This window comes from Drosophila obscura, unplaced genomic scaffold (genome assembly GCF_018151105.1).
Source record: "Drosophila obscura isolate BZ-5 IFL unplaced genomic scaffold, ASM1815110v1 contig_109, whole genome shotgun sequence".
In the NCBI taxonomy this organism is placed as follows: domain Eukaryota; kingdom Metazoa; phylum Arthropoda; class Insecta; order Diptera; family Drosophilidae; genus Drosophila; species Drosophila obscura.
The window spans coordinates 1,030,956-1,090,760 of record NW_024542690.1 but is presented as its reverse complement, the minus strand read 5'-3'; the positions used below and the strand labels follow the sequence as shown (position 1 = coordinate 1,090,760).

Here is a 59,805-nt window from a genome sequence, read left to right as displayed (position 1 = left end):
TGTATTGCCATCGTCGGATACGATACCGTGGCCGCATCCGTCCCTGGAGTCACTACTAAAAATAGCCAAATGGCTTCTCTGTATGCCCTTGCCCTCCTCCTCCCACTTGTGGGCAACGGCAACAGCAACGGCAACAGCAACGGCAACACACAATGACTAAACCTAATTTGTCAAAATCATATTCAAGCTCGGGATAACGAGGTTATTTATAATGTGGAGCGAGCTCTATGTATATTTATTTCGAATAACAATAACCAGCGCCAAAACAGCCACAGCCACATGCCACATGCCACTGGCTTACTTTGATAAATATTCATCTGTGTAGCCTTCTGGATATGTACAGTGTACACACATACATAAGTACTCGAGTAGATGTGAACATTGAGTGGCTTCTGTGCATGGACGAGTTCATAGACCCCACCCACCATTTGTGAATACCCTGTAGTTGCTTGTGTTTAATACTGGTCCCATCAGTAGACGGGTACTACTGTGAACTTGTAGAACGTCACTCCCTCCGGATTGATTCGAGTGCTGAAGGCGTCATAGGGCTTGAACATGCCCAAGCTGCGACTGCTGTTGAACAGGTCCTGAAAAAACAAAAGCCGAAAATGCATATTAGGGATTCTCCAATTGGTTCTCCATTTGGTCCTACCACAACATAGTAGCCCGTGAGGCTGTCCAGACCCAGGCGCTCCAAGCCGACTTCGATTGTGCGAGGGCACAAGGGGCAGTGGTCGAAGCCCCCCAGATTGACAAAAGCCACTGCAAATGAGTGTTTGCCAAGGTCGTTGACCGGTGTGACTCGACGCAGCCAGACCTGAAAAGGAATCATGTGGAGTGTCTTTTCCGACAGATCGAAAGACTGACTAAGGATACCTGGAAATATTTCGATGTCAAGACGCACCGGCCGGGCATCCCAAGCAAGTCCTGATTTATAGCTATGACCTCTCTGCAATCAGAAATCTGTGTTACAGTATGAACCAGAGTGCAATGTGTCATATACGAATGGTGAGTGTGTCTGACCGGTTTTGAAGAAGTTCCCTTATTTCCGGACGCACAGTCTCCAGGTCATTGGTCATTATGAGAGGGGCTGCGATCACCGACCATATGGCCAGTTGCAATCGGCTGGCGTCGTAGCTCAGTCGGAAGTTGCCTAGGACCAGCTGGGGGAGGGAAGCCGTTGCACACGTATGTAAATACCCCAGTCGAAGAATACCTACCATATCCGGGTCATTCCACCGACCAGGGCCCGCATGTGCTGACAGAAGCTGCTGGTTTCTGCGGTAGTGCTCCATTGTCTTGAAGACTGATGTGTATGAGTCCGTGATGTCCTCTGCGAATCGCCAGAGATTGCAGTGCTGCGCTATCAACCTGTAGTCGGGCTGAAGGGGGAAGAATTATCTCCAAGTACCCCAGCATGTCCCAAGACCCACCTTCTCTTTGTAGAACGGCCAACTGCAAGAGTAGACCATTGTCCGACCAGTGCTGTTCATGGCCTTGCCGAAGGCGGGATACCCTCTGTCCCGTTCGGACTCAGTGGCATAGCAACCGTCTAGCTTCACATAGTCAACGCCCCAATCGGCGAAGGTCTGGGCATCGAGCTGAAAGTGTCCCCGAGCCCCAGGACCCAGGAACATACAAGTCTTCTCCCCCACATCGTGGTATATTCCAAATTTCAGGCCTCGTCGATGAATCTGTGGATGAATGCTGTTGCTCACTTTTGCATAGGGAATGCTGGAGTACTTACGTAGTCGGAAAGATCAGCCATTCCGCTGGGAAAACGTTCCCTGGCGGGCAGCAGCCTCTGAGTGATCGAATCGCGAAGTGTTTCCATCCAGCAGTCGTCGATTATCAAGTACTGGAATCCCACGGCGGCATAACCCTCGGACACTAGGAGATCTGCTGTGCGCTTAAAGAGCGACTCACTATAACGATGAATAGCAATAGCAATAGGAGCAGCTTCCGCCAATCAGAGTCACTTACCTGATGCAATCCCTAGGGAAGCGAGCGCAGTCAATTGTACACTGGAATCGCTCGTATGGCATCCAGCCCATTGGAGGGGTTTGGGCGAGTCCATTCTCGAGGCCGTGGATATATCGCAGAGCAGAGCAGTAGCAGATCAGAAGCAACAACAGATGCGAAGGGCGTTCTCTGCTTGGCATCTCGAATTGCAAACAGAAGCGATGCGAAGGTGAGGTAATTGATGTGCCCGCTCTGCTTGTTGCCGTGACTTGTGGAACGCTTGATGGAACTAATGCCCTTAGCGCTGAAAGGGGCAACCGATTTGGCTGGGTGGCAGATACTTATGCAATTGCAGGCACGGGAACGAGATGTGAGCCAAAACTTGTATGGTTTTCCAATATCAATATCTATATTGATTTTTGATTTCGTGTGCTACTACTGCCCGAAATAAATGTATCCGAAACAATGTAAACTAGATGGGTAGAAATTTGAAAAATGTTTTGACTATACCCCGGAAAATCTTTTCGGAAATTCAACTTCAGTGTGTAGCGCAAAGCTTATTCTAAGTTTTGAATGAAATATAATGTAAGATAATGTTTAATTGAATGTTTATTGGTTATATGAACTCGAGGTAGACTGGCAAAGTCTTAAACGGTACGCCTAAAAGTACTGCTGATATAACGGCTAGCTTACGACTCTGCTGCTCCTGTTTCTCTGTTGTTCCGCCGTTAGCCGCTGTACATATGTACATGCATATATACAATGTATGCCTCTGTGCAATTCTTGCGAGTTTCGCCTTTGTTTTCTTCATTCTAGCCTTAACATTTGATTAACATTAACATTTAAATAATATGCAGCGTGCGTTGGTGTCTTCCACTAAGTGGATATAAACAGTGGAGATACTAATATACACAGGGATGCCACAGAAATCACTTCCACTGGAAAATCACCTCACACACACTGATTTTTCCGCGGAATCAAAATCGCTCACAATTTACCCAGCGATTTGATTAAATACACCCATAAAACACACCTAAACCGATTCGAATCTTACTTTCCTATAAAGGTTGTTCAATTGGTGATTAACCCTCATCCAAATATTTTTACATTATACATGTTGTAGGGGGCAGGTAGGTAGTTTAATCTTTTTATTTCGCTTGGTAAGTGTTCAGCCGCTCGTATTCCAACGAAAAAGTCCCGGCTTCGATCTCGATCTCCGATTCTTCACTTATCGATATTATTTATACGATGTATTCTAACATATTATATTTGCATCTCCACTGCATGTATCGGGTTGGTGGACGATACCTATGCGCGCTCCTTAATATTTGAATGATGTTTCCCTAAGTATTTACAGTACTCTAATTATAATACTTCAATGTTAAGTTAATAAAATAAGCATTTTAGTAAATCACTATTCAATCCGCTGACTGAATTTTCACTTAACGTGTTATGATCCGCCTTTTTGCCGCCCTGGTCTATCGTTCCCGGCTAGCTCTCGGGGACGTCAGGGGTGTTTCCGACCCGATAGCCAGGGGACGGATTTAACAAAAAAAATACTATTTTGCGTGTAACGGGCAGATCTTATTTGTACACGCATCTTCGTTGGCACTCGCTTCGGCGGGGTCAGTCGGTGTTGTATTTGACCATCGCGAGTCCCTCCCTTCCATGAGCGTTCAACCTGTTGAGCGCTCCCATTTAAAAACATTTGGTTCACTCTTCCGCCCTTCTCGTCCCACCCAACTAAGGATCTCTACTCCATTTTCATTTTCCTTTCAAATCTTCAAATATAATTCATTATTTCTTTCATCTTATAAATCTACTTAACTCCTAAAACATTTTTACTTTAACTGACTTTCACCTTGCGGAACACTAACATAAAAATACTAACATTCAAAAAAGATACACACGGATTCTATTTTTTTTTGCCCGAGGTGGCATCCCAATTTTTAAGGTAAACAAACCGGCTGTAATATAATTTTAAATGCAAATTTAAATGGTTAACTTAAACTAAAAAGAGCTCTTGTTAGTAATTATTGCATGTGCATAAAATGTAAAAGAGGGTGGAGTTCGGGGGAAAAAAATAGACTCCGCTTACATTGATTAATAGGACGGGCTTTAACGCAAAAACTATCCTAAAATACTTTGTGTTGTTTTTTTTTTTTGTATTTTATTTCATTTTAATTCATGTGTTGTGGACTATTAACTCAAAGAAAATATATGTAGTTAATGTGAATCGAGAAGTAGCTCCGGGAATAAAGATATATAGTGCGAATGAGGCTGTTGTGAATGAGTGGGTATTTGTATGTGAATATGTGACGGGGCTAGTTGGGCGCAGGGTATTATTCAGATTTAAATATATTCATGATGGGGTTACTATGTGTGGCTATTTGCTATTTTAATACATGCGGGTTTATTTTTTTTAATCTTTTTTCTTTTAGCGTTACTGGCGATTTTCTCTGGTCTATCTCTTCTCTTCCCGGAAACAACTGACCCTCTCCACATAACCTTTACGACCACGTTTTTTTTCCTTCTCTAGCCTTGCCGCCTTGCTCCCTCCGTGCAACCCTGTTACAGCCTCCCAGGATCCACAACAGAGGCCGCTGTCTCCTCTCCTTCTCCAGCCCTGTCGGCTCCTTCAAAAAGCCGTCCATAACAAACGATTCCGATCTCAATCCGCTGCAGACCGAGGTGGCCACCTAGGGCGATTCGGACTTTCGAAGTTAATACAGTAATGCCACCTTTTTTAAGTTGAATTCGGAGCAATATATTTAATATTAATTATATTGAAAGCATTCTGTTTTTCTTAAATTAAGCATTACAAAAACTAGCTCATTGTAGTAAAACTTACTTTACGTCAAACGTGTGCATACTTTTTGTGCGAATTGTGAAAACATTTGTAGTCATTTGTAGTTTTACCAGGTGGCATCGCTTGCTCGCGCACTGAACGCGGCAGAGTGTGCTAGCGAGAAAGAGATAGGTAGCGGTTCTGTGGGTTAAGAAGGCGGAAGAACCAACAGAAAATTAATTTCTTCATTCTGGCTATAATTATGAACCGATCTGATTCAGATTCGGCAATCTGGTAGATATGGGCATTCTCTACGATACTACCTTTTTAGTTTTATCGTATCTTTAAAATTGTGCCTGCCACAGATTTTCGTCTTTTGTTTGGGTCGGAAGGGGGCGGGGCGAAATTTTGAAATACACTTGTAGCAGTGATATATCACTGAGTGTGGAAACCAAATTTGGTTGCCCTAGCTCTTATAGTCTCTGAGATCTAGGCGCTCAACAAGACGGACAGAAAGACAGACGGACAGACAGACAGACATGGCTATATCGACTCGGCTCTTGATGCTGATCAAGAATATATATAATTTATGGGGTCGGAAAAGTTTCCTTCTCTGCGTTACACACATCCACTTTTACCACAAATCTAATTTACCTGATTGTAGGAGGGTGGATGTTGGAGGTTCCCAAAGACCGTATTCCCAAATAAAAGTAGTCTGAGGCGTCAATTAAATGTTTGTATATATTTGCGGGTAATTGATACAGCTGGGGGTTGATGTGCGCTTGTAAACGGTTCGTAGTTGAAGAGAGACTCCCACTATGTATTTTGGGCAGCATTATGCTGGCGCCAGTGCTGGAGAGTCGAGTGGATCGTGACTGAGCAGCGCGAGAGCAAAGGTCACGGGAGAGAGAGCGAGCTAACAGTCCGCTGTTAGCAACACTGTCAACCGACTGTTAACGCTGCTATGTTAACAGCGCTGTTGGCCTCAACAATACCCTTAACTCTTTTTTGAATACGGGTATAAAAATAAACATTAAGTGCGTTTTTTGTAATTACTGTAACTGATTAAATAACAAATTATTGAAGTTATTAAATTAAGATTCGCTTTCTTGTCATTAGTCTCTAAGAGGGAAGAAAACGAAATTGCGTTAATACTGATATATCGAAATAAATACTGTAACTTTAATTAGCAAAAGATTGTTTAATGTTAATCTGACTTGTAAGTATTTGCTAAAGTATAATGGCCCGGCCGCAAAAATTAGTCTTCTTTGGATTCAAATATTCGCGGAGTGAGTGGTAAAGTGCGGCGGAGTCATTCACAAGGCACAACCTCGCTTACTATCATTCAATTTGGTGGGACAAGCGAACGGCTGTAATTCAATTTGCCGGGCTATGAAATATGCATGACGAGCGACAACTCAACTCCCTCATAACAAATATTTAGATGCCGACAAGCGGAATGTACACACTTATTAAAAAGTAAATTTCATTTATTGCTCGCCAAGAGCCGCGGCAGCAACGGAAAACAAATAAACCAGCTGTAACAACAGAAAGCTTTCCACAATCAACAGCGGAGAAGAACATTTAATTTTCCACCCGTTGTGTCTTTGTTTCCCAATCCCGTGCCACTGTCTCCGACCCCGTCGCGAAGTCACATTGGCCGTCAAACTGTAATCAAATGATAAATGCTGAGCAGGATGCCCGGATCGACCTCGTTCTCGCTCTCCTGCTGTGGTCTGGTCTGGTGCTCAGCCAGGACATGCAACCGAGCTCGACCGCGACTGCGACTGAACCGGACCGGACAGGGACCGCAGAACACTGCCACAGCGGCAGCCGCAGAGTTGTTGAACAAATGACAACAAAAACGGGCACTGGTAGTGGAATGGCGGCAACTGCCCACAAGACGATTATCACAGGTTGCCAAGGACATGGGCGGTCCCCCAACCGCAGCACAATTCCTCTTAAGGATACCACAGAAAAGTCGGGGAGGCACTATGTGCGCCCTTCTCTTTCGGGCTCTCAAAGGTCTTCCGAGGATGGGGTTCGAGGGCGGTGGGCTTGAGACTGGGATTGAATGTGGTACTGAGAATGGGAATGGGACTGATACTGACACTGAGAGTGGGCAAGCAACGGTAACAAGTCGCAAGACAATGATTTGAATTTCTACGCTTTCAGCTCTGTTCTCGTTTCTTTCGGTTTTATGGCCCACGGAAGGCGACAGCACAGGGAAAAGCGAAACGCGAAATGCGGACTAAGACAGAGGCAGTAAAACGAAATGAAAGCAGGAAAAAAATTAAGCAGCACAAAAAAAATTAAAATAAACGCAGAACCAGAGCCAGAGCCAGAGCCAAGACAAATTCGAAGAAGTTACAGCTGTAGCCTTAGCCCCAGCAGAGGTAGAGGAGGCAGCCCACTTGCTGGCGGATACTGCGGCTGAATAAAATATGAACCCAGGCCAAAGTTTGCGAAATGCCGTTCATGGCTCCGCCCGGAGATTAGGGCCGTCGCGGAACCACTCGCCGGTTGGTGCTGCGTGGTGCTGCATGGTCTCTTCATGCTTTTTGCCAGTGTTTTGTTTGTAGTGCTCGTATTTGCTTGGAATTGCTCTTGAGTTCTTCTGAGCTTCCCCCCTCCTGCCACAACAGCTGCCCGTAATGCTCGGCCATCTTTTTCCTGTTTGTTTCTGCTCCTGGGTGCTGTAAACACACCTAAAACATCTCCGCTGCAATTGAGCCATCGCTGTTATCGCTGCTGTACCTTGGAAAGGGATTTGCATTTTGTGTAATCCTTGCATTGAGCAAAAGCTAGGAAATCGAACTCGATTTACTAAGTCGGGAAAGGATAAAAACATACTATTTCCATAGTCAATTTAATTAATCTCCTTTTCCCGGAAACTTTGTACGATTCCTTTCAATCAAGTCGGTGAGAAATTGGATCTGATTGTCTTTGTGTTGTTGCCTTCTATGCGCCAGAGATTTCTATGGACGAACCATTTGCAACTATGATATTCACATTTATCGCTGCCCCAGTCTGTGCTTTGGGTGAAATTAGCGCTGATAAATCTTCGCGCATTATTTTACCTTTATCGCGGGCATTAAATTAAATCTGATTAAAAAGGAAATCATAAATCCCAATATAGCCGGGGTCGACCTGGAAGGAGGAGCAGCCTGGTCGCGGTCTCGTCGCACGCCTAATTGCGTTCCGCCATCGCCTTGGGCCTCGGCATTTCTACTTATCCCATCCCATCCCATCTCTTTCCACAGCGGCATAATCCTTCTACATTCCTAAGCCACGACGAACCTGTAGGCCGGAGGCCGTCCCAGCCTCCATCCCACGACCTCCAACCCAACGTCGCTGGGGCGTCGAATCATCTGCTGCTCCCGCCGCGTGCGAATGCGAAGCTGCAATCTCAACGTGATAAATTACGGCTATTTGAATTCCTTTCGCTAGCTGCTCCCCGGCTCCGGTTCTCATTGTCGGGCTGCGTCTCCTTCGTCCAGCTTTGAAATGCTCCTCTGAGTTGTCTCTATGGAGGTACGGCGACGCTGCTTTGCTTTTGCTGTTGCGTTCGAGTTCGCTTTCCCTTTCGCTTTTGGCGCTGACGCTGAAGATGAAGCGCATGAGTTATGGACCCTGCTAGCGCCGCGTTGCGTATACGGCGCGTTGCCAAACACATAATTGCCGCTAAGATTTACGTTAGCCCTTTAAATTTATGTTACAAATTGCGCCAACTTTATGTTTATTACGTGCAGAATAATAGGCTTTTGTTGTTGCCAGTGCTCTGGTATCGGGTCCTGCCGACTCCTGCTGACTGCTGCTGTCTGCCTGCCTACTACTGTTACCTGGGCTGCCTGGCTGCCTGGCTCTACGTGCTCCTTGGGCAGTGGGGAATAAGCCGACCTCTTTGCCGTATAAAAGGGGTATTATCTCATAGATTGTATAAGTAATGCACTTTTTAGCGCCAACTTTATTTGGCTCAATTTGCAATAGTATTTTATAAATGCACAGCGCGTCGAAGCAGCCGTATTGTTCTCTTTATTAATGGGCCGATAACACAAAACCCACTTAACTCACACAATTCTAGCCAATTAAAGGCCCATAAACGCGATGGGTCTGAGCTTCCACCCCACCGCCGTGAGATAATTTATGGATGGTCTGATTGTATTTTGTGTTCATCCGCCGTTGAATCCGCCTTTGCTCCATTGCTGCTGGCTATGACGGGGACAATGGGCTGGCAGCACCGAGTGGCTGCCCGAAAAGTAATTATTAATCATTTATTGTTTTGGTGACTCAGTAAGAGGACTCGACTGCTGATCCTCCCAAAGAATATGTAGAACTCACCTAGTTTTGTGGGGAGAGTGTACAAATGTATCTGTATGGGACCAAATATATTTGCATACGCATCTGGGACAGTGTACATCCCTAAATTTGCTTATTCATAGAGTTATGTGTGTACATAATCGTGTAGAGCAGTGCGTAAACAAACATTACCCAGAATGAAAAATTTTAGACTACTCATGATAATTTAGCTACCGACATTTTCGTTTACTCAGAGTTTTCTTGCCGGGGCCACATATCACGTACCCATCAGTAGCAATGTAACAAAAATGTAAACAAGGACGAAACATGTCGAGGCCCAAAATGCGCACCATGCCTCAGGACCACGACAGCATCAGGACAAGAACGAGGACGAGTACGAGGACCAGGCAAGGAGCAGAAACGTGCACCGAACCTTTGTTGATTACGTTTCGTAATTAAGGAGATTTTAATATGCCGCATAATGACATAAAACTAATGCATAATTTTACAACACATCTGAGTAAGCAGGAATGCGGGTGGGGTGGGCACTCCGTTCTGGCTGTGCTTGGGGTTGGTTTCCGTCTATTCGAGTCTCCCGTAATGGAAAGGAAAGGAAAGTAAAGGGAGGCTATGTCCTGTGTTGGGTGAAACCTATGTAAACAGAGCGTAGAATTCCGCTGACTTTTGCCGGTTGGGGTTCCTGAGCGGCTTGTCTTTGTGTTTTATGGCATATTGTAAAGTATCTTGTTAACATATTTGCCACATTAACCGAGAAACTACACGCGGGCACTCGCAGTCACCGCTTTCGCACACGTCAGCGTGTGGCAGCGCTCGGAATCGTCGTGGTCCTGGTCAAAGGCAGTGCCAAAGCTAGACCCAGAGAAAGTGCCAGAGCTACGAGGCAGGAAAAACCGGAGGCACTTCTTTTACTTTGCTCTCGCCGGCTAGTACTCGTAGCAACATGCAAAAGTACCAATTAATTAGTTGGCGTTGCCCGCGAGTGGTGCTCGGGCCCAAACACAACGGAACATCAGGGGCGGAAATCTCGAGCCGTGTGCTGGCCCTGCGAGAGCTACAGGAGAAGGTACTGCATCCAGTTTTGTCGAACCCCCAACTGAACTTCCTCCCATGCTAATTAGTGCGAAAGGGGCGTAGCGTGGCTGGGTAAAGATGTCAACATCAGGCATCTGTCGGGCTGGCATCTGTGTCTCCATCTCCATCTCCGCCTCAGCCTCAGACTAGCAGCCGTTGAAAATCGTTTCATTTGCATAAATTAGGCATTTATTGCCGAGTGCTTTACATATATATTCTATAATACCGAAGCCCAACTTTGTTTACTTAGTCCTGCAATCTAGTACATAGCTAATTATAATATTGTATATCTTACCAGAAACGTTGAGCTTTTTCCCTGCCCCACGGGCTTTCAGAACTGCATTTGTACATAGTCGGTTTTCCAGCTGCTAAGTATCTACATAAAATGCTTATGCACCTACCATTTTTAAAATAACAGCAATTTTCCATTTTTAAATAAAATTCAAATACCTAAAATAAAGTTGGTAAAGTATTTTTAGATTCTCGAAGTGCCAGCTTAGGGCAATAAGGCTTCCTGTCGTGCTCTCCGTTGACAGGCGTTCCACAAATTTAGTAATGGTATCGGTTAAAAATAAGCGGAATTTATATAGTTTATTAATAGAACGTCTTGTAGCGTCTACCTTCCTCTGACCTGTCTTAGGGTTAAAGTAGTCTCGCGGCTCGTAGTCCTTTCGGAATTATTTATTACGCCAACGGAATAATCCGTATCTGTCTACTGGGTGATAGGCTTAACTCTAGAACTAAAAATTACATGCAAAATATTCCCCAAGCGCTTGCCTAAGCACATCCTTCTTGGATTTCCAACAAAATCGAATGCTTGCTGTCACGGAATTAAACAACCGCAAAGCCACTAAAACAGGATCATTTCGCGCATAGTTGGCCCTAGCAGGCCCATTCATTAAATGGGACCAAGGAACGGAGATTTCTGGCTGGGACGTTAAATTTGATTAAACTCATTACGAATGGACTGTCAGTACTACCAATTATTAAATCATTTAGGAACAGCAGGCCTGCGATAGCTATCGTACGCCTATCTTCAAGAGCGCAGGTATGCAGTAGGAAACACTGGCTGGAGTAAGATGGAAATGGTTCGGAAAAATGTAACGGCTGCAATGCAAATTTTAAGAATTTTTTCTTCTATTGATGTGTGTAGTACCTGAAGGATTCCAAATAAAGGAAGCGCTGCATAGCGCGCAAATGCTGAATACACTGACAATCTTGAGTATGGTCCCTAAACAGTACGGTATTTCGCTTGACGAATCCAAGCATTGCATACGCCTTCGGCAGAATACAATTTAAGTGATTAATAAACAGGAATTTACTATCAAACAAGACCCCAAGATCCACAATCTCGTTCAGTGTAGAGAGTGGGTGATTGTTAATAAAGTATGTTGAGAGAATGGTTAAGATACATTTACTATTTGCAAATACCTAGCTTACCTGTGAAAAATAAACAATATATTTTTAATTAAAAAACTTTTAACCCAAATGTTGGTCTGATGCTAGGGTATTTTAGGTGTTGACACAGCTAAAATTTTCTCAACCGCTGCGTTTCAGTTTTCTTCAGCTATCATCACCATGCGGTAACAGGCAAGAAAAAAATTTCTTAGTCTTTAATAATAGTTTTCCAATAAAATAAAAAAAAAAAATTATTTTCAAGCATGAAGAAAAAACTTTCTTTTAATAGAAGAAGAACTTGAAAACTTAATGTTTATCCAAACGGAAATTGCTTTGTTATTAAATTTTCTTTGTTAGTGACCCTGCGACTATAGTGTAGCCCGCTGCATTATCGCAAAAGTATAAATATAAATTTAGATATTATTAATGAACAAGAAGCCATTAACACGGATACATAAAGCAAACCAAGTATGACCGTATGGTTTGTAATGGTTAACCCACTGTGTAGGCAAGATGACACTCTTAACTATTGGACGGCACGCTAATTCATTTTTTTCCGGCTGCTGGCTCGTCGGCTACGAGTGTGGTGTTCTTTTGTCCAAAGCTAAGGCCTACCCTATTATTAATTTAAAATTGTAAAGCGTGCACAATAACTAAGCCATTAATAACCGGACGGAAAGCACAACACCTAAAACGAAAGACAATAACTACACTTGGGAAAACGGACAACATTCCTCTGATGTATTTGAGGAACACTTCCCCCACCCTACCTTGGTCTTGTATGTGCCATTTCACCGAATCTTTACAAGACCCCTTTATGTTTGAGGGGCCTACAGGGGCATTCCGCTGGAGATCAATCTATCTTGTATTACTCACACATTATAATAATTTATTTAATACTAAAACTCTAACATTTCATTCTGTACCCTTTCAAATAATCCCGTAATGTTTTCCCCCAGGTTACTAAATATAAATTAATTACTAATAAATACAAATATTCAGACTTAAATAACTAGAGAAAAATATATTAAAGGTAAAGAAAGTAAAGGTAGAAAATAAAACAGAAACCCAAATGGGCATGAGCCATTGGCATCAGAAAGAGAGGGGACGGTATGCGGAGGTAAAAGAAACAGAATAAAAATGCTTATGTGCATATGTATACTAAATTTGAATACCCTTTAATTTTCGGGTGTGCGCATGCGAAAGAGATGTCATGCCCTTTGGTGGCTCTCTTTTGAGCCTAGGCCAACAAATGCATAAATTGTGGACGCCAATAAAATTAAACACTACAAAAATTACTTACAATAGACCTCCATCGATGAAGCGCTTCCGATTTAGTCACTGCAAATAAATCACTAAACAAACAAAAAAAACAAAGAAACACACACAGTTCGCATGACACATACAAAAAAAATTTACCGGTGCTATCGGTTTGGGGTTGTTCAAGTAACTACTCTATTTCTTCTTTACACCGTCATGATTTGCTCCTCTCTCTTCTGATCACCGGTACTTTGGATTACCGGTGCTTGAGGGCTCGGCCTCAGCAGCGAAGGCAGAGAGAAGCAGAGAGATATAGAGATAGAAAGAATAGGTGAATAAAACGGGAGATAGAACGAAACTGGCTTAAGAAAGGAAAAATCCGGAAGGTGTGTGAGATGACTACAGCCCTACAAAATGTTCAGGCAATTTTCCCCGAGTTAAATTAAAATTCATGCTATTTGAAATTTGCTAGACTGTAACCACGTCTCCCTCTCCCCGTCCCACACGAAAGCGATGCCGCGGTTCGCGTTGAAGCGGCTGCCGTCTGCCGGGTACTATTTTGTCCCTTCTTCTGCTGATCGCAATTCGGTCCCAAGCGAGGGCCAAAGCTCCGGCGAATTCGCTGCTCCAGCTGGGTCGATGTGGCTGACGAGCCTCCTCCAAGCACAAGCCTACATACATACATATGTATAATTTTTTTTCCGTAGCTTGCCTAGCTGCTGCTAGTTCTCGCCCTGCTTACCCGAACGGCTGCTCCGTAGAAAGTTGACCAGTTGTCCGATGGTGCGGTATATGGCCTCCAAGTAATATATGGGTATTATATGTACGTATATTTCACTGGCACTTTAGAAAGATTTTCAACTTGGACTAATTTTTTTTTTTCCCTTTATAATACGCTATCTATGGAGATCTCGATGGGAAATGACATAATGGCGTCCTGATGCCCTCTATTTATTACCTTCTCTTTCTTCGAAATTCGCCTTCGAACCCGCTCTCATTCTCTCAGCTCCCGTTGACCTGTCTAAGCAGTCTCCGTGCATTCTCTTCTCTTGCTTGCCACCCTCCATCAGCTAACAAAGAGAATTATCAGCAGCGTTCGACAGGCAGTGCCTAATTTTCGGCGGAACAGCTACAAACCTCACCGTACAGGTTTTGGACTAAAATGCATTAAGATTATTTTGCTGGAAAAACGGCACATATAAAAGTCTATTTCCTAAATTTTTTTAATTTTCTGGTAAAAACATTTGTTTTTACATAATTGAGTTGGTTTCGCAGATGGAAGGTTATTTGCATTGAAAGCCACGGCAAGAAAATCGTCATCTGCATAGCTAAGGAAATTTTCCTTTCATCCTATCCTGGAAAAGGGAGCATCATCAAACAACTTTGATAAAATTGCAATCCCTTAACTCATTTCTAGTCTGGAAAAGAATCTGTTAAACAACATTAATTATAATAATTATGGTAATATAACTTTAAACAGTTCTTCGTCTGTCGACTATGCGTTAATTTTCCAACTTTCTAGTTCCCCGCTCCCTCGTTTGTCTGCTTTGCAGTTTTGTCCAACTTATTAAACTCATCACTCAAGTACTCTTTGACTTTTCCGCAAAACGTTTTCAACACTTCTGAATTATGAACATGCCCCAAAACGTCGCTTGAGAGGTCTGAATAGTCCACGTAGCCAGGAGCGTAGCAGCGCCTGCCTCCTCAGAGCACCTCACTCAGCCCCCAAACAGCGTTCTGGTTGTTAAATTATTCCAGGCAGTGTTGGGCTCAGAAGTTTGCCGCAGAAGTGGCGACTACACCTCTCAAATAACTTTGCGCCTCCGACACTTTCGGCATATTTCAGCTTCCATTCTATGCACGGAAGTGCAGTTTTAGTGTTTTCGCGAAATATTCTTGTTTAATAGATCCTTAAAGAATCCTAAAAGTCTCCTCCATATTCGGGAAATTAACTTAATTGTGGCCTGTTGGATTAGAGGTGGGTGGAAGTCGTTGAGTCTGTTCCACGCTTAAAGATCAGCACTATAGAGGAGGAGTAGGAGGATGAGTAGGAGCAGTAGAAGTATAGAGGAGCTACCATCCTTCAGGAGTCGAGTAAATGATTTACTGGCAATTAATAGTACTCTTGTTGCGGTTCTTTAACGCCAGGATATCTGTTTTATAATTGATTTTTGATACAGAAAGTAGAGATGAGTCAATGAAATTTGTCTCCGTATTTTGGCGGGACTTAAAGGTATTCGAACTTCAGGGTTTGAGATTAAATAAACTATTTTCGTCGTAGTTTTCTAGTAAATTTCGGGCGGGGGTTAGTTTATGGCGAACTTTAAAATTAGATACGTGCACGCCTGTATTGCTCCCCCTGTTCCCTCGTTCTTCCGCAAATGGAAGTCGCCCGGGGAGGCTATAAAATAAAGCCGGCGCGACAGCGGCAAGTTGTGTGGGCGTGGCCACGCCAGGTTCAAGACCGCCCCTCCCGCAACCTCATCGTATTGACACAAAGCCGGCTGGGCGCTGGGGTATAAATTTCCTAATATGAACCTAATGTTTGCCCAGAGGTGCTTTTATTGTATTTTTGTTATCGCTCCCCGTGTGCAACGAGCTCATAAAATTTTCACTTTCCGCCAAAACTTTGAAGCTGCGGTGACGTGGAGGCAGGACCGGACGTCCCACCACCAGACCTCCGGGCACTGACGTAGCTTGATTGCACGGATGGTGCATTATATTTTGGTCATAAATGTATCCAGCAGCCGGCCCTGACCGTATCGGCCCTTTCGAGTGCCATAAAACACGCCGCAATCGCACGCCAATTAGTCGAGCAGTATAGTCGTCCTCGTAGTGCTACGAGTGTGTATAGTACACCAGTATACACCCGCCATGAATGGCCAAGTGCTCGCCAAACACGGACGATAAATTGATCAGCTCATGCCAAATTTTGAGCACTTTGTTGTGCGTTACTTAAGTATTAGGTGAGAGGCCGAGTGAGAGGCCATGGACAGGATGTGCGGAGTCAGTGACTTATTGGCATGTCGCAGATACATATGTACATATGTATGTACACAGCATGGGTGTATGGGTATAACCAAATCGGGAATATCGAATAAATCAGAACATGCTTCAAAAATGGCGATACAATCTGCGGTGTGCGTGTGTGCCCCTACCCACAGTGCATAATTATATTAGATATACAAATAAATATTTGTATATATGTATGTATTTACATCCATACTCGGATTTACTTAGGAGCTGGGCTTTGTGAAACGACAGGCCACAAAACGATGAAGTTACGGCCCGGATGCCCAGCCTTATTTCGGAAAAGAAGCGCATAGCCGAAGGAGCAATTCATGCACGAGTAAAATTGATGAAGGTCAAACACTGGTTGACTTTGCGGTGATAAATGAGCGGTCAGGCTAGAAAGAGCTGCCGTGCTGTCGTACATACTCGCACACTCGACGGCCCAGCTGGGAGCCCAGGGAGAAATCTCCGGCAGCATGTCCCACCGATGAAAGTCCGGGGGTCGAGTCGTAGTCGTAGTCGTAGTCGGGGTCGGGGTCGGCGCCCAGCGCCCAGCAAACTCATGCAGCTCGGCGTTGCCGGAATGCTATAAACACGCATACTTGAAAATACACGCGTGCACGGAATACCAAAAGTATCTACAAGTTGCGCTCCAGTGGCTTTCTGTGGGGTTTGCTGGACGAGTCGGCAGCGGAAAGAGCATACAGCTGGACTCTTTCTGGGCCTAGGTACGAAATGTTTGACTTACCGTTTAGACCACTCGAATATTGTTCTTCTGTCCTTCCTAGCGTTTGTGTAACGCAGTAAGCCCCACTCAACAACAATTCAAATCTAGGGCAATTAATCCTACATGTCCTACAAGGAGGTGTGGCACCTTTAATATTTTTATATACGACAATCTGTAGGGGATTCGATCACCCTCAACTTAATTTATTGCCGTGCACCGAATCTCTATTTTTGAATTTAATCAATACCAAAATGATTAAGAGGTGTACTGGGTACAAGAGAAACGAATACGACTGTAATTGTAACTAAAAGGAAACACTCAAACAATATGATTGTCTATGAATTAATAGCGCCAATTAATAGTCGTGTGAAAAACTGTTGTTGTGTTCTTCGAAATGACTTGAAACAATTGAAATGAACTTCCTTTGAGTGTGATTCTAGATTCTACCGCACAGATCTGGCCACCGGCTTGAATAAATGACCAAATGTCAATATGAGTTTGAAACGGGCTCACAGCTGCGGCTAACCTTCCCAATCAGTGGGATTAGTGTGAACACTAAGGCGTGATATCCAACTGCTCTATTAATCCATGGATTCAGAAAGTGATGTTCTTTTGTGAGCTGGGGCCATTACATTCAGTGAGTTTAAATCCGCTGTTGGCCAGCATCCTGTGCTCAGGAGAATGCATCAGGGACGCGGTTAGTTCAAAAGTTTCGTAAATATGGCAGAATTTGTAGCGAAAACTTGTTGACAAACCTGCTAGCGGGCAGCCAAGCTTGACGTACATAGGACCTCTAGCCAGAGCAGGGCAGTGCCAATAGTCCAGTGCACATCACGTGCAGTAGATGAACTCAACTTTTCCAATGAGCCGGCAACAGGATCCGGGTCGATGGGAATCGATGCGTCTGCCTCGGAGCTGTATCCCCTACCCGATTCGGGGCGAATCTCGACAATTGACTCACGTAATTCTGGGCGCCGTCAGGAAAACGTGTTCGCGCTGTCAGTACTTGGCTCCTGCTGCTGCCGCTGCCACTGCCGCTGCTGCTGTTGCTGTTGCCTCTAGTAGCCACGGCTTTGGGCTGGTTTATCTAACGCTATCGACTCATTTTCTGTTTAAGTTTGTTTAAGTTTATACTTTTTCATTATGTTTATGTTGCCGCTTCGTTTACTCGTCGGGCTGTGTGGCTCCGCGTCGTTTCGTCTCGTTTCGCCATTCTCTCTCCCGGGCGAAATTTACTTTTCCCTGTTTTCTTTGAGTTCTTCAAGTTGCTTTTTGATTTAGAAATGAAAGCATGAAAGCAAAAAAACAACCTCCTCGCACAAGAAGAGGGATCCTTTCAAACTTTCCGTGTTTCGTTTTTTTTTCATTTCTTTGTTTTTCATTTCTTTGCGCGCGACGGATGATGGAGACGGTGACGGTGACTCAAGGGTAACTCTCAGTCATCGCTGTGCCAAAATTCAATAAAAGTCTTTAGAAAGTTGAATTTGGTTTGTTTACATGAAAACCTTGGACAATAAACATAAAATTAGCATATCTTCTCGACATTTTGTGTAGCATCTGAGATTAGATCTAATCGAAGCTTTACACTCGGTGCCACATTACAGTTTTTGTTCGTCGCGGGATATTTTCCATGCATAAGAATTTATGGTATTTGCCTACATTCCTACACTAAGATAATGTTGGCGCCACTGGTAACCCGACCTAGACTACAAAATATCGAGGCTCACGTGATTCGAGTCGACTCGAATCGAATCGAGCATCAATTGGGCACATGAGATTACATCTGTATGTACGAAGGAGTATTTCCCATCAACCAAAGGTTTGAATCTCCAAAACTTGCTGTCTCAAGTACAAGTGTTAAGTAAAGTGAGAAAGGGATCGCGTGCCGGGAGGAAGTAATGATAGTAATGATAGGAAGTAATGATAATAATGATAGATAAATGTACTCTTCGAGTACGGAGTATCAAAAGTGCCCTCATACGAGTATTGATCGCCCAAATTCGAATACAGCCATTAATGTATTTAATTTGACGAATATATCCCATAAAATATAAAAAAGTGTTGTTAAAAACAAGGTGTCCTTAAGCTTGAATAATGTATAGGTACAAATAAAAGTAAATTATTATACCCTCTGGTATGCGCAATTATTTTGCGGACTGAAAGCCACATGTAAGGGAAAATGGAAGTGGTCCCAACGTCCCAACGAGCCCGACCCACTTGTGGAGAGTCAGCAGTAGCTGCTAATGACTTGTGTTATGCATTGGAATTTCACTCGTTTCGAATTGTCTGTGCTGGTACGCACCTTCGTCTTCGTACGACGCAATGGGACAAGTGATGGGAGGCGGGGACCCTTCCCTTAATGAGTTGAGTACTTTGCAGCCCAGGGTGGCTTCCGCAAAAGTGAGCAGTGACGGTGGCCGCTTTCCCTGAGTCCGCGATTATAGATTGTCTTCTGATTTTTATTAAAAGTCTTTCAATGCTGTACTCCGCCCTGCCCTGGTTCCGTATCTGTGTCTGCCCGTGGCTCTACTGGACGGACAGGAGAGCGCATCTCGAGGTTTCACTCAAGCGCAAATAAATTGCGAAAATATGCAGCGCTCCAATTCACTGGACAGCCGGGGAGCAAGTAACAAGGAATAAGCGAGCGGATATTGTTTTTCGAAATCATTTCTTCGCCGCATCGCATTCTCCCACTACCTCCTGCCCCACGGTCCTGCACTCCCTACTCCCTTCAACTGTGCTGCAGTTTCCCTTCGCAACTCCAACTCTCGCCCATTGCGTACACAAAGTGAAATTACCCATGAGAGATCAGACGAAGGAGGCCGAGTGGCTTGCAGATGGCCGGGAGGGAGCATCGCCAGAGACTGCATCCCACTGTTGTGTGTGGAGTATTCAAAAATGTGGCACACACGCATCCTGCCATTCGTGCACCCACACACCCACTTCCATCGCTCAATCTGCTACATATTTGCAGCCATCTTTCCTTCTTTCCTTCTTTGCATCTTTCGAACGTACCTCCCTCCCGCTGGGCGACGGAGAATTTCAATTAGTTCGCAATTTGCAATTCACGACATTTGACTGACTTCTAATTATGAAAAATTCCAGCAAATCAAAATGCTGAACGTGCCGTGGAATGAATAGGAGGAGAGTCGCCCCAAAATGGGGAACGGAATCGGAATGGGAATGGGAAAGGAAGTGGCAGGACAGGCAACGGAGTCCACTTTGTAATTTCGGCGCATTTTTAATCATCATCGTTTGCTAATCAGCGCGCGCCAGTCGGATGATTCGTGGCTTGCAGACCAGAGTCGGGGCAAAGCCAAAACGAAATGCTAATCAAGCATCGCATCCCGCATTTGCGAGCGACAAGAAATTACAAATTCCCCCGATGTCCTAGTTGCCTGCATCTTTGAAGTTATTGCAAAAAGGTGATTCGACGCATTTTTCCGTAAATTGACTGCTTGGTACGTCTGGTTCTGATTTGGCTCTGGTTCTAGCACTGCTTCCGGCCACTAGTAAATCCTCGCCTCCTCTGGTAAATCAAATTAAATGAGCCTCCATCAGGAAGATTGTGTGTATTTTCGACTCATTGTCCGTGATATTTCTGCAGGAATAGGCAGCCAGCTTTCTCTTGGCTACAAACTCGTTCTTAGATGTGCAGATGTGAGCGAGCATTGGCAATCTATTTCTCACCCAGGCACCCACGCACCCACATCCCACACCCCATCCACCCACCCACGCGCCCCAACGTCTATTTTATGGCACGGCCCGGAACGGGGGCTTCCAAGAAGACATAAATCTTTATCGATGTGCGCTCAAATCCATATCGAAATTTCATTTCGGACTGGCCTTTGTGTGTCGGCTCTGCACTTTTGTGTCTCTGGCTGCGACTGCCTTTGGCTGAAACAAAGCGTCCTGTGAGCCTTCGAATTGTTTTCGGATTCTTGGCTCGGCCCGGACACCGGGACAACAGTACTCACGCCGTAGCATCCGCTCTGGCTCCTGGTTTGCTCCTTCTCGACCTGCTGATGGGGTGGGTGGGGCTGGCTGCAAGGGTGTTCGAGTATGTGTGTTAGAAATGTGTTTTGGCATGGCGTATAAATTAAATTTTATTTTTGTCGACGTGTGAAATTGCAAAAGACAGGCCGCCCAGCGAGCTCCCAGATGCGAGATCCGAGATCCGATTCCAACTCTAAGCATCCTTATGCCCATCCCTTGCGATGCCCACCGCAGTCATTCGGCTGTGCTTTTGTGTTCGATCCATTCGATTCCCCCCGTTATTTGCGAAGCCCCAATCAATTACAACTCATTTAGTCTGCTATGAGAGAGTGCACTGCAACTTTTATAATTTCCCATTGTTATTCGACTTCCCAGAACCGTCGTGAAAGCTGAATTGTGAATTGGCTGCGACCTGGGAGCAGCGATTATACGGTCTTCGCCCTATTGAAACAATACATTGGCAAATCTGTTTACAAGCTCAGCAACAACGTGCATATTTCCCTGCTGTTGTGACTGACATTCCTAATAAGTTCGAGGCCAAAATGCAGGTGAGTCCTTCCCGAAGCCTGTCCAATGCTAGTCTTTGTTCGGTTGGCACTGGCACTGGCACTAGTGATTACTCAGCTTACTCTTTGCTCCGCACTCTGTGGAGCTGTGAGTATTGACTATGGATATAAATATTTGAATTTTGTTAGCTTGGCTACTTCCTCGAAACACTGTGTCTAGCTCCTGATAGGACTCATTAATATTTAAATCATTTCATGGCTCATTTTGCACAGCAAACTAGCAAATAGTTCCCAAGATTGACGGCAATATACTTTGTAAGCCTTGGAAGGCTTCTGCATTGAAACAGACATTCAATTCTTTCTCCGTTTTCTCTTTGTACTCTTCAGAATTAGGTCCAATCATAATACTCTCGAAATCGTTACTGTTCTGTATTTTTGCTGGCTTGTCATGGTCGCAGTGAAACGTGCAACATAATTTCATAATGTAGTGCATGCACACAGCAAATTTGCATGCAGCGGACAGATTTATAGATTTATAGTCGAACGCTCGTTTCTTGTTAATTATGCGCATTAAGTCTCTCACTTAATCGAATTGAGTTGAGCTGTAATGAAATCTCAATCAGTACGAACTCTTATTTACATTCGAGTTGACTGGGACCATTTGCTAGTTTGCCAGTTGGCCAGTTGGCCAGTTTGCTAGTTTTGTTGCTGCCACAACGGGCATGTCCAGACTTGTTTGCTTGCCTCCGCACCGCTGCCATTGCCACTGAGCAGTGCCGGGCCGTACTGTACCGTGCAGTGCATCATAATGCAATTAGTCGTAATTGCAGCTAATGAGCATTTGAAACTCGAAGCGCAGAGCTGCACTGGATCGGGATGGAACAGGAAGAGCCGGACGGCTAATGTGCTCTGCTGAGCAGGGGAACAAAAATGCAAATTCGGTTCCGAAATGGGATGGTGCACTTCTTGGCCCAAAGGCGACCTTCCGGCACTCGAGACTGTTTAATAAAACCAACAAATGTCGAGCAGAATGCCGTTAACTACTAAATTAACCTGACTGCGCGGCTGCACCCGACGTGGCTTCTGCCTCCAGTCCGTTGCCACCAGCCCGGCGACAGGAACTGCATAACGAAATCACTTTACCCAATGAATGCGACCTCATTGGATTTAATACGTGCTCAGCGCGGTTGTTCCACCATCTCCGATCTCCGATCTTCCATCTCCCATCTCCCATCGCCACGTTCGCAATCACCTGAGTGGCAGGGGTGCGCAGACCCAACCAAATCGGCTGGTTCCTAATCTGATTATTATTCAGCACGAGACGCGAGTTCATTTGGCCACCGAGCGAGCGAGATTTTTAGTTTTTGCACCGGCTCCGGCTCGGCTCCAGCATGGAATGCAGTTCCGCTTCCTTCCGGAACCGCTCTTAATAGAGCAACCTAATTAGTTTGTTGTGCCCACTGCTGGTGGCACTGCTAAGTTATCGGTGTGGTGTGGGTGCCGTCCGGTCCGGTCCGGTTCCGCCCACATATGGTGTTCCACGTACACCAGCTGCAGGGCCGAGCCGAGCCAGCCAGGAGTGTGAAGTTTGAAGGTTGTGGGTCTAATGAGCATCGGCGACCATGAACCAAATGAGCAAGAGTCAAACGCAGACAGGGACCCGCAAATATGCACAAATTCATGCCCGTAAACGTAAACAGGAGTAAACAGTACGTGAATTCATACGGACACGCATCCGAGTATTTGCATGCAGAAATGTTTGCGTGCTGGCCATGAATGCACGGAGGCAGAGCAGATGACAGAGCAGTTGGGAATAACCCAAACAAATTATGTTAGTCCCTTTATGTGCGTGCTGGTGCTGTCAGGAGGTAATCGCTGCAACGCGGATTAAATAGATTTATCACTTGATTCACTTTCAGCTAAACCCTGTTCACCCCGCGACTCCACTCCTCTGCAAGCCACAGCCCTCCTCCAAACAATTGGGGCGCGCTGCTGGAATGCTCAGCCTTGGGAATCCTCTCAGCATTCCTTTGATTGCGATTTTGATTAACAGGCGGCCGATACGGGCTATGGCCCATGAGGCAATCAAATCAACAAATAAATAAATTAGACTAAACATCTGCCAACTCCATGCGATGCGTCCCTCCGACAGTCTGTGCTTCCCTCCAGGTAGTTGCAACTGCTGCGCCTGAGATGCTCGTAGCTAAGTGGGACGACCGTCGAGAAGGGAGGTGGTGTGCCAAGTAGCAGTTTGGTGGCTAATGGGCAACCGACAGTCGGAATTGGGTGCCGTTTATTTGGTCGCGTGCGTCTCTGGATAGGGTTGGGGCTCGGGCTCGGTATTGGAATTGGTATTGGGGGGGTTATGGTTATGTCAAATCATTATGTTGATGGTTACGGTTATGAGGCATTCGATTACCGGCAAGATGAGTTGCCATACTATTCCAATTCACAGTAATGGAAATTCGAACGACTGGCAGCGATGCCGGCGATGCCGGGGGCCGTGATATTCGGAGCTCCAAGGCTTGGAGCCTAAAGCCTGAAGCTCGCGGACATGAATGTCAATGCGTCAGACGGGCCCGGCAGGGCACTGTCCGCCTGAGCCCTAATGGATTTCACACGTGATACGATCTCTCGCTTGAGTGGGCACTTTACATTTTTGACAGTTGCCAAGCGCCTTTTCCGGCCACAGAACTTGGGATGAAAGTCTGACACATCGCATTTTGCGTCGCATCGGCCAAAGCCATGATCCGTTGCCATATTTCAGCTTTCACCTTCCAGCTCAAGGGAAATCGGCGAAATTGGCAGGTTTTAAATTAATCGCACCCTTCAACTTGTCGGATGGCTCACGATTAAATAAACGAAGGGGAAGGTCGAAAGTGTCCTACGCCCGCGAATAGACTGCCTCCCGCCTGTCTGACTGTCTGATTGCCTCACTTGCCTGACTTGCCTTTCTGTCTGACTGCCTGTCCGCCTGACCTGCGAGTGCCAGCGCCAGTGCCCACCTGACAGTGACGCTGACTCGTTGACTGACATTAAATGCGAGCAACTGTCAGAGTTTGCAAATTCATTCCAGATGTAAACATTCCCATAGGAAGCCATTTCCACAAATTTCACGTCTGTTTGCTCAAACGCAGCAACTGGTGCTGACGTGAGAGGCAAGGGGAGGCCGTCGCCGAGGCCGGGGTTGAGACTGGTGCTGGGCATGGGGCTAGGGGTTTGGGGTTTGGGGAGGAGGCGGTCATGGTAGTTTGCTGCGCGCTTGTAATATATTTGCGCTTTTATTGCCTTTAAAAGTACGAGTCAGTTCAGGCCGTCTTTGGGCTTCATAGTTGATTCGGCGACTGCCGGAGTTCAGTCATACTGATCCCTGCATGCCCTTGCCTTTGCCATTGCCGAGGACTAATTAGTTTATGAATTATCAATTACGTGTGACGCTCCTGGGAAGGAACGCCCGACTGGAAATGTTTGGATATTTGTAGGCAGACAACTATGGATGGATCCAATAGCTGAATGACATTGGAATAAATGAGAGAAAGTGATATTTTTATTTGTGCCACAAGGGAACTAGTAGACCAATAAATTAATGCACTAGCCGCTTCTACATATAAGTAGAGTGAGTGCCAGAGCCTCAGCTAATCCTGATGAAGGACTGTGCACTGTAATTGCTTTAGAAGAAGTGGAGAGCTCTGGAACATGCCACAAGCCACAAGCCCGGGTTCAGTATTTAGTATATGTATGCCCCATGCTTAAGCCTCGAAAGTAAAATGGTTTCTGAAATGGTTCGGGGGTGCAAGCCTCGTTTCGGATCTCCACTCAATCATGCTCGATGTTTTCATTGATTATGTCAAGAAAATAAGTTTTCTTTGGAACATTATTGGTTCCATTCAAACCAACAAAAAGTCAACATGTCAAAATGTTCGAAAGCACTTAAAACTTTTACGCAGTTTGTTGTTTTCTTGTTTGTACGAGTAGTTGTAGCATTATGGCATTTTTCCACTACATCGACAACGGCGACGTCCCTCCACGGCTCGGCCATCACTGTTGCCACTGAAGCTGAAGCTCCAGTAGAGCCAGTAGTGCCTGGAGTCCGGTCCCGTTCCGTCCCGTCCCGTCCCTCCTTGGAGCTCTGTCCAAGCCGCGGCCGGCCCCTAGGGATTCGCCAGGGTTGTCGCCTGGTGTGCCAATTTCGCACTTTCCTTTTCGCAGGCGTTGCAAATGGAAGGGAATACAATACGCTGAAAAATAGTCGAGCTGCGTGGGGTGAGTGACGACAGAGCGGGCACGGCGATGCGATGCGAAGGAGCTTCAGACGGAGACAGCCAAGCTCCAAGTGCTTGTGCCAAAGCCTTCTTCGCATTCTTGGCAACTCTGCTGGCAGACCGCCACAGACCCATTCTTCTACGTTTGCTTCTGCGGGCCGGCCTGCTTCGGTCTCCTTTTACTGGTAACAAGGCAATTGAATGGCATTTTTTCAATAAGTTGCGAGCCGCAGCCGGTCGAAAGAAGAATATGAAAAGTAGCAGGAAAAACTTGGCAACTTTTCCGATTACGTTATTTGCGAAAAAGTAACATCATTGTGCTCCCTTTGACTTTTACTTTTGCCGGCCATTCCGCTCCGCCGTAACCCGGCAGTAAGCTTCCCAAAGTTCTTCCCGATAATTCGCGTTTACCATCAAAACTTTACATGCGAACATGCGGCAAGGCATCTCATCTGCATCTGCGTCTGTCCTCACCCCTCGTCCGTGGCATTGGCGGCATTGGCAGCCCTCATTACATCGACAGGCTCACTATTAGGCAGAGAAGTAGCATTGGCCGTACGTGTCACACACCGCCAACTTGGCTTTTCCTCTATATTGTCTATGCACTTTTATTAAAACTAAGGTAAAGGTAAGAGGAGTACTTCAAGAGGCGCTACTTAAACCTCCCACTAAGAGATAAGTCCACGCCTAAGAGAACGTTGTGAGGCGCGTAAAAAACCACGCCTCTACTTTTATACCCGGTACCAAGTCAGTCAGCTTCAAGAATATTTTATCAGTTTAGTAGGGCACTAAGCCCAATTGTTTTTAAATAAAACCGGGACGTTCAGAGATTTCGATGCCAGACCCTCCAGTACAACATTAGGTATATTGAGGTGCGTTAAGAGTGCCCCGATTGGAAGAAGAAGGCAAATAAATTCATGTTCACTCATGGAAAAAAATCAAATGAAATTCTATTAGATTCGTGTTATGTAACAGCCAGAAGCTAGCGATACCGACTCATAAAGTAATTATTTTTTAGATGATGCTCATGGCCGGATCAATATATCGAGACTCAAACGTGTTAAGAGGCTTATAATGTATTTGCATGTACATAACAATGTCTTAGTATAACTTAATAGGTAAAAACAAATCAGTGAAGGTTTATAAAGTATTAGCAAGCCAAAACCATTGGAAAACTCTCTAATTTGGAGGCCGCAAGCCATGAGATACTCAGAGAAAGAGATTTCCTCATGCACGTTGCAGTCACAGTGATCCCCAGTTACCGAAATCAAATAAATTACAACCTGCTAAGCAGGAAACCCCTTCTCTGCTGTCCATTACGAATTGAACTTGTGGAAATCAAAGTGAAACGACTGTCGGCTATGCAAATATTGATATGGAAATTGCCCAGAATTTCAGAGTTCGAAGCTCGGACCGACGGAGTGAGTGCCGTAGAAGGCCGGAAAAGAAAATGCTTAGTGTGTAAGCCTGTGCAATAATTTATGAAGCATTTTTTGACTTCGCCACCGCTCGAGCGGCAGTAACCCATGTTTGAGGTTGCGCAATAAAGTGAAATATTTATGAGTTAGCATTATGGGATTTGTTTTTGCTTTCTGCACGCCCACAGCCCACAGCCCACAGCCCACATCCCACATCCCACATATACTGGGCCTCATGCAGGACTGGCCAGGGCGGGAGTGCCGTTGTTTTGGCTGCTGTTTTGTTAACGTTGGCCGAACTGGCTTATTTATTGCATTCGAGGCGTTAACACGAAAGCATTTTGCGGAAATGGAAACTAAATAGTGGTGGTTAAATTATTAAAAGCCCACCGCTGCGATGGTGGCCTGCCGGATCTGGCAGGACGCTGTGAACAGGGTATCGGGAACCATGAACCGGAATAGGCGGTGGCCATGCCATCGTTTTTCTTTACGAGTCAAAGTGTTGCCAATAAAAATTTACTGTTATGAACGGTGCACACCCGCACCCTCACCCTTACCCGCACCCGCACTCACACTCACGTTCTTGGGCCTATGCTGTTTGCATAAATGAATGCAAACATATAATTCTGGCAGCAGCAAATAAATAAATACACCCACACAGTCGGACGGCACTCATGAATACTTCAAGCCGGCAAGTGTTTGGCAATACTTTGAATATTTTACCAGTGCCATCGGAGAACTGGAGGACTGGAGGTGGAGGGAGCGCACTGGAGGGAGCTCATGATGTAACGATTTATGGCCGGCTCATTGGGATGAGCCTGAGCTCTAAGGCAAATATCGGCTGTCATAAAGTATAAAACTACTACTTATGTGTCTATTGTATAAATATGTAAGCGACCGAATCAGAATAGAAGGCCCCCCCGGCTCGCGTCTGTATGTACATATGTACAATGTACATATCTAGTATTTGCTCTCTATATATGTGCATACATGTGTACATAAGTATGTACGAGTATGTGTGAGTTAGTATGGATAAGCTGGTAATATTTGCCCAGTAGATAATTGCGTCATGTGGAACCAGTTCTCAGGAGGGCTTGCCAATGTGGAAACGATGCCTTGGTCCTTCAGCTTGTCCCTGGAGGGCTGTGCCCAGGACGCGGCTCTGACAATTTACTTTCATCAAAAAAGTATGCTATGCCATAATCATAAGGGAATATCAATAGGGACTCCTTTTAGGACCAGCGATCAAGGATTTAATGTGAGCCCAGTCAAATAAAAATGCTTAAAAATATGTAAATGAACTTAGCGGAGAGTGAAACCCGACAGTAGAAACCAATAAACACTAAGCATAATGCACTGACTGGTCAGATGGGCTCATTCTATTACGATAGCTTTAAAACCAATGCTAATTATGCACATATCCACACTGTAGGATAAGTAGGCTGTGACATTGATAATTAACCTACGAACTGAATCACCAGTTGAGTCTCTCAGCCTACGAGGTGCGTTGTGATATTTGGAAAGCTTTTGATTGAGTTGGAACTGTCTAAAACTAGAGATTTAAAGCTCCAAACTATTTTCGTTAAAATAATGACAAGAGAGACACGCGAGGAACTTGAAGCTGTTTCACTTCTCGATATTTGCATACTCTCTGTAGGTGTTGAATCTAAGGTACAGAGGCTCTCCTGCTCCCGCTCTCTGTATCAGATTGTTAGCCCAACACATTGACGATAAATTACTGGATGTGATTGCTTACCTACCACTTACCACTCGCTGACACCGGCGGCCTCATCCAGCCTCATCGGCAGCTGAATCATGTTTGTAAGCCACTTGGACTCACACAGCACAGAGCCAAGCGCACAATAATCATATAATGACAACAGAAACAGCTGAGGCATCTCCGACGAGACCGACCCCGTCGTAGCGATGTATAAAAGAGAACGTCGTCTCGCGGGGCCAGTCACAGTCACGTGGCCGCAGACGACATGCACAGAGCTATTTCAATTTTGGCTCTGCTTATTTGCAGTGCAGCCAGTATGGCGGATGCTAAGCCGATCTTCATTAAGGTGTTCTCGCCGAGCAGTGGTAATCCAGCCGTCAATTGCAGGGACACCACAAAGTAACGTTCTGTTCTCCTCGCCTAGGTGCCTCCAGTGGCGGCTACTCGTACGGAAGTTCCAGTACGGTGACAGCCTCGCCCATTAACCCACAGCTGATCTCCACCCTGATATCCACCAAAATACAGCTGCTGAACAGCGTGCTGCAGGCCAAGTCGTCAGGTGGTGGCTTCGGGTTTGGATTCAACAAATTCGTATCCTTCTCCAGCACCACTTCAACGACGGAGAAGCCGGTCACGTACCGCACCACAGAGGTAAACACAGACTTTACTCCGGAAGACAGCTCTACTCAAACCACTCAAACCGTCTACACGACAACAACAGAAGGTGATATCGAAACGCCAAAGCCTACAGTACATCCCGGACGTCCAGTCTCGACCAGCACGACAGAAGTGATCGCAGTGGAGAGCACCACCGATGTGGCAGAGATCAGCTCCACGACGAGAGCAACATCTGGCTACTCCTATACGTCTCCGACGCCCCCCCCTGCCACCAGCACAGTAGGCACCTATTACTTGCCCTCTTCTCTTGCCTAAGTCCAAGCAAAGCCCTTCAAATATATGTACTTACACACATGTAGTGTGTAGGTACCTTTGCATCTGCGCTTAAATTTTAGAGCTTAGTCTTAATTGTATTCCGTCAAGAGTAAACTTCAATAGCTCCATTGAGTTGATTATGTGAATATTTTTGTGAGTAAGAGTTCCTCGGCCACATCTGCAGTCACCGTTGTCTTTGTTCGTCGCGGAAGTGTTTCCAAACTAGTCGCACATTGGCGATAATGACAATGGCTAGCTCTGTGCGACCGCCGCCTGCCAAGTGGTTTTCCGTCTTGTTGGCTGATAATTAGCATAAAAACCGGTATCTGTAAGAAGAAGATGGACCCACAAAATATATATTAACTATTTCACTCCTCGCCTATACAGACTAGTAGACAGATTCTAACGCGTGCACCAATTCTCTTGGGGATTGCTACAAATAAAACAAATGTTTCAAGGCCATCAACACCAACCGGCAGAACCACTTCGAAGTGGTTCAAAACTGAAAACACGACCCGATCTTGGCCGTCTTAAAAGTTCTTCTTTTGTGTTAGACATTCACACACATAAATCATGACTAACTTGGATAGCTCAAGATTTGGATCTCAAGATCTGCAGATCAATATTTTCATTCTGAATAGAAAGAAAAGGTCTAAAAAAACTTTGGATAGCGTTGAGAGCAGTTGTTGATTCAAAAAACTCCCGTAATCTATTTTGGGATTTGTTTCGAGATTCTATAAATGTCATGGGTGCCTGACATCTACATGGGAGCAGGGCCGTCCCAAGGAAAATTTGCGACCGGTGCGAAGTTGTGAAACGGCGCCCTCAAGCTGCCTTTATATTAAATATTTTTATTGGATGGAAATAAAATAAAATAAGTTTTATTTACGAATTTGGTTACTTGAAACTTCCTCTTGGGTGCTCAAAAAACAAAGTTAAGAGAGCCGATAATGGGCCGGTTATCAAATATCTGTTTGGCGGATTTTATCGCTAATTCGGCCGGAATGTCTGACCACAACGTTAGCTTGAAAGATAAAACATGACCAGAATATGAAAGTGTGTGCACCTTTTCCATTGATGATACTTCATCGCCATAATCCTGATGTCTTACCCTTATTCCATGGAGAATAAGGAAAATATGGCTGTGCAATGCTATTGTAAGGAGCCAATTCCTACAACGCATTCAAGAAGCAGCAAGGCATGGCAGCATGGAGGGACGTGAGGTGCAGTTGAACGGCGAAGTTAGCTTTAGAACCACGAAACAGACATTTACCTACCTGTGCCACTTGCCATAAGCCAATTTTGACATTTTCATTAAAAGCATACATGATTATGTATACATTTTGTATGGGCCAAAATGAAACCTTGGAACTCCATTAAAATAGAACCATGTCCGACCGCCAAAGACTTTCTGCACGTAAATTCTTGACAATTCGCGGTCCAACATCCATTTCTTTTCGTCAGTGCCTTCGGAAGCGTTTCGAATCCAAATCGGCGCCCCTAAATGGTGGAGCCTTGGCACTGCCCTGCATAGGACAAAAAGTAAAGCTATTGAGCATTTTCAATAGTTCGACAGCTACCTACCTTGTCCTACCGAACAAGTTTATATTTTGAATACATATGTACTATGTACGAATATGTACGTATGTATATGCGGCGCGTAGGGCCGATGAATATTATTAAAAAGGGCGACTTGATTTAGTCCGTGTTTAAATACTTACAAAGATTCTTCAGTCTTAGCTAAGGAAGTTTAACTTCTTCTCTGAATTCTTTATTTATATATCACTGGCACGAGTGTTGTGCTCTTGGATCTGATGAAAGAACCGTAAAAATACAAGTTAACCTAAGACCTAAGCCATCGAATGTTCCCTTGCCAAATCAGCTCTGGAAATTATTAAGCCATTACACCAATAGAAATATAACGCTGGCTAGAGCTGCTGAGCCGACTGCCAGTTGCCACGTGTCTTGTGGCAATCGAGTTGAATGTCGAGTTTGGTGGCGGTGCAAGTAAACAAACGGAAATATATACACATGTCCGCGTCGCTTCGAGAAAGCGACCTTGGGGAGCACGTGGCGCAGCTACCGATAAAGGTTGGGGGAATTCGCTCCTTTCGCCGGACCGATCTGGCGTCTGGTTGACGCAGTGCGTCGCCGCCGCCTTGTCCATTAGGGCGAATTGTTTTAGGGGCTTCACCTAAATGTGTTTCGATGTGAGAGTTTTATGCTCAGCCAATTTACGATGGCCGTAAACCAAGTACAAATACTGAAAAGCTTCTCGCCATTCGTAAATATTTTATGGCTTAAAACTGCTCCATGCTCGGGTAGTGCTGAATGAAAGGACACACCTCCAGTGTGTGTTACATTAACGCTGAAATTATCTATTACAGTCTTGTAAAAATCATAGCCCGACATTTCTCAGGCACAATCTGATTTATGCTAAAATCCACTTTGTCGTAATAAATCTATTTTATGTTCGAAAGCTCCAGAGAACCACTGAAATTATGCGTCTACTGAGGAGTTATGGAGCAGCACATAACTCCTTATGCCTCCTATAAAAACTCATAAAAGCCCCCTGCCAATGTTCTGAATATTTACTTCTCACTTACGCACTGAGCGTACGGCTAAGAATATTAATTAGGTAAATAGGTTTGGCTAAGCAATAAAACAGCTAAATACATAATTTAAGTGGTCTAATTGGACGCATCTGATCAAGTTTAAAAGCTGAAATGTCAATGGGTTAACGTGGTTAAATAACAACAAATTATTTCAGAAGAGGAAAGAATATGCAATATATGAAATTCTGAAGGACGTTTCGTCGATAGATTCATATATCAAGAGACAAAGGGGTATTGTTTTTATAGCATTCGTTATAAAATCCAATCCAATCTATCGAGAAAATAAATATATTAAAAAGGTTTTCATAGAAATTCCTCAATGTCAGAGGCCTTGTTTTTTTGCGGCATGCGAGTAATGGAATTCATGGCTAGTATTGTGGCATCATGTGTCGAAAGTTATTTGTCACCCACCCTGCTCCCTCCCACACCTCGCTGTTGGGCATTGTGTCCCTGGAATAACAAGCATCAGCGGCACCGGCCCGGTATGGTGGTATGTAAAATTCGGGGGAGATATGCAGCAGCACGTGGCCACATAAATAAGAGTATGTTTGCATGCCACTGCTTCCGAGAGTCCTAGGTGTGCGTTCCATCGTATGTATGTACATATGTATTTGTGTATATACATGTGTGTGGGTAGCAAGAGTGTGAGCAAACACAGGGGAGCTCACGTTGTGCCTCCCCTCCACACTTGTTGAAAGTGGCTACGCACATGACGTCGCAGCACGGTTCATTAGTGCGAAAAAAATATTAGCGCCAACAGGGCGTATGAGCGACATTATTCTCATAAGAGTTTGTGTGGCAGCGCGGGACGAACTCGCCGTTTTCAGTGTAGCAGCACGCAGCCATGGAAATGTTTCAAGCCGTGGCAGCCCAGCCACAGATGGGACGTGGACCCGGGTTTCTTGTCTGACTGGCTCCGACTCTGACTGCCAGTCTGCTTCCGTCTGCATCTGCAAGCGCCAGAAAACCGCCGAATACTTTAGAATGTATTTTCGTTTGGTTTTTGTGCTCTTCTCGCTTCTCTGTTTCTGGCCACTTTGTTTATGCTGCTCGGCACCGCTGCTCCCAATTGCGTTCGTTTCCCGGCTCAGAGTGCGCAGCGGTTTCAAAATTTGCGTTGGAATTGCAAATAACCTGCTTGTGCGTTTTATTCCACAACTCCAGTTCCATCTCGAGTCCCCAATCCCGAGTCCCGAGTCCGCGGTTGTACGCGGTTGTCGCCTGCATGCGGAACTGACGGAAGCGACAGACTGACATGAAACGGGGAACGAGAACGAACCACGGTGCCTACTGCCAGCAGACAGATGCTCCAAAGTACGAGTACATATAGTGTCATATGTATGTAAGTAAATATATTTGTTCCTATATGCTACCGCTACCCCATGCCTCACACTCTTGGGCTCATGTTGGGAAAATGAAGAGATCTGAAAATCATTTCCTGGCCAGGGAACGTGATTGTACAGTTTCGGTTATTCTAGCTCTGGGGGAGTGTCGCATTATTGCGTTCAATCATAGGAGTGGGATTCTCCTGCGTGCAGGAGGCGCAGGAATAATTTTCACTGCCTGTAACTTTTCCAATCCAATTCCAATGCCAAGCGACAGTAGCTAGAGTCCTCGAATCGGATCCTGATGACATTTTGTGGGTCCTCATTGTCTTTTGTTTCTCATGAATAAAATCATAAACCATAACAATTATCGTTTGAATTGTTTTGATTTGATTTTATGGTGAAACTTTCTAGTCCCAGGTGGCACGAAAAAACTTAAAAAGCCTCATGCCAAACAAGTTCATTCATGGCTCTACAAGTTTCCAAGGCCCAGTCAAACACTGGGTCCTAGCTCGGTTAGTCCTGATCCCTCGAAGACGTCCGCACTTTCTGCTTTCCAACGATGTCAAGGACACTGGGAAAAGCGCCCACACATTTGCCAGAACCATTCCCATTTCCATTCCCATTTCCACTCGCAAAGTCCCCACCCGGCAGGACGAAAGTTATTTTGGAAAGAAGTTTGCCAACTTTTTGTTGCATATTTAAAACGGGTTTACGCGCAGCACTCATAGTCGGGCGAATGAAATGAGATAACTTTGCAAATATATTCAATTATCTTTCCTCCAGAGATAATTTCAGAGTGCTGGCTGTCCGAACTTTCCATTTGGTGCGCCCACTTCCCCATTGTGGGCTGGCTGCTCTGGGACTCACGAAAGCATTTGTCACACTCCCCGAGGAACATTCACCTGCTATGGAAATGGAAACCCAACTAAAGTTTTTCACTCCCTGCCCCAGTAACGTTCCTGTCCAAAGTGTGGACACGATTGGTACGACGTCCAGGCCAGGCCATCGGGCACGCATGTGAGATTCGAGTATTCCCTGCGCAGAGCGCCATACTCGAACGTGTCGAGTATAATTTGCACAAATTGACTCTCCACTGTTGTAATCATCGAGAAACCTCAATCGATACCGATACCAGCTCTGAGCTGGAGCTGTAGCTGAAGCTGGAGCACCCGACCCGACTGTTGACGTTAACTCGGGTAGGGTAGTAAATTGACACTCTGGCGTCTGGCGTTGACGTCTCGTAAATGCCCGGATACAAATCCCCCAGAGCCCATGAAGTATTAGCCAAGGCGTAAAGCCTCGCTCCATTTGATACCAATCAAGGGCATCAATCGGATAGACTGGCTCTGGCTATGCTTCTCGCTCCTACGCCTCCCATTCAATCCAACCGCACGCACAAGTCTCAATCAATTGAGTAGGGGAAGTCACCCTACGAGTAGGAGTACGAGTACGAGTACGAGCGAGTATGTAACGGGAAGTCGACAAACGATCCGTGATTTATAGATACTAGTATGTATAAACGTTTATATATCAAACTAAATGGGTTTTTGGCCAGTGACATTCGGCTTACATCACAACAGAGAACAATTCTCTGCAGTGGAAAACACAACGTTTCACTGAAGTATATATACAATTGCGAAATTGTGGACTCCCCTCAATTTAAAGAGCAATTTTCTGGGGAGCGGCACGGAAGCTTTGAACGAAAAAGATGTGCTCACATTAAAAAGTGAGCAGGCAATGGCATTGCCAATTGCCGCATAATCCGGATATGCATTGCAGCTCCTAATGAGGCAATTGAAGAAATAAGTAGAACGTGCTGCCGACTATCGAGACTACGACGATGGCGACAGGGACAACGACGTGGAGGCGGAGGCGGACTGCAGGTGGCAAGGCAACAGCCACGACTGGGACGAGATAAAAGTTTCTTATGTTATTACCTGAACGTGTTTTGATAGCAGCTCCGAAAGTTCTCTCACGTCGGGAAATGCATAAATATGTTTCCGCTTCCGCTTCCGTTTCATTTTCATTTTCATTTTCACACCGGCGGACAAACGGAAGCGGACTTTGAGCTGCCCAAAGCTTCTCGCCCGAATGCAATGGCGGGAGTGTGGGTTGCAACAATTTACCGGAATGTGCTACAGCGACGAGTTTCTTCAAACTAATTCTGTCCGCCATTGCTGGACGGCAGGGAGGGATGGGATTGGCACTGCAGGCCCTTTTCATACCGATGCTGACATTCGCTAAGTCCGCCAAACTAGAAGCAATCTAAAACCAATTACCAGATGGTTTTCCGCATGGTTTGGCTTGAATTGGAGCCATGGTGGGGTGCTGCAATAAATATTCGAAAATCGCGCAATTCAATTTCACCCGCACACACGCCAATCCTCGCTTAATGCTCCGACAGCTCAGCCCTTATCCGAGCTCTTGCGCACTCCATTGACGTGCGATGAGTCAATTAACCAATGGAGCCATGTGCATAAAGAAAATAAGCTCGAATCGGGCTGACTTTTCTTCAAAGGATGTCGAGTAATATGTGGGGGGTATCTACAAATCTTAGTTTGAGTAGGATAAGCTGAAGCTAACGAAAGCAACTTTCAAAAATTGACAAAGAAAGTGGAAGGGGAAAGTGCAGTATGTCCAGTATTTCACTTTAAGATTTGTTTGGACTTCCATGCTGATTGTTTGCCTATATCCTCCTTGCTAATTAATCAACATGCAACTAACCTTATTATCTATCTTAATGGGTCATTATCTAATATCCAAACCTAGTTAGTTTTTATCTATTACAAGCAATCCAAGAAATCTTGGGACTGGGAATGACCAGTATAAATGTATGTGTGAGAACGTACCCATTATCCAAGAAAAAACAATACACTTAAAGGCGTCGAGCAGCCCCTCTCTGGAAATATCAACCTAAATATTTGGAGCCCCCTCTGGCTCCAGACAAAATTACGCGATGCCTGCCAGGCTGCCAGGCTGCCTGTCTGCTGCTCTCAAGCTGCCTGGCAGAGATCCAAGTGCGTCTGCGTCTGCTTCTGCCTGCTTCCAGGAGTGCTTAATCTAGATTATACACCCTGCGGTAGCCGAATAGGAAATTAAAGGGAACATTCCCGACCATGTTCAATTTGGAGAGAGACGTCTGCGCCGTTTACCTGGCGTGCAAGTACCTGGCGATGGGAATGCCAATGGCCATTGGAGTGATAAGGTCCGACTGGTGGGGGCTCGGCTGGTTCGGCGGCTGGGGAGGGTTGGCCCTTTATACGAGTATTTTCCATTTATTCGTTATTCGTTAGTATTTGTTTGGCTTTAGCCGGAATTTCGGTTCAGGGCTTCGTTTGTCTGGAAACCATAACCGTTTAGTAGCGATACCACCGCAGTTTCGCGCAAAATAAAAAACTGAGTGGAGCCGATGGAGCCAAATCGCCACGCACCCCTAACATCTTGTCCTTTCATGTAGCTACGGAGTGCTGTTGTGCACGAGTGTGCGTTATTTTGTGGCACACATTCGTTTTTATGTCATCCAATTTAAAATTCCATTTCATTAAAGCTTCTTTCGCTGCGGTGCCATTGATTAGTTTCCAGGACCACAATACCCGCAACAATCTTCTCTGACTTTACCGAGATTTGAAAATAATTGATTATACATAGATTGATTATGCACAATGCTGACACCATCCACCAAATATATTCAATTGGTTCCTGGATCGGACAATAGCAGCTGTTCACAATACAATACTGGGGAAGGAAGCAAATGCTATGGCAGCTATTTGTGGTGTACTATACGTTATATGTAATCATGTTTTGGCACAATCTAGATTTTCCACTCGGCGCACTCGGCTGTTGGCGCTTGTCAGAAATATCTAACAGATACATTGTTGCGGCATATCTTTGCTCAACAATAAATGGGACATCAATTAACGAAATATTTCAATTTAATAATTGGTCTGTCCCTCGATGTGGGTACAAGTGTAGATATGTGTAAAAAGTGTTTATGAAGTAGAACAAATGGATGAGTAGGTGTGTGCGACGACGCAGATACTCGCACGAGTACTCGCACGGATGTGTATGCCAATATGTGGGGAGATTATTATTGTAAGAGTACAAGGGGTCGCCTGGCAAAGTGACGCACAAGTTATAGAAGTGTATTGACGCAGTCATGTGGGCTCGGAGTCATTTTATTCCACGGTCACAGACTTGGCCAAGTTTCTGGGACAGTCGACGTCGCATCCACGCAGAACGGCAATGTGATAGGAAAGCAGTTGCATGGGAATGACGGTGAGGATGCCCTGAAGGCAGTCGACAGTGCGGGGAATTTCCAAGTGGCGGGAAGAGAATGCCTTTGTCTCCTCGTCGCCCTCTTCGCAGATGATCACTGGGCAACCCTTGCGAGAGGTGACTTGCTGCAAGGCGTTCATGCACTTGACGTACACCGGGTCACGCAGCACGATCATCAGGACGGGCATGGAGTCGTCCACAAGAGCCAGGGGGCCGTGCTTCAACTCGCCGGCCATGATGCCCTCACTGTGCATGTAAGTAAGTTCCTTCACTTTCTGCGAATTGCAAGGATATGTTAGCGACGGCCACATCGCTATCGACGGTGGGAGCTACTTACCAGAGCGCCCTCCAGGCAGGTAGCGAAGTTGTAGCCGCGGCCCATGATCAACAGGGACTTGTGCTGGTAGAGATCCTTAGCCAGTTCCTGCACCTTGGAGTCGAGCTTGAGCACCTTTCGGATCTGGTCGGCGAGATTGGACAACGCTTGCAAGATCTCCAGGCGCCGCTGTTGCAGCGATAGCCGATCCTCGGACATGACCAGCGCGAACATCACCAGCGATATGAACTGCGAGGTGTAGGCCTTTGTGGAGGCCACACCGATTTCTGGCCCGGCATTGATGTGCACCCCGCAATGTGATTCGCGACAGATGCTGCTGCCGACTGTGTTCGTGATGCCGACGATCAGAGCTCCACGCTGCTTGCAGTAGCGCAGCGCCATCAGAGTGTCAGCTGTCTCGCCGGACTGCGAGATGAAGAAGCACACATCGTCACGGAAAATGGGCGTGTTGCGGTCCAGGAAGTCGGAGGCAAGCTCCACAATGACAGGAAGCTCGGTCAGCTCCTCAAGCAGCTGTCGGGTGGCCACTGCACTGTGGTACGATGTTCCGCATCCGATCAGCATCAGGCGACGACAGCGCTTGATTTCCGGAATGTAGTCCTTGATGCCGCCAAGCACAATGGCGTTGCCGTCGAAGCGGACGCGGCCTCGCATTGTGTTGACCACTGAGTCCGGCTGCTCGAAAATTTCCTTCTGCATGAAGTAGTCATAGTTTCCTTTCATTATCTGCTGGATCTCCATTTTCAGTGTGGTAATCTCACGCGCGTGCGGATCGTCCAGGCTCTTCTTTAGGCGATGGATGCTCAATGTGCCGTCACGAACTGCGGCTACATCGTCGTCCTGTGAATATATGAAGCATTTCGATTATCTTTGTGCCCATACAAACTATTACAAGCAACACGTCAGAACTATTTTGTCGTGGCTGTTGCTATAAAACAAGCTTTATGTCTTACCTCCAGGTAGATGACCCGGTTGGTGTGCTCAATCACGGCCGAAGCGTCCGAGGCAAAGAAATATTCGACTTCCTTCTCCTCCGGCATGAACTCCGAGGTGCTGTCTGAGCGCGGCAACACTGGCAATTCACGAGTTTGTCCGTGGGGACGAATTTCTATTTGGTTAATTTGGCATTGCGATGGCGTTGACATTGATTCGGTTCGTTGCAGGGCGTGTGGCGGGTGGCGTGTGTGCAGTAGCATTTACCAGTACAGTTGCATTACAGCGGTGGCGATGACATTGATGGCGTTGCGTGTTGCATGTGGCATGTTGTGTTTTGTGTTGTGTTGCAGTTCCAATCCACCAGCGCCATGGGTGACGAGACAGGACAGGACAAGGCGATGGCGGGTGGAAATGCGTGCATTGTGGAATGTGTGTGTGTGTGTGTGTGTGTGTGTGCGTGCGGGAGTGTGGGAGAGTGTTTGTGGCATTGTGTGTTTGTGTTTGAATGGAATGAGTTTTGCGAGAGGGGGAGGGAGTCAGCGGAGTGGGTAAACGAAAATAAATACGTAGAAATATCATCAATATCGTCATATCAGGAATTGCATTCGCATTTCGCTGCCCACAAATATCCCGCCGTCTCCCGCAAGCCCGCCACCAAGCATCCCATGCCCCATCGCCCCATTTCTGGATCGGCCCCCATTTAATGGCCAAAATAAAACTATTTCTAATATCATTGCGAAAGTGGGACAACATTATCTATTTAGTTATGCAGCTTTTGCATCAGTGAGATGATATGTTATGCATTGTGAGTTCAGAATATGATACCTACCAGTACAAGAGTTCTTTCGCATACTACCTACTATTTTAAATAGAATTTAAAATATTAAAAACTGGTAACAGCAAGCGTTTAAAAAGGCCAAACAAACAAAAAACAACCCGCATTTCTTTTCACTTTGCGTCTGAGTCTGTCTACCTTAAGAAATTAAGCCACCGTATTGAAAGGCTTCAAAGTTAAAGAGTTTCTCATAAATCCTTTGCCCATTTCCCCTCCCCTCCCCGCCCAACCCCAACGAAATGCAGCAGCCTCACGGACAGATTATGGAATGTACACAGACTTCAGTTTACCGACAAGACATTTCAAGACTCTCCTTGCAATTTCGTAAATGCAATTTGTTCGGAATTTTATACGAATGTACGGTTAAATGGATAAATAAATATTCAATATGAACAAAATATTAGCTAAAAAAATAAATAAGATGGAAACGTTTTATAACGAAATTCTCTTGCCAATTATTTGAACCCCTAAAAGTTGAAAGAATCCATTGGAATCCGAGCAAGCATTTGGATTATATGTTCATGGAGCAAACGGTGGGCAGGGCAGTGGTCTAACCACCAGAAGCCGACCAAAGCCAAGGTGCAAGCAAGTGTGCGAATATTTCGTATTTGCGTAGTCAAAGTATTTAAAATAGTAGTTACCTTGGGGCTTGCCAGAGTCGGTGTCTAAACGAATGCAAGAGAACGAAACAAAGTGTTATATGAATACCGGAGTTGAGTTGAGTTGTGTTGTGTTGTGTGGTACGAGTATGAAAATAGTAATTGTGGAGAGAGAAGACAAGTCGCGACGCATGAAATTGTATTAGTCATGTATTGGAAGGCAAGAGGAAGGCAAGCTTTTGTTAGTTTGGTTTACTTAAGAGTGCGCCCAGTGGCCCAGTAGCCCAGTGTCTGCAGATTACGTTACTAGGTTTGATAAGCTTAAGGGGCAAGTCAGTGGACTACCTTGATCGGAGGTCTGCTTCTTGTCATCTACGGGTCGGCATCGGCACCACAGACGGGGCGGGAGAAGCGTCGGAGAGTGGATGGTACCGATACGAGTTCGGGAGTGTCGGCAGGGCAGGAAGCAGCGTTGGTTATTACGAAGGAACGAACACATTTGACACAGACAGTTATTTACATAGAGATAGAAGACAAAGGATATTGCTCATGAGGAAAGTGTGTGCGGATAGCGCAGAGAAAGGTGGGACAGTGGTTCGACAAGTCTCAAACCAATTACCTTTGCCATATAGAATGGGAATGTGATCCGTGGCCAGGCGAGACTTCGTCTTGATGGCTACCAGCAGGGGGGAGCTCCTGCGCGAGGCCACGCACTCTCCAGGGAAGTGTTTGGACTTCACGGCAATGGCAAAGGCACCTTCCTGCAAGAAGAGACGATGAAGAGATGATAATTCGTTCTCCACTCTCACTTACCACTTGCAGAATGGCCTGCTCGACCAGCTCGCGGAACGAGTAGGTGGGATGGGTCTTCCACAGGTGGTGCACCAGCTTGGCGAACACCTCCGTGTCGGTGTCGGACTCGAACTCGTAGCCACGCTTTGCCAGGAAGGTTTTCACGTCGTTGTAGTTGGTGATGATGCCGTTGTGCACCACAACGAATCCGTTTCCCTCGTCTGACCGGTGCGGATGCGAGTTCCGTTCGCAAGGCACGCCGTGCGTCGCCCAGCGGGTGTGCGCGATTCCGATGTGGGTCATCACCGGCTCACTGTACTCGCCGCCGCTAAAGTCTGAAGCCACCCAATTCGAACCCAAAGCCCCAATTAGAGAGCTGGAATAACCGCTGGAAAAGCTGGGGATACGTACGCTCTTTAATGGCATCCTCCAGAACCTTCACCTTGCCCGTGCGCTTAACCATCACGATATTCTTGCTGTCCGGTGAGTCGATGGCCACGCCTGTCGAGTCATATCCACGGTACTCCAGACGCTTCAAGCCCGTAACCAGCAGATCCAGGACCTCCAGGCGGGACTTGGGCGTCAAGTAGTTGAGGTACGCGAAAATTCCTGCAGGGGAAAAGAGTAAAATTGCATTTAATGAGCTGAGAACGGATTGCTTTGCAACCAAGGCACATGCACATAAGCCTTGCCATATACTATTGTATATACCATTTACTTTGGTACACACAAGTATGTACATACACACTCGTATGTATATGTATATGGATAAATGTATAAAGAAAAGTTAAACTTGCAGCAATAACATTTGGCAAGAGTCGAACCAATTGAGCGGGGCCCAACCAGTTGTGAGGAAATTTGCATGTAAGCCAAGAAACCAGTTTGGACTCGGACTCGGAGCCCGGGATCGGGATTGGGATCGGGCCTGTCTCTGTGGGCGATCACTTGAGGTACGGTACTGTTGGGGCATACTCAGAGAAAGGCCATCGACGTCCACGAACGTTGCGCAATAGGTCTCAGCCCGAGATCTGGAATCTGGTCTGGCCCAGATGCAAGCTTACATTTCATATTCAATGATTCGAGGATTTGCGAATGCCGAATCATGCACCCAAGTCAACGAACCGATTCTGATGGGTTCTCCTTTGGTGACTCAAAGTTCAGTCTTCAGTTACTTACCGCACATGATTTCTGCAACTGATTATTTGAAGTAGCTGGAGAGGTGTTCGTTCCACAAGGTATCTGTAATAAGAAAAGACATGGTTTGATAATCGAAACAAATCAATATATGTACCTCATCCGAGTATGTGTGTACTCGTATGTATGTTGATACTGATTGCCATTGATTGATGGCCTGGAATAGTTCCAGTTCCTACGAGTGATAAGTACGTGTATATCTGAATGGGAGAGTGCTTCCAAACTAATGCGGATACGTATGTATGTATGTATATCTGAGAATGCTTTCGAGCTCTAGTATGTAATTGTTATCAACTGGTTTCTCTCACGTCTCTCATATCATACCGCTTCCCACTGCCTCCGCTACGCTACTGTTTCGGCTCTAGTTGAAGTTATTTTTCCCATCTCCGGAGGCCTCCTCGCTGCTCCAGAACTTGAACGAATGCCCGGTTCAGTTGCCACAAATGGCAATTTCTTGTGTTCAAGATTCCTGAATACTGACTGCTCCATTCTGCTCCGCTCTGCTCTGCGGCTATTTTCTAGCCCAATGCTTATGCGTGCAAGTGCTTTTCTTTTGGTCTGCGTCCGGGTATTCCCCCGCAGCCACAGTGACGCCTCGGCACACCGCTCGCATCGGCTAGTGCCTTCAGTGGATTGATAGAGACAAAGAGACAGACCCTATCAAGCCTGCAATGGCTTACATAAACGATTAGTCTCTCATGGGGCTGTACATGCAGCCGTAATCTAATGAACAACCGAAATCATGGTTATTGGATAATTATTGCTAGTACTGTTGATACCTGTCTTCATATAATTAATTATAATTACAGTTTGGAGCTCGTGCAATAAATATACAACTTTCTTTGATTGAAATTTCATACATATATTGTCACTTGCCTACTCTATGCAGAAATGCACTCTAATCATAACATTTCGGGCTGATTCCATTCCTGAGTGCCTCGCACAGTGCAAACCAATCTCAGCGATGGTTCAGAGTATGAATCATTTGGCCCGGTGTTGGTATTCGTCAAGAATACTAAACGCCCCCTTATCACCTTATCAGAGCAAACAGACGGCTTCCTCTCTTCCACTTCCACATAATGCGAAAGCCAACAGTAAATGTGATTGGCCCAAACTAATTTCAAGAGCGGAAAGTCAGTGACAGAGAAAGCCTTAGCCCACAATAAAGTTTACAAGCTTTAAAGGCAGACAACTAACATTTACGACTCTATTCTTTCATGTTTCCCCAAGAGCACACTTACGACATGATACTGATCGTAGATACAGGTATACAGCCAACACGGATGTACCCATTGAAAGCGGAAACCAAAGCTCTTCAATAGAAGATATTTTCAGCTGCAAAAGTGCACTAGAACAGACGATACACAGGTATATTTGTTGACACAAATACTTAAACCATTCGCTTTGGTAAACAATATATATTATTTTGTTTCTGCGCAAAGATACTGTGTGCCAAAAACTTCTCCAGCTCGCAGGTAAGTTGCCATAAATGTTATATAGAGTATTGCACAGCTATTCAGTGCATTGCTTCCAGAAATACTATCCAACTGATAGTCAGATACTTGAGCGTAACGTTTGACAGTTCGCGGAAACTATATCAATACAATGGGATCGCGGTAGACAGTTATCGCCCCTTACTTTCCGCCCAGCAGGGCAGCAAAATATAAATAGATCTATTGCTATGTTTGTGCATCTGTGTTGATAACAAACACGACGAGGTCTAGGCAGTGCTCGTAATTAAAAGCAGAAATGTAATTCACATGGAAATCGCGGAGCTCGCACCGCTCCCAAAATTAGCACAGACACCACTGAACGCTTGGAGTACAATTGGGTTCCTGGATCGGCCACGCCCTGTCGCCCTGTTTTGGAATAGGCCGAATAGACAACTTAACTTTGGTTACACAGCTTGGCTTGGCTTTGCAGTGGTGTGTGCACTTCGTGGTGCTGAGACCATGCACGAGAAGTACGAGTATATCGAAAAATAGGTCGCCGTGCCACTGGTTGGTCTGCCACCTTGGGTGGGACTTGCTGTTTGAAATCGCCTGGCTTAGCCTGTTATTTGGTTTATTTTTAGATTTTGATTGTTTTTCCTTTTGCTGTGGCTAACGGCAGCCCGCCCAATCATCGCCGGCAGGTCGAACTGGTATTTTACATAAGACGAACCAACGAATTTTGACCGCAATTTTTGTTTTCAAGCGGGTTTTTGTGTTGCTCCACACCATTGCGGCTTTGATATTGTTTGAATATTTGTTGCTTTTATGGTCCTACAAGTATTTAATTCAATTAGAGTTGCCGCGCTGGCACCGGCCGCAGCAACGACTAACCAAGCGATGTCACAGTACTCCGAATTCCAATTGAAATGCGCCCCGCATCGCGGCAAGCACTTTCGGCAGTGAAGTACGAGCAGGTGTCGTCTTGCAACACGAATTTTTAATAGACACTCGCAGGCTTGCTCTGCTCCCTTCACCTGTCCTCCCAATTCCACTATCCCGCTTCTGTCTTGGGGCAGGGGCAGCGACCACATCACTTGTCTTGAACTCACATGAACAGCTTTGAGTTGGCTCTCGAGTTGACTGGGCAGCGTAACTGGTTGTTGTTGTGTTTGTGGTTGTGGCAGTGGTTCGGCTCTGTTTGGATCGGATCGAATCGAATCGGTGGGGGTACGCGTACGCTCACACAACTAGCCAACTTTGCTATCGAATTAACACTGAGCTCACTTCAAAAAGCAACGCGCTCTAAATGGGCCTCTTTTATAGGCCGCAGACAGCAGACGGGCATCGGAGCTGCCACTGCCACAGCCGATGGCCCGATCCGCCCCGATCGTTAATGTCAAAGAGTCCGAGACCGAGACACGCACACGTACACACACAGAGACAGAGACAGAGACCAAGCCCGAGCCCACACTCTCTTACGAACCCACTCCGCGGTTACTGATTCTTATTTTGTGGCCGTTGCCGCTGCCACTGGCACTTCGTTGCCACTGCCAGAGAGCGTGAGGTTGCTCTTCGGCCAAGTTTGTACTCCGAAAACTCTCCGGGCTCTTCGGGCTATCAAGACATAATCATTCAACTCAGCTAGATATGTAGTTGGCTGGTTGACTGAATCAAAACAAACTTCCAGGCAGATCAGATTATGTTTATCGCGCATACGCCACGTTGCGATGATAAATATCTGTGTGCCCTCCAAAAAATTGCATAATTAGAAAGATATTATAAAGATATTATGGCTCTTGCAACAGGCGAAAACTTCATCACATAAACGGACAATACTGGATTTGTGTACGTGAATGTGGAGAGTTTTCAGACATCGACATTGGGCATCGAACCTGGCCCTCTTTTTAGTTCGTAAACTGACAATTCGCGAAGTAAAAGATGCCAAATTTCGGGGAGGCATGCGATAAACTTGTTTTGACACTGTCCAATTGAACGAAATAAACTTTGGCATTTAAAAGGCATCCATCCCGGGGCTGTTTTGTGTGTTCGATGGCGAGCCACACAAGTTCAATTAATGAATTCCGTGTAATCAGAGGGAAATCAATATGCATTGTATCTAAAAGCATGTTTAAATTAAACGCAATTACTATAATTACAATTTGCAAAAACGACAATAGACGTTCAGACCATCAGTAACATTTTACATAATTTAATTTCATTTAAAAACCAATGTCGCATTATTTATTAACTTCGTATTGTTTTAAATTTGACATTATTTGCATGCTTTACAGATGATTAATATGAACAATTAGCCATTCATTGATTCACAAGTGTCACAAAAAACTTGGATAGTCACAACCTATGCCTAACCAACGCCATGCATGTACCATGCACAAACATGAATATGTACATACATATTGAATATCTGTGAGAACTCCGAGCGCACAATGCATTTTCCAGGGTAGAGTGCAGGAAAGCGGCAGTGTAATCGATTGTTTGGTTAACCACACAAAGAGACCGAATCGACACTGACAAAGAAATGAGTAAACATAAGTGCGACCAACTACTAGTGCGGACAAAAGCGAGACGCTAGCCCGTTTCGTCCCATCCCGTGCCGGACGAAATGTTGCCAAATGAAACCGGTTCGAAATGGGAAAATTATGCACTGACGCCGATGTGGACCCAAACCATGTCCAGCCACCGGTTTTGGAGCGTCAACGGGACAGTATAAATATTTATGATTTCTTTTCTAACGCTACCGCCAGCGCCAGCCCCAGCGCAAGCGCCCAATCAACCGATCAGATCGGTCAAACAAGTTATTTTCGCCGATGCCACTATTTTGTTGACTTGACTGGATCTTCCAGATGGCAGCATCGTGCGTAATTCGCTGACCTTGACTTCCATTCGAAAGGAAAAGTGATGCCCGCGCGGTAGGGCCATTCTCACTGAAAACCAGTCCGCCATCTAGATGGAATGTAGCAGTGGCAAGCGGCTCGAATGTACTCGAACCTTTCCCAACAGCTCTGGGCTGTAACTGACACGAAAAAATTATTTTTCTTAGATGTATTGTTATTGAATTAAGTTCTATTCAAACAGAAATAATTGTTCAACAATTGGAGAATGCGTCAGCGTAGTTTGTTAACCAACAAATATCTAGCCTTTTTCTCCACTTGTCTCAACATGTTCTTGGAAATTCCGAAAGCTTGCTGCCCAAAACAAAAGGGTTAAACATTGTACAGCTTCTCGGGGACAGTAGTACGCTCGTGGAGGCGCACTGTAAGTGCTTAAATGTCTGATTTGTAGCTGGTAATGAACAAAGCTTGTTTTGAGGGGCTCATGGGAGGTGGTGGTGGTGATGGTTGTTGTGCTGGTGTTGGTAACCAGAAGTCTAGACTCGACCCCGTCTGGGCGGCCTTGCAACTGGATCGGCCTCTTGCCTCTTACCTTTTACTTGCACTCAGCTGCGTCGTCGGACTAAAAGACTGGAGACTGGCTGCTCTGATTGGGGTTCGGTTGTCGGTAATCCGTTGTCGGTTGAGAAGTTTCCACTTGTACAATGCTGCATTAGTTGAACACGGAAGAATTGCCAGCAGCAACTGCTTAGACTTTGGCAAAAACTGCAATGATACCCATACTATTTTCTGCATTTCGAATTTTTTAGTTGTCTGTCTTCAGCTCTGTGGGCCACGTCAGACACCCGTGCGAAAACAAAGAATACAAACAAACAAGGTTTCTAGTGCCTTGCGAAAGGGGGTGCGGGGATCGCTGCGCAGTTAGTTGTACTGCTTATCAGAGCTCCGATAAGCGAGCAAAAATTCTGAGAAACTCATTTCCGCACCATATATGTAAGAGATGCAAAAAGTTTTACAGACGTGGACCTACGACATCCCAATCTGAGAAACATATTGTCCACGGAATTTCGATTTCAGATGGGAACATATTCCATTCTGATTCCGTAAATATCCGTTTTTATACCCGTACTCAAAAAAGAGTTAAGGGGTATAAGGGGTAAATTAAGGGGTAAAAGTGGATGTGTGTAACGCAGAGAAGGAAACGTTTCCGACCCCATAAAGTATATATATTCTTGATCAGCATCAATAGTCGAGTCGATATAGCCATGTCTGTCTGTCCGTCTGTCTGTCTGTCTGTCTGTCTGTCTCGATGAGCGCCTAGATCTCAGAGACTATAATAGCTAGGGCAACCAAATTTGGTTTCCGGACTCATGTGATATCACACTGCTACAAGTGTATTTCAAAATTTCGCCCCGCCCCCTTCCGCCCCCACAAAGGACGAAAATCTATGGCAGGCACATTTTTAAAGATACGATAAAACTAAAAGCACAGTATCGTAGAGAATGACCATATCTACCAGACTGCCGAATCTGAATCAGATCGGATCATAATTATAGCCAGAATGAAGAAATTCATTTTCAGTTGCTTCCCCTGCCCCCTCCTGCAAATGACAACGCAACTCATTTTCCTTCTCGCCCGCACACTCTGCCGCGTTCAGTGCGCGAGCAACCCCTATCGGAGGAGATATAGAATCTAAAATTTAGATTCTAAATGGTACATGTATAATCTACATGTTAGATGTAGAATATACATAATATATGTAGATGTAGATAACAGATGTAGCAAAAAAATGTAAAATGTAAAATTTTTTTTTTTTAATTCTAAAATTCTACAAAATCATATGCTCAAAAATGTATATGCTGACTGAGTACGGGTATAAGTAGAGTCGCGTCCCCAGAAGCGACTCGCACGTTCCTTCTCGTTTGTTATATAAAATTATATAAGTACACACGTATTTATATAAAAAGATATTTTATTTTAAACTAAACTACCATCCTTTTATCTACCTAATTTATGTAAATTCCTTTTCCTTAGGCTGTGTAGTGAAATTTTTTGAATTTTCTTATAGGAAATTATTATTGATACACAATTAAGAAAGTTTTGCTAATTGACAGGTTATTTGAGTTTTTCGTAAACAAAGGTGTATATTTTATTCTTACTCGCTATGTACAACTTAAAACAACACTAGTCAACACTAGAATTAGGCTGTGGCCCAAAATTTAGATTCTTATAGATTTTGGGGTTTACAATTTTTTAACAAATTATGGTTTTTTTTTAAGATATAGTTTTTTTTTAAAGAATTTTTTAAAATCTGGTTTTTTTTTTTTCAGAGGTAGTGCTTCTATTTTTCACATAACTTAAGTATCTTATATACGGTTGTATAGAACTTTGCAGTTCTGAAAAGCTGACAAACGCAGCTATATATCCAACCCAGACCTTTTGTATCTGCACCTTAACGCCTGAAAGATATTAAGCTTTCAAATTCAAATTTCATTATTTTTTTTCTTTTTTTCGAAATTTTTATTTTAAAAACTCGGGAAAAGTCGAAAAAAATATTTCTTGGGCATTTTTGGTTTTAGATAGAAGCATTAATTAGGCATCAAAACTAATTTCACCTGAAATTAGTAGTTTTATTTTTCACATAACTTAAGTATCTTATATCTGGTTGCATTGAACTTTGCAGTTCTGAAAAGCTGCCAAATGAAACTATAAATTATTTTCTTATAGGAAATTATTATTGATACACAATTAAGAAAGTTTTGCTAATTGACAGGTTATTTGAGTTTTTCGTACACAAAGGTGTATTTTCTTTCTTACTCCGCTATCGTACAACTTACAACCGCACTAGTCAAAACTAGAATTAGGCCGGCCCAATCGATTCTTACAGATCTCGGGGCTTCCATCCCTTAACAAATTATGGTTTTTTTTTACGATGTAGTTTTTTTTAAAGAATTTTCTACAAATCTGGTTTTTTTTTGGTTTTTTTCAGAGGTAGTGCTTCGTACCCATACCTTTTGTAAATGGTGTCTCTAACGCCTAAGATATTAAGCTTTCATATTCAAAATAGACAAAAAATACTTTTTGGAAGGTTGCGGGCCCAACTGCCAATTGGAAACAAAGCAAACAAAAAGGGGTTGAATTTTTGTAAAAAGTATTTTTTGTCTATTTTTTCACTTTTGAGGTTTGGTTAACGATTTTTAGATCCATGGATTTTAATGAACTATACCTTAAACGACGCCCAATTAATGCGTCTATCTAAAACTAAAAATGTTGGCCAAGAAATATTTTTCTTTCGACTTTTCCCGAGTTCTTAAATTCAAAATTAAAAAAAAAAATACCAAAAAAATGATGAAATTTGAATTTGAAAGCTTCCAGGCGTTAAGCTGCAGATACAAAATGTCTGGGTACGATTTATAGTTGCATTTGTTAGCTTTTCAGAACTGCATAGGTCTATCAACCAAATAGAAGCACAACCTCTAAAAAAAAAACCATGAAAAAATACCACATTTTAAAAATTCTTTAAACAAAAATTACACCATAAAAAAAATAATAAAGTACTACAAAAATTTTTAAATTCCGAAATCTATCAGAAAAAGTCATTTTGGTTCACAGCCTAAATAAACAGTTCAATTTTGTCGAGTAGGGTTATCTAAAACTAAAGAAATGTCATTTCTTATCTATTTTCATTAAGGTTATGTGTCTTCATAGAAAGGATCATTAGTTAAAATAAGTTTAGCCGCATTTCATTGTACATTTCCGTAATATATAAGAATAAAAGTTATAAAAAATTTAAATATAACCCACGACCGGTAGATCTAATTTTAATTCTTTTCCCTCGTTTATACCACTTTCATTTAACCATAGATGGTCATACTCCGTTAAAACGACTACTTTTTACGTGTACCTCAAACGTACATTAAATAAGGATAAACATTCAGGGTTAGTAACGAATCGGATCCGTACATTTTTTGTATTCCGCTACAACTGTCTCTCTTCACCACCAGAGAGCGGACGAGTAAGAGTGTATGAGAGAGGGAACGACATCTGGTAGATTGGTCATTCTTTATGATTCGGAGCAAACTAAATTTATTCTGATATCCCAGGAGTCTGCACACAAAATTTGTTTGCTTTAGCTCTGTCTTTAGTCTCTGAGAACAAGGTGTCAATCAAGACGGATGGACGGATATACATACATAGCTCATCATGTGGACACGGCTATTGATGCAAAAAAGAATATACATTAGGTTCAGCCAAATATCTTGGGTTTGATATTGATAGTAATATTAAAGTTTGTATTTTTATTTTTTTTTTTTTTTTGCAAGTTTTTGCGAACAAGTTACCTAATATATCAACCTCAGCTGAACTTCTCAGATTTTCACCAATCCTTAATTTTTTAACAGTAACTAAAAAAAAATAATAATTCCTTATTATTAATATGAACTAGTTTCTAAGTTTCAATATTATTTGAAAAAAAGCGACGAATTCAATTTGTTTTAATTTGTTTTTAATATTTAACCAAAAAAGTGTATTGTGGGTGTGTCCGTTTTAAAAAAAAATGTTTGATAAAATTTTGGCCCAGCCTAATATATATATGCATATATATATACTGTATAGGTTCGGAACCGCATTCCTGTTACACACAGTTACAGTTTCTGTTATGATTTCAAGCTGTTTTATTTTAAACCTACATATATAACATGAATTATATGGTATGCGATTTAAATGATACAATAATTCTATGCACTATGTATTTTCGATAATTATGGGAGCAGAATTCACGGACCTATGTGTCTGTCCCAAAACCGATTTTCAGACATTCAGCACAACCGTGTTTATTTTGTTCATAAAATGTTATCACTATTCAAACATATAAACATATACTGGGTGATAAATAGATTTGATAAATTTATCCGCTTGCGGCCCTCTAGCCATTTCCGATATTCTTTGTTTGAAATGCGCAACTGTCAATCACACGCGTGACAGCGATTTCAGAGGAAGCTTTGCAAATTAAAATTAAATATGAATAAATCAAGAAGAACCGACAAAAAAATCAGCCCGCTTTTAGCCACTACAAATGCCGGCCCTCATCACGACATCGGGATGAGGATGGTGGCATTGGAGTGCTGTTTTCCCACGATTGTTCAGTGCTGGGGGTGGCAGCAAATGGAGCCACAACCCAGAGTCCAGGAGCCCAGAGTCCCGTCTAGACGCAATTGCCAAATAAAGTTCTACTGCGTCGGGCAATAAAAAACAAATCCGATTCCAACTGTGAGTCCGAGTCAGAGCGGTATGAGTCTCTTTAATGTTGTACGGGGCGGAAAACTTTGAGCTTTGCACAGAAATCAAGAGTGGGAAGTTTCCCCCAACGAATTGTTTGTGTTAGCCAATGCGCAATGAACCGAGAGTTAGGCTGCAGTCACAACAGCCGCAACTACTGCAGAGCCCTCCAACAACATGCCACCAAAAGCCGCATCTCCCCAAACAAGCGTATTGTTTTCCTTAAAGTGTGTGGAAGGCTTAAAGTACATATGTATCTGCAAGTGCCTGTACGCAATGCTATCAAATAAAAATAACTGAAAATATCAGATGAACTTTCCAATCAAATCGTAAAGTGTTGCATTTAGTTTTCATTTTCAGTGTAACGAAGTAAAGAAAGAAAACTTCCAGACCACGGATATGCTAGTACGGCGTATGGCGATGCAAGTTTCTGACAACATCCTTGCAGATGTCGTTGGTTACCGCCAGGACTGGTAGCACGCAGCTCGTGTGAACGCGTTTCCTTCTGTATTTATGCGAAATTTAAAAATAATACGAGTACAAACCAACAGAACTAACGGCGCATTCACTGCAGCGATTAATTAAATTTATGCACTGCCATCGCAGTCTAGCTGAAAAGTAGAAAGCAGCAGCGAGGCGGACGTCAGCGGAAGCGCCCACAGCACGACCAGTCGCTGAAAGTCGCTGGGACGGCTTGGCTCGGCTCGAATGGCGACGACTACGGCCGCGATGGCTGATCCGGGACGCGGATGCGGGAAGCTGTGTCCTGCTCAAGCGCACACACTGCCACACTGCCCGGCGGCAACAAAAGCAGAGCAGCGCAGGACGACAGCAGGAAAAACAAAGCACCGACACCGAGTAAAATATTAAGCATGGAAATATTTCACATAATTTGTTTGCCCGCCTCGAATATTCTGTCCCCTCGGACCTCGTACCTCGTACCAGAGCAGCGGTACGGATTCTGTGCGACTTGTGTGGCGTAGGTGGCATGGATATGGATGCTCGACTGGTTCGCCCAAGACCAAGACGCAACTGGGCTGCTTGTGGCGGCACCAATTATGGCAGTCAAATTTATTATTTTTTATTGTTGCTGTAAAGAAAATCGAGTGTTTATAGTGTGCGTGCCTCCCTGTAGCAGCCGTCCCTGCAGCTGTGTGGCAGTCCCTTTTGCCGTTCATGCCTGCCCGGGAATGCCTGGATACTGCTGCCAGGACCTGATGCCGTCTGCTTTTTCTGCCTTATTTTCAGTGTTTTTAGTGCTTGGGTCAGTTGTTTTCGGTGTCACTTAGTTTATAAACTATTTATGCCTTCCACTGCAGTAAATTCCCATTTTGGCATTTGTGCTTTTGTTTTTTTTTTATGGGCAATGCCCATGTGGGTGCAGGCTCTTTGTATTTGTGTACGAGGGTGAAACAATAAAGTGAAATCTGGCAGCTTCGAAGGAATACGACTATACACACGTATGTATTAGGTGTACACAGCCCTTATATCTACGAAAATTGCCGAATATTAGTTGTGGCAAAAATAATTGAAAGTTCTTACGAGTGCCGGCAGGGGAGGGAGATGCGTGGGATGGCCAGGACACCGCACAGACCGTCCAAGGTCCACCTAGGCCGCTCCTCACAGACGAGGACAGCTTCAGTGGAGTTCTTGCTCTGGTTAGAGCTGTCTGCTCCACAAGAAACAGCCCAACTTTTGATTTATTTCAGTTTTGTGCGCTCGACAATTTGCACCCGCAAATTTCCGGCGTCACTGCAGGTTTTGCGGGCATCCGGGCGCGATTCAGAATTAAATTAAAAACTAATTTCGAATTTTGTGTAGAAATTGGATTGCTGGGTAAACAAAATGTTGCGCCTAGCAGCGACGAGCAAATGAATATGTTAATGTGAATTAAAATGCCGAGTAATGCCAGCAGTCACTAAAGCAGCCCAGAACGAGCCGTCCCGGTCCACCGCTGCACCAGAGTCCTGCAGTGCGGTTGCAGATTTAATAAAGGCTCTCTAATTTTTCGAACACAGGCACTGGCGGCGCAATTTCCGCCGGAATAAATTATTATTCGCTACCCGAAAATATGCAACAATTTTCGGCCCTGGTCGCTGACCGCTGCATAACAGGCGGCGAGCGTTTCCAATTCATTGGCCCCAATATCGCTTGCTTATTCGTTTACTCTGGCCCTCCTCGAGCACTCTCCGAGACTTCCGAGACAGCCAGTGCTGGATCTTCTGCATTTCCAGGAGAGCTCTTTATAATTTTCAGCCTCAACTAGCGATAGAATACGACTACGAATTAGGTTATGATCAAATTTACCGGAATAGTAGGACAAAACACAGAATAGATTTGCTATATCTATTAATATCTTTATTTATCTAAATAGTTACCTAACTAAGTGTAAAGTTAGACACTAAGATTAACGGGACAAAGAGGAGAGAAAAAAAAAACAAACCAATTACGAATTTGACGATTTGGCAAAGACATTTCAAAGAGAAATCAGGAACGGAACAGAGAATGTTCTGAACAAACTCTGAGCTACGAGCTTCTTTCGTTATGCGTGTTACTTTTATCTACAAGAATATAATAAACTCCTGTACTCATTGAGTACCGCGTATAGTTAATCAGAACTCAAGACTCATCCGTCGATAGATATTTGTAGACTATCCACTTCCAAGCTATCTGAGAAAATTCTATCTTCAACTAAGGCTATCTTAACATTCTAGCTTATAAGCTAAGTATTATATAATGTTTTAAAGGAAATAAACATTTTATTTTTGGTCGAGCTTCTTATGCAAATCTAGTCCCAAAGTTTCACTGAAAATGAGAGATGCAAAAATATAAACTAACAATTGAGATAAAATCTTTACGCAGCGCTTCAGGAGAATATTTATGTTTGATTTTCATTAGACAAATTACGATGGAAGGGAGCCTCAGGCACAGACCAGACTTTTCGGGTTCCCCAAGCCCCCAAGCCGCCAAGCCCTGGTGATGGTAGTACTTACGAAACGATGAATGGGACAAGGAGTCACTATTCCAGGCTAATTTGGCATTGAAAGGTTGTGAATGTCGGCGAGGAGATAGGGCTGAGAATAAGGACAACATCCAGGAACAATAGCGCCGCATACTCGTATTCGTTCGGAAGCTTTAATAAAAGTTAATGCGAATTTTAAATGAAACTCGTAAATCGGCGTCGTCAAAATGGGGCCTGTGACGCCTTTGAGCTGTAGTTGGTTTCCATAGCTGGGAGCTGGTTACGGGGATGTGGCAAAGGAGTGGAGGGGTTAGAGGAAATCCGTGTTGCGCGCCATCGTCATAAAAGTTAAGCGAATAACAAATGTGACGGCGACGGCGCTCGTAAATAATTTAAATGTAATCGTCAACATCCGCAATGACATTAAGCACGTGCCTACAGGCCCGCCCGAGAACGTCACCCGTTTCCCTGCCACTGCACGGCTCCCGGCACACGCCCTGCCCCCGCTCGACCAAACGCCTGTAAAGTCTCTCGTAAATTATAAATTAAATATTTACACCAGATTGTGAACACTTTGCGCTTATTAATATCCTTTGGCTTAGGTGCGGCTGTTGTCTGGGCCCAGGCCGCGCATTCTCCTAGACGTATTTGGGGGTGGCCTCTGAAGGCCCTGCCCCTCCCCACCGCGCTACCTGGATGACGGTCCCCGGCCTCCTAGCCACCTGTAATTAAATCTCGGATTTAATTTGACATACGAAGTGCTGGCAGAGCCTGACGCTCCTCATCTTTGGCTGGCGCTTTAATGCAATTTTAATATCAGGCATTTTAATTAAATTCCCGATTGCAGGCAGTCGCAGCACATCCCGACTAAATCATTTTAAATAAATTATTTCAATGGCCCCACAGAAGTGACTCTAAGGCTGGGGCCGGGCCATTTAGTGCAGCGGTTACAGCAGGACCACAGCAGCCCTTTTCCCCCCGGTTACCAATTGGGTTCCCCGAAAGGGTTTGGGTTCGGTGGTGGCAGTAGCGATAGTACTATAATGCCTGACTGCGAAAGTGTGGCTTCCGAATAGTAGTTCAAAAGGTGAATATACCAAAGACCGAGTACCAAACGAATACAATGACAAGTACGGGTACATACATACATACATATGTACATATATTTGTGCTGTCCACCCGTTTAAATTGAATTTGGCGTAAAAACTGGAGTAAAGTATCAAATCGATGGTGAACACTCGCTCTAGCTCACATCAGGCAGATTTGAATGAATTAAATGCAAACAAACCGCAAACCAAACTCGATGTAATTATTGACAAATTACAAAATCAACAAACCGGCGAACCATAAACCAGCGTCAACAAATTAAAACGTCGGCCTTGATAAAACAACATTTATTATTCACAATAAGACTCAGCAATGATGAATGAATAACCGAATGAACCCGCCGCCAGCTCAGCTGCCAGTCAGACAGTCAGCTATTTTCTAAAAGCAAAGGAGTAAGCGCCAAATTACTTGAAAGGAATGGGGATGGGCGGGAGGATCCAGCGACGGAGAAGGAAACTTCTGGCGCAGAGGCCAGAGATTAGGCCATAATTACTGGGACCACAGCAGCGAGTGCGCCTTTGAAGTTATTCAATTGTTTGCCAATTTCCATTTCACGATAATATAATAGTACGTACGTATAAGTACGTATACATGAGCAATTGCTCGGACGGATAGACCCCGAATCTCTTGCCGGTCTGAAGGATTCACTCCCTGCCAGCGATCCAGACTTAGCTGGGCACAGTTCAGTTTTAATTAATTATATGCGCTTTCTGTTCTTAAAAAATTTACAATTGAGCAGCTTTATTTGTGGGGAACCCGACTGGACCTGCTTTAAACGATCATCACAACAGCAGTAGCCTACTCTAATCTATTTCCCCTGGTACGAGTCCCAATGTCCATTTTGAGGTAGAATTAAATAATTAGAATTAACTATAGCTCGAAAGATATCGTATACTTCTTGGCCTCTTTTGTTATTTCTAGTTATTTATGGATAAATCATTTCATAGTCCTCTATTAACTCGTACATGTGTAAATATGGGTTATAACTATCTCCTACATGCATCAAATTGTTTACTGAATAGACATACATTTACACACATAAGTATGTACATGCTCCTTGCTCCTGTGGGATTGCGATCTGCGATGAAGGGGGAATAATGCAGGGCTGGCAAGTGAATGTGTGGCCACGGCTCGAATGCAGAAGAAGCTGCTAAACAAGATATGCATGAATTTGAAATAAAGCCCGATTCTTCCGCACAAAATCCTTCGAATGAACTTGTATACTCGTACGTACAAACGTCTGCACGCTTTTGCAGACACATCTTGAGAAAAGTAACATAAAGATATACATACACATATGGAGAAAGAGAGAGAAAGAGAGAAAGAAAGAGAGTCTCACACACACTTGGAGAAATAAGAAAGTTGGAGGCACAGACAGAGAACGCCGTTTGTGGCAGATAAATGCTGACATGCCCATGCCCCTTTGCTGCTGCTTTCCAAGGATTTTCTCAGGCGTGCTGCGGGAATAATAATAATGGCATCCGCAGCTGCTTCTGCTTCTGCCCTACTGCCGTTGCTGGCGCCCAGACCAGTCTACAGAGTGAAAGTAAAACTGCAGAGAGCACAGAAGAAGAAAAGAGCCGTGATTGGGGTTGGGTGATGCGGATGGGGATGGGTATGGGTATGGGTATGAGGATGGGCCGCAGCTCTGGCAACCACTTAACCAAATAAATCACAAAATAAATACCATCTATTGTTTCTTGAAAGAGAATTCATGAAAATTTATTGTTCTCCCACCCTCTCCCAACCCATTACACATATGTATGTACATATCTACGAGTATGAGGACTACTGTCAGCCGGCTCCCAGCGCATTCCCCGTCCCGCTCGTTCCTCTATGCCTGCCCGTATGTCTCGTGTGCACGAGTACGTCCTCTCGGCATTACAAGTGTAAAGGCGTACCTTAAATTACCAAGCCTCTTTTATGTATGGGTCTGATCGAGTGGGGAGAGCTAGAAGCGACAAGATCCGTCCTCCTGTTCAAGTGGCTCCTCTGCCATAAGGTCACACAACTACGTTTAATCCATTCAAACTGTGTGTTGATTGCGAACAGCTACAGAGCCAATCTGAGGCAACCATTACGCCCAGGAACACTCCGCACCCCAATGCCGAGCCGAAATTTGAATGCAAATGCCGTTAAGGAAATCGGAACAAAGCTCTTAATGCCGAAGCACGTCCCACCATTCATTTTTCCATTAAGACTCAGAGTCAATAACATTAACTTAAGCAACCTTTCACTACTCGGCTACCCCGCCGTCCTCGTCCAGCTCCGCTCACTCCCGCACCAAATGAGCCGATAAGAAAATACTGAAAAAGAGAGGAAAGCAGACAAAAATACTCAATGACAACAAGGGCGCGTGGGAGCGGGAGCGCGGGTGCGCGTGGGCCGGGGTCGTCAACTGATGGCCTTCAAAAGTCGACCATATGCAAAGTTATCTTGAGGCGGGGAAAGTCCTTGATGGATGAATAAACACCTTCCCACTCCCAGACTCATCCAATCGAAGACACTACCACAGGGTGAATAGGTCAATAAACGGATGGAAATCCCCAAGAGCAGTGTGTGGATGTGGAAAGCAGCTAGCTACATGAATGAAAATACTCGTGGGAAATCTCCCATGAGAGAGAGAATCAAATATCAGTAATGACCACAAACACTAAGTTCATTTGCAGTGGATCATCGAACTCAATTTGTTTTTGTTCGATTATGCAGATTAATGAATTATTCACTCTGCCTTAACGTAACTGATCTACGTATCCACTTTTTCTACTGATTAATAATACAAAAAGTACTATTAAAGTACTTTCCCTTCATGTAGATAAATAATTTGAGTGCATATGAGTATGAGTATCGTAACAAGCCCTAATAATTTTATACAGCAATTGTTGTTGATGTATGGAGCCGAGAACGATGAAGTGATAATCTGATAGCAAACAACTCTGTCCCCAGGGGCACCCGTCTCTCAACGGCTCAGTGAGTGGTGGGATTTTATGAGCCCACAAGCAAAGACCACAAGAGAAAACATCGAGGGAGGGCGAGGGTGCGCCAGAGCCGTGACTGGGCGAGCAGGACCGTCGAATGCACCTAAATGTGATAATCAGAGATGGGACGTATTAGCAACGGCACAGCGTACATAAAAAGAGTTCCCGCCTTCGTCACGCGTACCGTACCCATTTCCAACCTTCGTTCATAATTCACAGTCTTTGTAACAATATTATTCTCGTTACGCGCTGGCGACGTACCAGTAATTAAAAGCGAAGGACACGAAGGACATTGAGGCGGCTTCAGGACTCCGCTGGGGGATCGGGGCTTGGGCACAGAATTGTTTTTTAGATAAATGGCAGTCCAGCTATACCAAATTTAAAATTTGACCCAGAACGGCTACTTCAATGGGGAGATAATGGAAAGTCTGATCTGCTACCATTTTACCATAAACGTATTTTATTTTAATTAAACCTGGAAAGAACAAAACCTGCAAAAATATATGTTAAAACTTGCTGGACATTACCAAAACATTGACGCAGTCTGGAATACGGTCATGGGCACTCTTATCCCCCTCCCCCCAGTGCCACCACCATTAAGCCTCCACACTCTTCTTTCTCTACTCCTGCAGGGCGGGTGAGTATCTAGCTGTAATTTATATGCAGGATTGCTTCCGTTTTTACAGCGTCAGATTTTTTTCATATTCGCTTCAAGGACGCACTTCACTTCGTCGTATTTTACTTTAATTCCCAACCACGACTACAAGTACATACATATGTGGAAATTATTTGCCAGTGGAACCCGAGCCTCGAACTCGAACTCGAACTCAGGCTTATAAAAATTTCCCCTTGTGGCGTGTGCTTATGCTTCAATTTCGGTGATAAGAATGCTTCACTGGAGAAGCCTCAGGC

At 44.6% G+C, this 59,805-nt stretch overlaps 4 protein-coding genes across 18 annotated transcripts; 2 read left to right on the top strand and 2 right to left on the bottom strand.

Annotated features, from left to right (window-relative positions):
- Window positions 1-209: 209 nt before the first annotated feature.
- LOC111068873 (alpha-N-acetylgalactosaminidase-like) lies at window positions 210-2,419 on the bottom strand. The gene is made up of 8 exons (XM_022358632.2): window positions 1,984-2,419; window positions 1,748-1,925; window positions 1,434-1,694; window positions 1,221-1,382; window positions 1,024-1,163; window positions 877-949; window positions 653-817; window positions 210-587 (listed from the first exon to the last, which is right to left on the bottom strand). Exons 1-8 carry the CDS (start codon window positions 2,160-2,162, stop codon window positions 471-473), a joined length of 1,275 nt encoding a protein of 424 aa, XP_022214324.1. The 5' UTR covers window positions 2,163-2,419; the 3' UTR covers window positions 210-470.
- A 26,256-nt stretch (window positions 2,420-28,675) lies between these two features.
- On the top strand, window positions 28,676-29,505 carry LOC111068874 (mucin-2). Of its 3 annotated transcripts, XM_022358636.2 has the most exons (3): window positions 28,677-28,805; window positions 28,865-29,091; window positions 29,162-29,320. In XM_022358636.2, exons 1-3 carry the CDS (start codon window positions 28,706-28,708, stop codon window positions 29,231-29,233), a joined length of 399 nt encoding a protein of 132 aa, XP_022214328.2. In that variant the 5' UTR covers window positions 28,677-28,705; the 3' UTR covers window positions 29,234-29,320. The 3 variants fall into 3 exon arrangements, with proteins under 3 accessions (XP_022214327.1, XP_022214328.2, XP_022214325.1); XM_022358635.2 differs by having other exon boundaries at window positions 28,676-28,802; window positions 28,865-29,505; XM_022358633.2 differs by having other exon boundaries at window positions 28,865-29,505.
- A 7,725-nt stretch (window positions 29,506-37,230) lies between these two features.
- LOC111068875 (glutamine--fructose-6-phosphate aminotransferase [isomerizing] 2) lies at window positions 37,231-45,013 on the bottom strand. 8 transcript variants are annotated; one of them, XM_022358637.2, is made up of 10 exons: window positions 44,827-45,013; window positions 42,267-42,329; window positions 41,502-41,699; window positions 41,112-41,425; window positions 40,918-41,059; window positions 40,644-40,670; window positions 40,341-40,364; window positions 38,882-39,036; window positions 37,929-38,768; window positions 37,231-37,866 (listed from the first exon to the last, which is right to left on the bottom strand). In XM_022358637.2, exons 2-10 carry the CDS (start codon window positions 42,271-42,273, stop codon window positions 37,492-37,494), a joined length of 2,082 nt encoding a protein of 693 aa, XP_022214329.2. In that variant the 5' UTR covers window positions 42,274-42,329; window positions 44,827-45,013; the 3' UTR covers window positions 37,231-37,491. The 8 variants fall into 8 exon arrangements, with proteins under 8 accessions (XP_022214329.2, XP_022214332.2, XP_022214330.2 ...); XM_022358640.2 differs by having other exon boundaries at window positions 38,882-39,000; XM_022358638.2 differs by lacking the exon at window positions 40,341-40,364.
- On the top strand, window positions 42,461-50,753 carry LOC121404956. Of its 6 annotated transcripts, none has more exons than XR_005968293.1 (5): window positions 42,478-42,528; window positions 43,515-43,652; window positions 43,727-43,759; window positions 50,434-50,508; window positions 50,574-50,753. XR_005968293.1 is itself a non-coding variant. In XM_041595384.1 (5 exons), exons 1-5 carry the CDS (start codon window positions 42,511-42,513, stop codon window positions 50,596-50,598), a joined length of 285 nt encoding a protein of 94 aa, XP_041451318.1. In that variant the 5' UTR covers window positions 42,493-42,510; the 3' UTR covers window positions 50,599-50,753. The 6 variants fall into 6 exon arrangements, 3 of the variants coding, with proteins under 3 accessions (XP_041451318.1, XP_041451322.1, XP_041451314.1); XM_041595384.1 differs by having other exon boundaries at window positions 42,493-42,524; XM_041595388.1 differs by lacking the exons at window positions 50,434-50,508; window positions 50,574-50,753 and adding an exon at window positions 46,009-46,087 and having other exon boundaries at window positions 42,493-42,524.
- Window positions 50,754-59,805: the final 9,052 nt, after the last annotated feature.

Coding starts and splice junctions, on each gene's coding strand:
- LOC111068873 (XM_022358632.2), bottom strand. CDS start 2,162: ATGCCAAGCAGAGAACGCCCTTCGCATCTGTTGTTGCTTCTGATCTGC. Junction 1,695..1,747: donor TGGCTGATCTTTCCGACTAC/GTAAGTACTCCA, acceptor ATTCATCCACAG/ATTCATCGACGAGGCCTGAA. Junction 1,164..1,220: donor GGTGGAATGACCCGGATATG/GTAGGTATTCTT, acceptor TCCCTCCCCCAG/CTGGTCCTAGGCAACTTCCG.
- LOC111068874 (XM_022358633.2), top strand. CDS start 28,706: ATGCACAGAGCTATTTCAATTTTGGCTCTGCTTATTTGCAGTGCAGCC. Junction 28,806..28,864: donor GGTGTTCTCGCCGAGCAGTG/GTAATCCAGCCG, acceptor CTCCTCGCCTAG/GTGCCTCCAGTGGCGGCTAC.
- LOC111068875 (XM_022358637.2), bottom strand. Junction 40,671..40,917: donor TCCCATTCTATATGGCAAAG/GTAATTGGTTTG, acceptor GCCGACCCGTAG/ATGACAAGAAGCAGACCTCC. Junction 40,365..40,643: donor GAAGCAGACCTCCGATCAAG/GTAGTCCACTGA, acceptor GCATTCGTTTAG/ACACCGACTCTGGCAAGCCC.
- LOC121404956 (XM_041595380.1), top strand. Junction 43,653..43,726: donor CTAGAACAGACGATACACAG/GTATATTTGTTG, acceptor TTCTGCGCAAAG/ATACTGTGTGCCAAAAACTT. Junction 43,760..43,818: donor AAAACTTCTCCAGCTCGCAG/GTAAGTTGCCAT, acceptor CATTGCTTCCAG/AAATACTATCCAACTGATAG.